Consider the following 72,089-nt stretch of genomic DNA (forward strand, 5'->3'; position numbering starts at 1 on the left):
ATTCTCATGGATAGCTAAACCCCTTTTGTATCAAGATAAGATGTAATCTTCCTAGCCTTTTGTATGTTTTTCTTGTGAATATATGTGTATGAACAAGTGATGATCAATATAGATGGTTTAGTTTGTTTATTAAAGCTTTTCCTTTGGTATAAATGTTTGAGACATCAATGTTTGTATCTAGACCTAACTAATCATCTTTCAAACTATAAGTTGCAGACATGGATTTAGAGTTTGATGTTTACTAAGTATCGGTTCTTAAAACGTTATTTGTATTGTTTGAACGGTGGAGAAATCGTCGGTTAAACAATACGGTAAATCTAACTATATCGTTGCGGACACGGACGATATAGGTGTCGATATGTAATTATATTGATCGTTAGCAAGTTCATAAGCATCTATTTATAAGGAAACATACAAATTTAGGTCGATGAAATCGAATCTTGATACATTTTCTTTAACTTAGAACTTTCATTAATTTACTCTTTGCTACTAAAAGAATTGAATGATCTTTTGCAAACCTAAAACTAAAGTAACATTAACTCAAGACAAAATAGGCTATAGAACGGCGGTGATATCGCAATAATCCCTGTGGATACGATATAAACGAAAAGTACACCACAATACTCTTTCAACAGGTACACCCACATAAAGAACTATCCGGCCCCGTGGTCTCCGACCACTTCGCTTCATGAAACAAAAAATTCAAACCCGTCCGGGATATGTTGTAAATCAAATGGGAGAATAGAATTTAGCCCTTATACCGGTGTTCCATAACCGTCTTGCTCCGACCGAACAATGTTTGAATTTCATTGTGTTGATTTTGGAGCATTTGGTTGACGGTGTCCCATCCGCGACACAAATCTCCCTTTCTATCACCCAACCACCTCTTGAAGACCGCATGTGCGGATTCAACTCGGTTAGTCGTGGTGCAACCAAGATGTCTAACTCGATTTGTCCAAGCGCACGCGACTTTTCTCTAACTTTGTCAAGAATGGTGGATTCGACGTAATGACAAAATGTCTTAATGGAACCACACAAAGACCTAAAGTGTACCAATTTTTCGGTATACACCTCTTCGGAGTGTGCATCCAAAATTTCCCTCCATGCCGACATTATCCTTTCAACCACAACACCGGCTTTGATAACTTTACCGTTTTCATCCAGCCTATCTTTTGTCCCAACCGCGGGTTTCAACTTACTTCTCACGTTGCAAGTTATGTGATACCGACAAAGTAACGCGGTCAATATCGGGAAGACGGTATCAACCGCATTCATCAAAGCATTATCCCGGTCGGTGACAATGACGTTTGGCATACCCTCTTGATCAACTAACAAAGACTTGCAAATTCCCAAGGCCCGTGTAAAGTTTTCTTCTTTTTCACACTCCAAAAAAGCAAACCCGACCGAATAAGTCTTGTCCGTCGAGGTCACACCGACTATCTCTAGAAGAGGAAGCCTATATTTGTTTGTCTTGTACGTCGAATCCATGACTAGAACGGTTGGAAATGTGTTGAACAATTTGATACTTTCGGGATGAGTCCAAAAAATATCACGCACGGTAACTTTGTCCTCGGAGGTTCGGAAGTTTGAAACATAATTGTTATCGCCTAGTAGTTTCAAAAGTTGTTGCATTTCCGACCGAGGGCCCATATTCAAAACCTTGAGATTGTGTCGTTCATTGTAAACCTTGAAACGCTATCCGGTTTCTTACGCTTCAAATCGGCAAGTATGTTGCGAGGCGCCACTTTGACTATCGTTAAGTCCGATATCACATTTCTCTCTTCGCGGGACAAACGACACGCCATTGGATGTCCGTGTAACTTGACATCCAAGGCATGATTATGAATTTCACAAATTACGGTTAACCGCCATAAATCATCAACCCTCCGAGTAGCACGCAACTTAAAAGGACACCCGCACTTTCTCGATCCCGTGTCGTCGTGTTTTAGCACCCGGTTTGATTGTACATAACTTCCACCTCGTTCGCAATTCAAAACAACGAAAGCTTTCCGCCTACTATTTCCGTTGTCCGACCTTAAAATAATAATTCCAAATCCAAATTTACTAGCTTCGTTTCGAACCCACTCAATCAATTGTTCGCGACTACCGAAGCTCCGATCATTTGTAAATTCTTGCCGAACATCAACCGCATTGATCATAGGATTAACGTCGATAACCGGATCGTTATTAACGTTGACAATTGCCGGAACTACTGCGTCATTGTCTTGCACATTGTTGTCCGAATGCACCATACCTAACAAATGAAAAAATTAGCAGAAGTTGGCCAAAACAGTTTTTTTTAACTGCCAGGGCATATTTCGGAAGTTCATTTCCGAAATTTGTTAGGTAATATATTTCGGAAATGAACTTCCGAACCATATCAATTTCAGCATAAATTTGTTGAATCAATGTAGTGAAATAGGGGATGAAATGAGAGATGTTTACCTGAAATTGTAGCTTTCTATGCTCCCTTTAACGTGATCAACGGTTTGAAACTTGATTTTAGAACGAAAAATGGATGGAGATTGATTGGGTTTTAGAGAGGGTTTGGGGAAGTTTTGGAGAAAAATGATGAAATAGTGAAGGAGGGAAATTTGTATATGCAGCAATATTTTTGGAAATGAACTTCCGAAAATATGCACGGTTTTTGAATTTTTTTGACTTCGGAAATGCATCTCCGAAAACACCACTTTTTTGGTGTTTTCGGAGATGAATTTCCGAAGTCAAAAAAATTCAAAAAAAAAAATAACTTCGGAGATGCATCTCCGAAACAGGGGCAATTTTGGATTTTCGCTGGGGGTGACCCTCATAAGGAGGTGGGTGACCTTAAATAATGGTTAGAAGAGAAGCTTATTCACGGTAGCCAAAAATTGGTAAAAGAGAAAAAGAAAAGAAAGTAGAATTTGTATGGTAAAATTAGTGATGATCTCACTCACGTAGAATTTCATTAAAAAAAATATGGGTTTAACACGTGCCAACCATTTTGCTTGTTTACTTAGTCAAAGATTAGCTGAAATTATAATACAAAGAAACTCTATTTATATATAAACTTATTAATTAATTAGCCATATCATTACCCTAAGCATGCGCCCCTTTGTAGAACAAAGTTAAGATTTCGTGTTATTAAGACAAAGTGTCATTAAAAATAAATATGTAAAACAAAGTGTCATTATAAAACAAAAATTAATATATGAGACAAAGTGTCAAGTTCAAGATGTAGTTTACTGTCCCAGTGTCAAGCTCTCAATAGTTACCTGGGATTCTACATATCAACTCTATAACCTAATCCATCTAAGTGACAATAGACTACATAATCATTAAACAATACGAAAAGTTATGACTTTTCACATACAAATTTTATTGGATTAATAGTAATTCACCCCCTTGTAATGTTAGCGAATTTTGTTTTTGCCCCCATCCTACCATTTCACAACGGTTTTTCAAAAAAACCGTTGCCAAAACCTGCCTTTGGCAACGGTAGGGGGATAAATCAAAACACGCTCATATTAAGGGGGGTAAACTACTATTAACCCAATTTTATTTTAGGGAACCATGAGAAAAAATAGGTGTAAAGTTTTTTACACTATTGAGAAAAATAGTTATTGTTTTGTTGGTAATGAAACCTTTTTTTCTTAATAATCAAAACTATTAAATATAAAACTATTGAATATTGTTTATTGTCCTCTTAAATATTTTATATTTTATTTTTAATTTTTTATAAAAAAAATTCTTACAATAATTTTAAAATTTTTCATTCATATTTTTTATCCCTCCTGCAAAAATCGTCATTAATTCAATCGTTCAATAATAAATGTAGCTAATTTTTTTAAGAGACTAAAAATAAAATATAAAATATTTTAGAATACCACAAACATATTTAACTATGATCAAAATAAAAAAAAAATAAAAACAATAAAAAAATGCACATCATCAAAAGTTTCTTGCATATAGTAAAAGGGAGAATGTATATATAGATGCATCGTAATCTAATAGGATCTTTTGAATTATATACAAAACAATGTTTCTTGTAGTCTAGCACGATTACAATCTAAAAGAAAATTCTTAGTGACTTGTGGTTGAATATTACTTATGATTATGCTTACAATGTATATTAAATCTACTTGTTATATACGATTGGAGAAAAACACCTACCTTATTTAAAGAATACACTTTACGAGGATTGTGATTCATGGTTGAGTTTAATGCTTATAGAATTGCTTAGAATTCCATTTTGCTTCAGCCTTTTTTTTTATATATATATTTAGGTTTTTTCTTTACCCACCTACCTATGGGGTTCACCCCCAGCGAAAACCCCAGTTTACCCCTGCTTCGGAAATGAACTTCCTAAGTATTTTTTTTTTAAAATTTTCCCAGACTTCGGAAGTTCATCTCCGAAAACACCAAATGGGGGGTGTTTTCGGAGATGAACTTCCGAAAACACCTTTTTTAAGATTTTGGGGGGTTTCGGAAATGAACTTCCGAATTATGCAGAAACTGTGTTTTTTTTTTTATGATTTTGGAAACAGCCTCGTATTTTTAATTAAAGAAAGACGGCAAATAAAATAAGCGATATATAAACAGAAAATACTAATATACTAATATGATAAGAATAGTGATATATACAAATCGATCCGATCCAAATCCAAATAATAATAGTGTACGAAAGATACGATTCGAAAACAAAAAAAATAAACCCGACCACTACTGGGTATGCCTAACCCTCTCACCCTGGGCCCTCCTCTGCCGCTTGTATGCCGCCGCACGGCCCGCATCAGTGACGATCATCTCCATCACGGCGACTGCCTCTGGACCGCCCTGATGAACGACACCTCGATCCAATGCGTCCCGCCCAAGCATCTCTATCCGCTGGCAGATCGGCAGGAGATCAATGGCGTGGTCATCCTCGGCCTGCTGGTTCTCCAGGATCTCCTCGTGTGCTGGCCTAGGAGCGCCGGGAGCGTCGGGTGTCAGCAGAGGATGGGACACCCGATAGAACCATGTGACGTACCCCTCCACATTGTGCCAGTCCTGGGTGACCCGCATGCGATGGTACTCCTCCGGTACCACATGATGCTCCCAATCCTCAAACATGGCAGTGAGCTGCACTCTGGTCACAGTGTCGGGAGCAGCCTCAAAGGGTGACCTGGGTATCATCTGCACAAATCCGAACTGCCGCATGCACCGCTCAGGGAGATACCAGACCATGATGGTAGTCCCGCATGCCAACCAGCCAGAATATAGAGATATGCCGTCAAAGGGGACAATCTGAGTGTAGTCGCTGAACGGCCTCCAGGTGACGTCATCGTGCATCGTGCGGTCCAAGTACCCACGGTATGGTCCCACCGCATTGTTCCCCATCTGGAGAACGTATCTGGCGGCCCTGGGCATGACGTCAACGTACGCAGGATCGATGCGGAAGCCGTGGATGCGGGAGAAGTAGGAGATGATCCAGCTCTGAAACACAAACACGATAATGTAACGTACCGTAAGTAAATACGAAACATAAATAAATACGAAACATAAGTAAATACGAAACATAAATAAATACGAAACAATTAAAATGAAACGTGCCGTAAGTAGTGTGCAGGATCCGGTCAACTGCCTCGTCCTCCAGTTGGAAGCCTCATTCAGCTTCTGGTATAGATATGCCAGAGTAGCTGCCCCCCAGTTCCACTGGTGAACGGTAGTCAGGATCATGAAGTAGCGAAGGTAGGTCACATCGACGTACCTTGCACTCTTGTCCACAAAGACTGCAGCGCCTACCACATGCATGTACCAGCACCAGAGAGCAGAGCCACGATGATACTATGTAAATAGCTCGTCACCCGCCTCCTCGGCATCGGCCGCCGCGTCCAGGTGGTGCTCGAAATAGCGGCTCAGTGTGGTGAACCGGATATGAGGCCCAGATGTCGTAGCGCACTCAAAGTCAGCAACTTCGGGCTCCATACCCAAATAGAGCGCCATCCACTCAGTGGCTTCGACCCTCTGGATCCGGGAGTGGGTCAATAGTGGCCCCCTAATCGGCAGGTGGAGAAGACACTGCACATCATGCAAGGTGATCGTCATCTCCCCAACCGGCAAGTGGAAAAAAGACGTCTCCTTGTGCCACCGCTCCACAAAAGCCCCCTGCATGCCGTGGCTGATGGTGGTGTACCTTGTCATGCAGAGCCCACTGAGCCCTGAACCTCTCACAGCGTCGTTAAACCACTCGGCAGTCGGTTTAAACAGACTGAAAATCTTTCGGACAAATTATAAAAAATACCTCTCCCTGCCAGATCCGCCGAGCGACGTGGTCGCGGTAGGATATCAACACGGAAGTGTCAATGGGCCCTCCCGGGTAGCTGTCCTCCTGCTCATCCTCCTCCCCGGGTGGAGGGTCAACATCCGGTACCCCCTCCGCCTCGTGGTATGGCACTGCCACCTCCTTCTCCCCCTCTCGCTGGCGGGAAGAAGATACCCGAGCCAGCCTACTCCTAGATCCATATGTAGAGGTACCCTCGCCCATCTCCAAGGGAACTCGCACACGTCGTCCCCGGCCCTGCCCCCGTCTCTGTGTCGACGCCAGCTGCGCCGCCGCCCGCTCGCGTCTAGCCGACGCAGTCTGGGTCTCTCTATCCTGTCTGATGCGTGCTGGTTGGTTGCCTGACATGTTCCCTGTAAACAATTGAAATCGATTAATATGCGAGACAACAGAAAAAACTAAAAAAACTGCACTTCTGATACAATTCGGAAGTTCATTTCCGAAACTGAGAATGGAGGTGTTTTCGGAAATGAACTTCTGAAACACCCCTGCGCAGAAGTTATCTGCAACCTCCAATGGCAGACCCCAAAATCCTAAATCAAACCTATGTCTACACATTCTAAACATCCTAAATATCAGTACAAACCTAACCTAATACATTTTTTGCTATTTGTAAACACCCTAATATAAATTTTAATCATAGATCTTAAAATCAAAATGCTTACCGATTGAATAGATTGGAGGACTTTTGAATGTAGTAGAGCAAGTAGATGGAGCCTTTGATGTAGCTTGGAAGTGGTTTGCAGAAAACTCTCTTTGGGGTTGAGTTTGGAAGAAGATTAGGGTAAATGAATTGGGGGAGGGGGCTATTTTGCTTAATCTGCAAAACGGGCAGTATTTCGAAAATGAACTTTCGAAATGCTGTTTTTGGAAATGAACTTCCGAAATAAGACAATTTTTTCAAAAAAAATGCGCTTTCGGAGATGCATCTCCGAAAACACCTTTTTCTTGCATTTCGAAAATGTATTTTCGAAGTCAGGGATAGTTTGGGTTTTTCACTAGAGGTGGACTAAAAGGTTGTGAGGTAGCCAAAGAAATTTCCTATATTTATACTTCGATTCAAACAATGATTTAAGTTATATCTTGAACTTGCGTTAGATGAATCTCATAAATTTGAAATGTTCTAAGTCTGAAGTCTTGATTGCTTGCAAACTCCGAATGTAAAACAATGCTTGTTTAAAGATTTTTTTTTTTTATAAAAATAAACAGAGTTTTAAATTGGGAGAGTTATAAGTGCCTAACTTAAGTGACTTTTCATCGCATAATTAAGGTGTTTATTAATTTTGTTTTATAAGAAATCAAGATTAAAACTCCAATTTATGATACATTTCGATTAGCTAGATTTTACTTATGAATTTTTTTTTTATAAGAGACAATTTACTTTACTTATCATAATACTATCTCCTTCCTTTTTATAAGAGACAATTTACTTTTTTAAAGTTAATTTAATGATCAATGTGTGTAGTCTATAAATAGACCAAATACATTAATTATTGAAAGTGTGATCAGTCCTGGAGAAAAAGTGTGAACAAATAAATAAGTAAGAGAGATTATAAATAGAGAGAAACAATAATATAAATTTAAAGTACTGTTTGGTATGAAAGAAAAATATGAATGTAATTATGGGTAGGCAAAAAAATATAAAATATTCTATACATAATTTATATTAAAAGTTAACTAATTACATTAATTTAATATAATAAATCTACTAATTTTAAATTTATAAATTTTTAAAGTAATACAAACTAATTACATTAATTTAATATAATAAATCTACTAATTTTAAATTTATAAATTTTTAAAGTAATACAAACTAATTAATAAATTAATTTAGATAGTACAAAATATCTCTCTCTCTCTCTCTCTCTCTCTCTCTCTCTCTCTCTCCCTCCCTCTCTCCCACTCTCTCCCTCCCTCCAATTAGCAGCAAAAGAATCAAATTGAATCAAGTTGTAACTGATTACAGTTTTAGTGTAATCAGTTACCACCCTCCAGACTTTTATATTTTTGATACAATAGCATAGTGTACGTAACCTATTAAAGATTTGGTGTAATTGGTAATAGGGTTAAAAAGTTTATTTTAAATTTTAATGGGTTAACTACATCAATGTGTATTGTTGTATACATATCCCATGTAAGGTCATTAAGGAAATACCACTACTCCCACTCTATTTATCTCTAATTTTTCTATTCATTCAATCTCTCATTTGTTCATCATTTTCATTTTATGATTGGATTTTCCCAACATTTTGTATCAGAGTCTGGTTCTTTGATCAGACGGTTAGTGTGCAAAAATGCTTTCCATTTCCAATGAACGTATTCCCTTAAATCTCTGAATTCTTGATGAAAAGAATAATGACAAGTGGTGCAAACAGATGAATGAAATATTATATTATCACTAATTCTTGAAGTGATCAAGAATGTTGTTGTAGAAGGTACAACGGCTGGACAAAGAACTGTGCACAAGGAAGAGAAGATGAAAGATTTCAAAACTTTGTATCTCATTTATCAACGTGTTGATGCTGATAACTTTGAGAAGGTTGGCGAGTGCACATCCCCAATGCAAGTTAGGGAAATATTGGAAAAAATCTATGCATGAGTTGATAAGGAAAACATGGTGACGTTACAAACTCACAAAAGTTAGATGAAATGAATTCAAATGGAGAAGAAGGAGATAATTAGTGAATTTACTACAAGAACCATAAGATTGGTGAATAAGGTGAAATCATATGAAGAGAAAATTCTAGAGCAGTATATGGTTGGTTAAATTTGGAGATCATTGTCGTCAAGATTCAATAATATAGTGGTTTTCTATTGAAGAGTCCATGGATATTGAAACCCTGAGAAAGGAAGAGTTACAAAATTCTCTTGAGGCTCTGAGCAGAGAATTAAGAAGAGAAATGTTGACAAACCAAAGTCTAAAGTTGCTTTGATGGAATGGACTCCAAAAATTCCACAATTCAATATTTCAAAAGGGTGAAAGCAGCTGAAATAGATATGGTTGATCAAACAATTACAAAGGTGGCAACTATAAAGGAGGACGGCGAAGATGGAAAAATGACAAGAGCAATATCCAGTGCTATAATTGTAAAAAGCTTGAACATTTTACTCGTGAATGTAATGCTAAGAATGATCCACAAGAATCTAGCAAAGTTTTCAAGGCTAGAAGATGATGAGATCAAATTGTTAATAGTGATTGCAGAAGCAGAAAATAGAACAAGAAAACGCAAGTCTAACCAATTACAATCAATTGAAAATTTGAAGGTGACTATGCGAGAAGATGCATAATGCAGCAATCAATGATATCCAGACTTTAGGTGTTCAAAATAGCATTGAAAAAACACGGTGAAATTTGTAAATGATAGCAAACTAGCATCAGAAAGGGTTGGTGATATCCCAAAGAGGAATGACGGTGAGCATTTCTTGATTAAAGATGTGTTGTATATTCTAGGAATTAAACGTAAAATTTTAGACATTGGTCAATTTCTTGAAAGGAAATACAAGATTCACTTGGGAAACAAAGTGCTGAAATTTATGGATGCAAATGAGAGTTTAATCCTAAAGGTCCCAATGGCTCAAAACATAACTTTCAAAGTTGAATTGAAAGTAATGGAGAATAGGTGTCTTGCAACGGCCGCTTGTAGAGAAGAATGGGTATGGAGTTGTAGGGTTTAAAAATTTGAACTTCAAAAATCTCAATATTATGCAGAAAATCAATGTGGTTACGGGGCTTCCATTGATCAACATGCCAACTGAAGTATATGAAGAGTGTTTGCAAGCCACGCAACATCGAGATAGCTTTAGTTAAGATGCAGGATAAAAAACCAAGTGTTATATTAAGGGGGTGTATTCCGATGTTTGTGGAGCTATGAAATTGACTCAATTGGAGGCAATATGTACTATTTCATTTTAGAACCAGAAATATGAAGATTTGTGGTGGAAGAGAGCTTCCGGTACGACTGAGCGGGGGTGTACCTACAAGGTTAGCACTCTGACACTCAAACCAGTATGTGAATAATGAGAGAGTATTATAATTGTATTTGAAACATTTTACTTGAAATGGTGCCACCTCATTTATATAAAGAAGAAGAATAGTTTCCTCGATATCTTTCAAACGCGAAAAGAAAAAGACCATTGGATACGCTTAGGGCATGGATCTCCTGTATCTAAGTACATGATATTCTAGTTGTTAGGAGAATATTCTAGAATTTGATTGAGCGATTGGTTAGCGTGTTCGACCCCGTGGTGCTTTGTCTTAAGGTGAGTGGGCCAAATGAAATGTGTCAAGATTAAGGTAGATATGTTAGGCCCATGACAGTTGCCCTTAAGAACTCACTCCTGGTCATTAGTTAGATGGTTTGAATGAATTTGGTACCCAGTTTCCGATCATCCCTTATGCAATCCTTTTGTTCACTGCATAAAATGTTTATTTGGGAAAGTGATTATGATCTTTCTAGGGAGCCGAAATACTTAAGTATTATGAGCAAGATAAGTGACTCTTGATATGACACCTTTCTTTTCATATGGCTAGTACGTAAATATAGGGAGAACTAAAGTCACTTCTCTTTAAGGCTTCCTTTTTTCTTTATTCTTGAGCGGTTCCCTTTTTCTTCTCTAAAATTTCCCTTTCGGAACTTGATATTTTTGATGCAATATGGGCAAAAAATACAGAAGAACGTAAAAAGGGAACTACTTAATCCATTGTCTCTGTGGAAAGGTTTCATATATTCTTCGAATGTTTCTATCTTTATGGTGGCCCCATCACAACTTCGTCCAAAGAATTGGACGTACATTAAATTTTACAAATACTGGTGTAAAATATTTAAAGGGGGATCCCTTTTTCATTATGTTCTTTCATCGTTTTTGTTGCAACCAGGGTACTCAGTCCTTGTAGAGGAATCTTTTCAGAAGAAAAAGTTGTTTAACTTTATTGATCACTTGGGTTATATCGGGGGAGGGGGTAGTCATTTTAGACGAAGTCAAGAAAAATCATCAAAAATACCTAATAGACGTCTTCCTGTTCGTGAGGTCTTATTCTCGTGAAGTTTTCCATGCCGTCTTTGGTAAACTCAAAATTTTATTTGTTCTCTATTGTTGATTTAAACCCATCTTTATGTTTGCATCGAGGTAACAATTGATTTTTCTGAAGATGTAATGGATGACAAGGTAAGGGTTCGGGTCCTAAAGCAGGGAATACTATCACCTGACATTGTTATGGGTGTTATTATTCCCTTAGGACCTCTTCCAAATGTTTCTCTCTTGGATGCTACTTCGGGCTCGCACGAGGTTCCCGACCACCATCTTAGTCCTTTTCGTGATCGTTGTGATCCATTTTGTGACGATGATTGGGAATTCTTTGTTAATCTTTCTAGGAAGGCCTTAAGAGAGAAATTTATCACTCTGGCTTGATTTACTAGGCATACTTTTGCCATCTTAACCTTAGCAGGATCTTACTGCTAGGAAGCTCTTTGGATGTCTCCATGCTCCACCACTCTTACCCTTGGATTTTCTACTGGCACATTCTTGGTAGATTTTTACTAGGGAAGTGTTCAGAGCTGTGTACTTATCATACTGTCCATACGCCCTCTTATCACCATCTTCCCTTTGCCAACGAGATTCCTTCCCTGATGGTCGTTTAGATTTTTCATTGGCATCAGAGGTTGGATTGTCAAAGTGGTGAAGGATAGAAAAACACTTAGAAAGGGGGGGATTGAATAAGTGTGACTTTAAATCTTGGACGATAAAAATAAATAGCACAATTATTTTTATCCTGGTTCGCTGTAAACGAAGCTACTCCAGTCCACCCCCGCAGAGATGATTTACCTCAACTGAGGATTTAATCCACTAATCGCACGGATTACAATGGTTTTCCACTTAGTCCGCAACTAAGTCTTCCAGAGTCTTCTGATCACACACTGATCACTCCAGGAACAACTGCTTAGATACCCTCTAAGACTTTCTCTAGAGTCTACTGATCAACACGATCACTCTAGTTACAAACTGCTCAGCCAACTGCTAAGACTTCCTAGAGTATTCTGATCAACACGATCACTCTAGTTCCTTACAACTTAATGTAATCTATTCAAGAGTTTACAAATGCTTCTTAAAAGCGATAATCACAACTGTGATATTTCTCTTAGCGTTTAAGCTTAATCTCACTAAAATATTACAACAGCAATGTAGTGAGCTTTGATGAAGATGAAGATTCTGAGTTTTGATTTGAACAGCGTTTCAGCAAGTTAATTTGAGTTGTCTTTGTTCAGGATCGTTAACCTTGCTTCTCATCAGAACTTCATATTTATAGGCGTTGAGAAGATGATCGTTGAGTGCATTTAATGCTTTGCGTGTTCCGTACAGCATTGCATTTAATGTTATACGCTTTTGTCAACTACCTCGAGCCTTGTTCACGCTGTGTCTACTGACGTTGCCTTTAGTAGCTTTAACGTTCCTTTTGTCAGTCAGCGTAGTCTGCCACCTGTACTTCCTTCTGATCTGATGTTTGTGAATACGACGTTTGAATATCATCAGAGTCAAAACAGCTTGGTGCATAGCATCTTCTGATCTTCTGATCTTGAAGTGCTTCTGTTGCGTGATACCATCTTCTGATCTTCAGTGCTTCTGATCTCATGTTCTTCTGATGCTTCCATAGACCCATGTTCTGATTCTGCTTCGACCATCTTCTGATGTCTTGCCAGACCATGTTCTGATGTTGCATGCTGAACTATTTGAGACACAACTTCTGAGCGCTGAATTATGCGTACTCTTTATATATATTTCCTGAAAGGGAAATTGCATTGGATTAGAGTACCATATTATCTTAAGCAAAATTCATATTATTGTTATCATCAAAACTAAGATAATTGATAAGAACAAATCTTGTTCTAACAATCTCCCCCTTTTTGATGATGACAAAAACATATATAAATGATATGAATTTGCGATCAGAAAGAGTAGACGGCAAAAGACAAATTACACAGCTATAGCATAAGCATATGAATATGTCTCCCCCTGAGATTAACAATCTCCCCCTGAGATAAATAATCTCCCCCTGAAATAAATACTCGAAGAACTTTGATAAAAGACTTCCCTGATTATTTCGGTAGAGACGATCATATAAGCTTCTGCCTTCAGAGAATTCATAGCTTCTGACTTCTGCTTCCATTGGACAGCTTCAGAACTTGAATTTCTTTAGATCCTTAGAACACTCACAGCTTCTGATTCCTGCTTCCATCGTGGACAGCTTCAGAACTTGAATTTCTTTGATCTTCAGAACATTCACAGCTTCTGACTTCTGCTTCCATTCAGGACAGCTTCAGAACTTGAATTTCTTTGATCTTCAGAACATTCACAGCTTCTGATTTCTGCTTCCATTCAGGACAGCTTCAGAACTTGAGTTTCTTGATCTTTTAGAACATTCACATCTTCTGATTTCTGCTTCCCTCGGATAGCTTCAGAACTTTGAATGTCTACCAACATCACTTCATGCTAGATTTGTATCAGAACATTGTTGAATGTACCAGAGCATCATCAGAGCATCTCTACATCCTGAAATGTTACAGAACAAAAAAAACTAAACGACAAAAGTCAGCATGAACGAGTTAGAACATAAAATGTATGTTTGAACACATTATATGTATCAGAGCCATATAGGCTGAAATAATGTATCAGAGCAAATAATGTATCAGAGCCATAACATTATATGTATCAGAGCAAATAGAATTTTGTCAGAACAGGATAGACAATGATATTCAAATTCTATTATCTGTGCTTCTGATTCATTCTTCTTTCTTGCTTCTGATCTCTGAAGCTTGACAGCACTCAGCTTGCTTCAGTTTCCAAGAGCTTATTCCTTTTACAGAATAACGCATCTTATGGTTTTGCTTCTAGTGTTTGCTTCTGAAGATTCACTTCACTTCTCTGTACCTGCAAAACACTTAAACCATATAGAACTTGCAGTTCTTGTTAGTGAATGTGTGGGAGCCTTTGCCCAGCAACTGATAGATTTAATCAAATCATTTATCATTTATCTTCTCCCCCTTTTTGTCATAACATCAAAAAGAATATTTCAAAAGATTCAGATGCATAAAACGACAAAAGAAAACATTTACTGGAATGTAAAACACAAAGAAACTTTTCATTGATAATCAAAGGATATTACAAGAAGATGTGCAACAAAGAAAAATAAAACTACTAAGACCAAATCCTAGGACCCTAGCTAAGACAACGTCTGTGCCAGCATGCCATGAAGGAGTGAAACGCCTCATTGACTGCTTCTAGGGCTTTCAGGCGAGGGATCAGGGAGACTTGGTCCAGAAGCAGATCTTCCACCACCTTTACCAGAGACAACATCCTCAGCGGGTGAAGATGAAGAGATGTCTTCAGAAGAGATTAAGGGAGAGGAAAGATTAGAGGAAGCTGAGTCTTGAAGGTCGAAAGATGAGGAAGAAGATGGAGATGATGGAGGGCTTTCACCAGGAGGATGAAACACACGTCTAGAATAGTTTCCAGACAACATTGCTTCGAAAGGATTCACCTTGAGAGGATCATAGGTGATTTTGATCTTTTTGGGTTTGGAAGGTGATGTTTCAACAGCTTTTCGTTTATTGTTTTTATCATTTTCATTATTTCCTGGGCTTGATGAAGAGTTCATGATGGGTTTGCAGAAAAATGAACAGGTAGGGTTTGATATGGAAGAGAGGGAGAGACAAACTTTATGAGGAATGCAAGGAGATAGAAAACCAAAAACCATTTTGAAGAGAATTTAAAAGAAAATAAAATGAAACGAATGATGACTAGCATTTAATGTTACGTGACGTGAGGAGAGATAATAAAGACAAATGAGGTGACTAGCACAGTTACCTATGGTCGGCGTCCCTTCAACTGCACGCGCGCTTATCCATGAATAGTAACGACAGGTTTACCATCCCGAGATAAAACGTAACAGCTGTTTTGCTTTAAAAGAGGTTCTGAATCAACTTAGACAATGAAACGTTAGTAATAACCGAATCATAATTTCTAAAAGAATTCAATCAGAACTTCTGATTAAAAAAAAATGTTCCACATTCATTTCAGAAGATATTCATACATGAGAACTTCTCATCTTCTCATTCTGGGCATAAATCCATACTGATGTTCTTCAGAATGAACTTAAACCTATCTTCAGCCAGGGGTTTTGTAAAGATATCAGCCCATTGATGGTCTGTATCAACAAAGTTTAAAGATATAACACCCTTCTGAACATAGTCCCTTATGAAATGATGTTTTATCTCAATATGTTTAGCTTTTGAATGAAGAATAGGATTCTTAGATAAACATATAGCAGAAGTATTATCACAGAATATAGGAATGTTACTCTCAAATATCTGATAATCTTCCAACTGACTCTTCATCCAGAGCATCTGTGTACTACAGCCAGCAGCAGCGACATATTCTGCTTCTGTCGTTGATAGAGCAATAGTTGCTTGCTTCTTGCTGTACCAGGAGATCAAATGACTTCCAAGAAATTGGCAACTTCCTGAAGTACTTTTTCTTTCAATTCTGTCTCCAGCATAATCAGCATCGCAGAATCCTACTAAGTTGTATTCTTTAGATTCTCTGTAAACTAAGCCAACATTAGTAGTACCTTTCAGATACCTTAGAATTCTCTTAACAGCAGTTAAATGAGATTCTCTAGGATCTGATTGGAATCTAGCACACAAACAAACACTGAACAGAATGTCAGGTCTAGAAGCAGTCAAATATAGAAGAGATCCAATCATACCTCTGTATAACTTCTGATCTACCTTCTTACTTACCTCATCCTTACCTAGGATGCATGTTGGATGCATAGGAGTTTTGGCTTCTTTGCAGTCCAGAAGATTAAACTTCTTCAGAAGTTCCTTCACATACTTGGTTTGGTGAACATACGTTTCTTCTGATGTTTGATTTATTTGTATTCCAAGGAAGTACTTGAGTTCTCCCATCATGCTCATTTCAAACTCAGCCTGCATAGACTCAGCAAACTCCTTTCCAAGTGTAGCATTAGATGTTCCAAAAATAATATCATCCACATATATTTGACAAATTAAAATATCCCTTTTAAAGGTTTTACAAAAGAGAGTAGTGTCCACTTTTCCTCTAGTGAAACCATTATCCAGAAGGAAAGAACTTAAGCGTTCATACCAAGCTCTGGGAGCCTGTTTCAATCCATACAATGATTTCTTAAGTTTAAAAACATGATTAGGAGACATAGAGTCTTCAAAACCAGGAGGTTGATGGACATAAACTTCTTCATCTATATAACCATTTAAGAAGGCACTCTTAACATCCATCTGATAGAGAGTGATGTTATGTTGAGTGGAAAAAGAAATTAATAGACGAATAGACTCTAACCTGGCCACTGGTGCAAAGGTTTCTGTATAGTCAATCCCTTCTTGCTGACTATAACCCTGAGCCACCAATCTGGCTTTGTTCCTTACCACTTCACCTTTCTCACTGAGCTTGTTTCTGAAGACCCATTTTGTACCAATTATATTGAATCCATCTGGTCTAGGAACAAGATCCCAAACATCATTCCTTGTAAACTGATTTAGTTCTTCTTGCATAGCAATTATCCAGTCTGGATCTTCTAGAGCATGATCAACAGAAGTTGGCTCGATCAAAGAAACAAGACCTAATTGACAGTCTGCATTGTTCTTAAGGAATGCTCTTGTTCTGATTGGATCATCCTTCTTTCCAAGAATGACGTCTTCTGAATGACCAGAGATGAGTCTGGATGATCTTCTGACAGATGGTTCTTCAGATATGCTTAGATCCTCCAGAGAAGCTGATACTTGATCTTCAGATTCTTTGCTTCTGAGAAGCTCTGCTTCTGATGCGTTGCTTCTTGGCTCAACAACTTCTGATATGTCAATATCACAATCTGCAAAATTATCAAACTGCTTTGGTTTTTCAGAACCAAGCTTATCATCAAACCTGATATTGATTGATTCTTCTACAACCAATGTTTCAGTATTGTATACTCTGTAGCCTTTTGAGCGTTCAGAATATCCAAGAAGGAAACATTTTTGTGCTTTGGAATCAAACTTACCAAGATGATCTTTAGTGTTCAGAATGAAGCATACACATCCAAAAGGATGGAAATATGAAATGTTGGGCTTTCTATTCTTCCACAATTCATAGGGAGTCTTATTTAGAATAGGTCTGATAGAGATTCTATTCTGAATATAGCATGCAGTGTTTATTGCTTCTGCCCAGAAATGCTTAGCCATATTGGTTTCATTGATCATGGTTCTGGCCATTTCTTGCAGAGTCCTATTCTTTCGTTCTACAACCCCATTTTGCTGTGGAGTTCTAGGACAAGAGAAATCATGGGCAATACCATTTTCTTTGAAGAATTCTTCAAAGGATTTGTTCTCAAATTCACCACCATGATCACTTCTGACCTTTATGATTTTACACTCTTTTTCAGATTGAATCTGAATGCAGAAATCAAAGAACACTGAATGAGTCTCATCCTTGTGTTTCAAGAATTTTACCCATGTCCAGCGACTATAATCATCTACGATGACTAATCCATATTTCTTTCCTCTGACAGATGCTGTTTTGACTGGTCCAAACAGATCAATGTGCAAGAGTTCTAATGGCCTTGAGGTAGAAACAACATTCTTAGACTTGAATGCAGGTTTGGAGAACTTGCCCTTCTGACATGCTTCACAAAGAGCATCTGATTTGAATTTCAGATTAGGGAGTCCTCTGACCAGATTCAGTTTGTTAATCTGAGAAATCTTTCTCAAACTAGCATGACCTAATCTTCTGTGCCAGACCCACTGCTCTTCAGAAACAGACATAAGACAAGTCACCTTCTGACTCATAAGATCTTGCAGATCTGTCTTATAAATGTTGTTCTTCCTCTTGCCTGTAAATAGGATTGAGCCATCCTTCTGATTTACAGCCTTGCAAGACTTTTGATTGAAGATTATGTCATAACCATTGTCACTTAATTGACTAATAGATAAGAGGTTATGAGTTAATCCTTCTACAAGAAGTACATTAGAAATGGAAGGAGAGTTACCAGACTTTATAGTTCCAGAGCCAATTATCTTGCCCTTCTGATCTCCTCCGAACTTGACTTCTCCTCCAGACTTAAGCACCAGGTCTTGGAACATAGACCTTCTTCCTGTCATGTGTCGCGAGCATCCAGAGTCCAGGTACCATGACATGTTGTGCTTTGTCCTTCTTGCAGCCAAGGATATCTGCAATAGGAATAATCTTATCCTTAGGTACCCACATTTTCTTGGGTCCTTTCTTGTTAGATTTTCTCAAGTTCTGATTGAACTTGGGTTTGACATTATAAGCAATAGGAGGAGCAGCATGATAATTTTTAATATGAGTTTCATGATATTTCCTAGGTTGTGTCACATGCTTCTTGGTGTGTGTTGTGTGAAAACTTTGTGCATGTGAAGTGTGCCTAATATCATGAGAGTGGCCATACTTGAACTGATCATACAATGGCTTGTATGTAAGTTTCATTTCATCAACAGGTTCAAGTTTGTATGGGGTTTCACCCTCATAACCAATGCCAACTCTTTTGTTTCCAGATACGGCATATATCATAGAAGCTAGCTGACTTCTGCCAATACTTCTAGATAAGAACTTCCTGAAACTTAAATCATATTCTTTCAGAATATGGTTTAGACTGGGAGTGGATTTTTCTGAATCAGAAGGAGATCCAACATTATTGGATAATTTTACAAGTTTTTCTTTTAATTCAGAATTCTCCAACTCAAGCTTCTTTGTTTCAAATTCAAATTGCTTTTTCAGCTTTTTGTATTTGAGACTAATCTGAGACTTGAGTTCCAGAAGTTCAGTTAGACCGGAAACTAACTCATCTCTAGTAAGTTCAGAAAATACCTCTTCAGAATCTGATTCTGATGTAGATTCTGATCCGTCATCTTCTGTCGCCATCAGCGCACAGTTGGCCTGCTCATCTTCTGAATCATCTTCTGACTCATCCCAGGTTGCCATAAGACCTTTCTTCTTATGAAACTTTTTCTTGGGACTTTCCTTCTGAAGATTTGGACATTCATTCTTGTAGTGTCCAGGCTCATTGCATTCATAGCACATGACCTTCTTCTTGTCAAATCTTCTTTCATCAGAAGATTCTCCACGTTCAAATTTCCTTGAACTTCTGAAGCCTCTGAACTTCCTTTGCTTGGTCTTCCAGAGTTGATTTAGCCTTCTGGAGATCAGGGACAGTTCATCTTCTTCTTCAGATTCTGATTCTTCAGGATCTTCTTCTCTAGCCTGAAAAGCGTTAGTGCATTTCTTGATATTAGATTTTAATGCAATAGACTTACCTTTCTTTTGAGGCTCATTTGCGTCCAGCTCTATTTCATGACTTCTCAAGGCACTGATCAGCTCTTCCAGAGAAACTTCATTCAGATTCTTTGCAATCTTGAATGCAGTCACCATAGGACCCCATCTTCTGGGTAAGCTTCTGATGATCTTCTTCACATGATCAGCCTTGGTGTATCCTTTGTCAAGAACTCTCAATCCAGCAGTCAGAGTTTGAAATCTCGAAAACATCTTTTCAATGTCTTCATCATCCTCCATCTTGAAGGCTTCATACTTCTGGATTAAGGCTAGAGCTTTAGTCTCCTTGACTTGAGCATTTCCCTCATGAGTCATTTTCAAGGACTCATATATGTCATAGGCCGTTTCCCTGTTAGATATCTTCTCATACTCAGCATGAGAGATAGCATTCAGCAAAACAGTTCTGCATTTATGATGATTCCTGAAAAGCTTCTTTTGATCATCATTCATTTCTTGCCTTGACAGCTTTGCGCCACTGGCATTTACTGGATGTTTGTAACCATCCATCAGAAGATCCCATAGATCACCATCTAGACCCAGAAAGTAACTTTCCAGTTTATCTTTCCAGTATTCAAAGTTTTCACCATCAAATACCGGCGGTCTAGTATAACCATTGTTACCGTTGTATTGCTCAGCAGAGCCAGATGTAGATGCAGGTGTAGGTGTAGTCTTTTCACTTTCATCAACCATCTTTTACTGAAGCGTTTTTCTCTTCCTGAATCTTTTCTAAACACGGTTAAGTGCTTGCACCTTAGAACCGGCGCTCTGATGCCAATTGAAGGATAGAAAAACACTTAGAAAGGGGGGGATTGAATAAGTGTGACTTTAAATCTTGGACGATAAAAATAAATAGCACAATTATTTTTATCCTGGTTCGCTGTAAACGAAGCTACTCCAGTCCACCCCCGCAGAGATGATTTACCTCAACTGAGGATTTAATCCACTAATCGCACGGATTACAATGGTTTTCCACTTAGTCCGCAACTAAGTCTTCCAGAGTCTTCTGATCACACACTGATCACTCCAGGAACAACTGCTTAGATACCCTCTAAGACTTTCTCTAGAGTCTACTGATCAACACGATCACTCTAGTTACAAACTGCTCAGCCAACTGCTAAGACTTCCTAGAGTATTCTGATCAACACGATCACTCTAGTTCCTTACAACTTAATGTAATCTATTCAAGAGTTTACAAATGCTTCTTAAAAGCGATAATCACAACTGTGATATTTCTCTTAACGTTTAAGCTTAATCTCACTAAAATATTACAACAGCAATGTAGTGAGCTTTGATGAAGATGAAGATTCTGAGTTTTGATTTGAACAGCGTTTCAGCAAGTTAATTTGAGTTGTCTTTGTTCAGGATCGTTAACCTTGCTTCTCATCAGAACTTCATATTTATAGGCGTTGAGAAGATGACCGTTGAGTGCATTTAATGCTTTGCGTGTTCCGTACAGCATTGCATTTAATGTTATACGCTTTTGTCAACTACCTCGAGCCTTGTTCACGCTGTGTCTACTGACGTTGCCTTTAGTAGCTTTAACGTTCCTTTTGTCAGTCAGCGTAGTCTGCCACCTGTACTTCCTTCTGATCTGATGTTTGTGAATACGACGTTTGAATATCATCAGAGTCAAAACAGCTTGGTGCATAGCATCTTCTGATCTTCTGATCTTGAAGTGCTTCTGTTGCGTGATACCATCTTCTGATCTTCAGTGCTTCTGATCTCATGTTCTTCTGATGCTTCCATAGACCCATGTTCTGATTCTGCTTCGACCATCTTCTGATGTCTTGCCAGACCATGTTCTGATGTTGCATGCTGAACTATTTGAGACACAACTTCTGAGCGCTGAATTATGCGTACTCTTTATATATATTTCCTGAAAGGGAAATTGCATTGGATTAGAGTACCATATTATCTTAAGCAAAATTCATATTATTGTTATCATCAAAACTAAGATAATTGATAAGAACAAATCTTGTTCTAACAAGTGGGTGTTTAGTTTCTCCAACGTGATGTATGATTGAGCTAGTTTAACATATCTTGAGTAGTTATTACCATTTTCTTTCCCAACTTAGTACGAAAAGGATGATTAAGAAGAAGGTCATTTTCGAAGGTCTAGCAGTTTTTGGGAAGACTGTTGAACCATAGTCTAGCTGGTCAGATTAGCGTCAATGCTAATAGTTTGCATTTGGATGCTTCGTCGACACCGTATTAGTTGAGTCATTCATTGAAACATTACATGTGTTCGTCGGGATCTCCTTTTCCCTCGCATTATCCCAACTTGGGAGTCTTTTTCATTAATTTAGGGATATTTATTTCCAAGATTTAGACACATAAAGGATGCTTAGGCTGCATGAGGATCGGTTGATATCTATCATGATTCAGGGTAGGAGCATAACTACCATGGTCTCCACCCGGACTCCGAGGTAGAGAATTGTGCTTTCCGCCTTTAAAGCGCTCCATTGAAGAAGGATACAAGAAAATGAGTGATCATTCTATGTTTCTTGGTCGATGATTTAGTGATTATGTGCCGCAATGAAGGTTACATTACCAAGTTCAAGGATGATTGAATGAAGGAATTTGAGATGACCGACCTTGGTCTCATGACATCTTTCCTCGGCATTGAGTTTTACAAGTTTGAAAAGGGATTGCTCACGCATCAAAGGAAGTATGCTCTTGAGATATTGAAGAAGTTCAAAATGGAGCTTTGTAATGTGGCAATTACCCCTGCACAGTCAAGGTTATAACTGTCAAAGAATGAAGACGAGCATGATATTAACCTAATGCACTACAGGAGGTTGATTGGATAATTTTTGTACTTGTGTAATACGAGACCGAACATGGCATATAGAGTTGGCATAATGAGAAAATTTATGGGAAAGCCAAAGGCATCAGACTTGGCAACAGTCAAGAGAATTATGAGATACGTCAAATATTTAATTGACTGCAAATTTCTGTTTTCTGTAACGGATAGAGGTAGAAGCTGCGAATTTCCTAGTTATACCAACTCTAACTAGTGTGAAGATAAAAATGATAGAAAATCCACAGCTGTGGCACTTTCATCTTGCAAGGCCGAGTACATTGCACATATATATGTGTGTGTCAAGCTGTATGATTGATGAATTTGATAAAGAAGTTGTGCGGTAAGGAGTATGAAGTAGTAACATTAATGATAGACAACATTCATTCTATAAACCTTGCCAAGAATCTCATTACGTATGGGAGAAGTAAATATATAGAGATGAGATTTCACTACTTTAGAGTAAGGTTGTCAAACTTGCGAGTCTACTCAGACTCGTAAAGGATCCGTAGACTCGACTCGCAGACTCGACTCGCAAACTCGTACGAGTCTATGAAAAAGTAAAAATTACTTTCAAACACCTGTAAGTGACACATATATGACATACTCCTATATTTTTAAACTTGTACATTACTCATATATGACACAAATATATATAATAGAACACCAATTAACATTAAAACTTAAATGTCATAATTCATAACAAATTTGTTAGGAAAAAAATCAAAAACAAAACAAACAAAATAGAAAAGTATGTAGTTAAAGACTTAAAGTACTAATATCTTCTTAATTGGTTACTACATAAAACAAAAAAAAACATAAAACACACATGCTAATGGCTTCAAACATTGAAAGCTCTAGTAAAATAATCACCACCAATTTCATCACCATCTTCTTCATCGGTATCTTGAGTATCATCATCAAACTCTGCCTAGATGAAATACCTTCTTAATCATTGGTCAATGTTAGATTTCTTGAAGTTCCACTTCCACCTAATTCAAGATTTCCACCACCACCACTTCACAACATTAGTAACAACAACATCAGTTTCCACAATATTATTAACAATAACATCATCTTGCTGAACATTAAATTAAATTTGCATATTATCTTCATTAGGATCTTCAGTTATCCATTCAACATCTAAATGAATATCTTCAAATGAAAGAACAATACTCTTTGCTTTTTCTTTTCTACTTTTCAACCTCAAATTACACATGAAATAAACCAACTTATTTTTTTATACAACATATTTATTTTCTTTGAATGAACTTGCAAAGCAAATAACAATTCAACTCAATGTTTCTAAAAAATAAAAATCAAGTCTATAAACAAACAAATAATAATTCATCACCATTTCTAAGGAACTCCAATTTCGTTCAAAACCATATGAGCTACAAGTTAAGCTTGAAACACGAATTTCAAACCTCTTTAATTGTGGAGTCATATCTCCATAGAAATACCGTAAAAGAGACTATGAGAGATACTTTTTAATTCATGTACAAGTAAAACAAAATAAGGTTCTTTTTTAAAAAATAAAATAAAATCTTTTGGAGAATTTGGGCCTTTTTTGGTTAAAAAATAAAACAAAATAAAAAATTGATAGACTTGTAAACTCGTGATAGACTCGTGAGTCTATACGACATTGTGCGAATCTACTCAAATCTACTTGAGTCTATCAAAAAATGATTCTATGCGCGAGTCTACTCGTTTATGCTTCCTAGACTCGTAAACTCGTACGAGTTTACGAGTCTACCCACGAGTTTGACAACATGCTTTAGAGAGCTTGTGAGTGAAGGGAAATGGTAAGGTATTGCATAAATGAAGATCAAGTGACTGATTTGCTAACCAAAGAAGTAACAATTGAAGTTTCAAGAGGTTGAAGAAGCACACGAGTATAAAAGACTTAGAGGACTTGAATTAAAGTGGTGTGTTGTGAAAAAAGTGTAATGCAAGTTGGTGTAACTAGTTACAACAATGGTGTAACCGGTTACCACACCTTCCAATAGCAAAAGAATCAAACAGAATTAAGCTGTAAACGGTTACAACTTTTATGTAACAGGTTACCACCCTCTAGACTTTTATATTTTTGAGACAATAGAGTCATGTAATCAGTTACATATTTAGTGAAATCGGTTAGAGGATTGAAAAGTTTGTTTTTCTTTTTAGTTAGTTAGCTACATTGATGCATCTTGTTGTATATATACCTCATATTAAGTCATTAATGAAATATTACCATTGTCACCCTATTTTTCTCAAGTAGTGGGGCGTCATATCTTCTTGTTATCAAATGTTATGAACTTTCAAACAACTACTTCTGCAACTTACCATATATAGGGGTGGAAAAATGGGTTCGGTCCGTTGGACATATCCGTTTTACTTGCACTTTTCTGTGGAAAAGACTAATTAAGATTTTAGGCTCGTAACCTCAAATAGGCCTGCCGCGCCCCGTTCCGTTGTTTTACGATCTTTTTTCGAGCACAGACATTTACATAAAGTTTTACATTTACATAAAGTAACCTCAAAACAGTGGACATTTCTCACCCCACCATCATTTTTTTGCAGAGCAGACCAATATTTTAGACTCACAGCCCATATTATGCCCGCCCCGCTCCGCTCCGTTTTTTTCGAACTTTTACGAGGCGGGTTTAAACGGGGGCGCATATATATATATATATATATATGGGGACGTATCAAATGAGAACTGAGAACTTTTAATAACAACCGTACGATTTAAAATCAATGCCTCAGATTTCACTCAAAATTTAAAATACAATAATTAATAGATAGATTCTGATTTAAATACATATCACATAAATGAATATCTGAGCATTGATTTTAAATCGTACGGTTGTTATTAAAAATTCCCAGTTCTCATAATAACTAAAGTTCTCATCATATATATATATATATATATATATATATATATATATATATATATATATATATATATATATATATATATATATATATATATATATATATATATATATATATATATATATATATATATATATATATATATATATATATATATATATATATATATATATATATATCCGTTTCTTACCATGTTTAACCACATTCTTTCAATCCAACGTGTCTTGCTACCTTCTTTCTCTCTTGATGACAACAACATTCCCTTGATTATTTGACTCCATGTTATCTTTTTGAGGAGGCAATCTAGATGAGCAATTATATATTTAAACATAAATTCCTTCGATCTGTCATGCACTCAGATCAACAAGCAATCTAGTGCTATTTTAAATACATGTTTATCTTAATCAAACATGTTCGATTTCCATGGACACGTAAACTAATCAGTCCTGATTTTAATGCAAAGTTTGTAGATAGATGCATAAAGAAATCTCCCTTTTGACTAAAAAGATCAAAAGGAACATTAAGATATTGCAATATCCAGGCCGGTTCTATATAGATTGCTTTTGTTAAATTTCTTATTCTCACGGGCCAGTAATGAGACAAAATAAAATAAATTGGCTCATTATTATTAAATCCTTTTTAGGATTTGAAATCTAATGTGATGTGTTAATGCTCTTCAAATAAATAATTCTATTAAGAGTTTGGATATGTTATGCTTTTTACACAAGTGAATTGTCAGGTGAAAATTCATGTTTAGTTGGCTGGCTGACTTTTTCCGCCAAACATACCGAGAGATGCAGGCGAACCAGATTCCGGTGAAAATTCATATATAGCTTTTGTTTTTTAAATATCTTTGATACTTTTCTTTCAATCTCTCTCTTAACCAAGATTATATAATACGGTTCATTACCGCAAAAACACTGCGACAAAAACTGTATTGAAAGGTTTTGATGTCGATATTGTTATTTATTGTTTTAATGATAAAAAAAGTTATGGTCAATTCACACTGCAGCGGCCATAGTCAATGCGATAATATCTATGTTGACCAAACTACAAAAGAATAGTTTGGAAATATATTGATATAATTTTTAGAGTTTAAAAATATTTTGATAATAATGTTTGAATAATAGCGGTAGAAAGATAAAAATATGAAATGTAAAGAAGTAAGGGAAAGAGAAATAACATCAGAGAATTATACATGTTCGATTAAGAAGACTTAATCATGTCCCCAAGACTTGATCTTGAGAGTATCTTGTAATTTACTCATAAATTTTTAAGAGGTTGAGCTTGCGAACCCCCTTATACTGGAAAAATGAATTTTCATACTAACTTTCAATCAAAAGAAGAACAACATACTGAAGCGGATAGTCTTCCTTCCAAACATGAATTTGAAGTGATTAGTCCCTAAGATAAATTGAGATTTTGTACAGACTTATCTCGAACCAAAAATGGAGTTTTGAATTGGCTATCCTCCAAACTGAACCAAGATTTTATACAGGTTGGCCACAAAACGAGTTGGGATTTTTACACCAGCCTAATCTCGAATCAAACTGAGGTTTTACATGGGAAGACCACGAACCGAGTTGAGATTTTATGTCAGGATAATCTTGAACTAAACCAGCGTTTTACACAGGCTGACCATGAACCAAGTTGAGATTTTACATCAGGATAATCTCAAACCAAACTGGGGTTTTACACAGCATAAGCACAACCCAAGTTGAGATTTTACATCGAGTAGATCTCGAACTGAAGTCAGATTTTATACGTGTTGAGAATATAAACGGAACCGACGACTTAAAAACTAAATAACGAGTTTAACTTTAAACCCAAACAAACACTCCCTTATGGCTAAACCAAAGTGAGAGAGAGAGAGAGAGAGAGTAAAAAAAAAATTTTTTTTGGAGATAGAGTTAGGAGTGAAATAGAGAACTCACATTTTCTGGAAATGTGAAGGGAGAGCCTCTATTTATTGTTAGAGGTTGGCACAAGACAGGAAAGATACATGGGCCAAGATAATGCAGAATCTGTTGGATATTAATTGTTCTATAAATCTCTCCAACAATATATGATTTGTTACAATTGAAATTCAAATTCAAATCTCTATTTAAATATGATTTGATCTTCGTCCAACTGTCAAACAAATCACATAATTATATTGTTATATCGATAACAATAAAATTTGACCCAATCTTTGACTAGAAATTCTTCCAAAACGCAGCATCATTGACCTATTGTGCAAGGCCCAAATGTCGTACCAACATGTTGGGACACTGTGTCCAACATGTGTCTCTTCTGTACCTCTATACAGCTTAAGCAATCTAGATTAATCTTGAACACTTTAAACACTTCTCACAACAACATACTTCTCCGTAATCATTAAGGAAGTTGTCAAAGAATGTAAGATTTTTGCAACAACATACTACTTTGTGATCATTTCTCCACATGCTTTTACTTGGTTCACCAACCGAGTAATTCTAGTCGTAAAATCGTTGATGGTCTCATTCTCATCCATTTGAATCAACTCAAGCTGAAGATCGTAAGTTTGTAACCTCATAATCTTTACCTTGTCAATCCTTATGTATGCGTTCACCATGATTTCCCACGCTTGCTTCGATGATTCACAATCACCCACTTTCTCGAAATTATCTGAATCAACACATTGATGGATTAAAAACAACGCTTTAAATTTTTTTCTTTTCTTCCTTATGTGATGCTCTTTGCTCTTGAGCAGCACCTTCAACAAAAGGATTCACACCATGCTTGATCACATCAAGAACATCTTGGTAGTTAGACAACAACACAATTTTCTTGCACCATTTGTCATAGTTCTTCACATCAAGGATAGGTAAATTTGCAGGAATTCTTTCATTGGAGACATAAGTCATGATTGCACACTAAGTGTTTGATGGATTAAAGTAGGATCTTGATTCCAAATATTAGAACTTGGAACCACAAGGTTGGTGAATAATTAAGTGGTTTAGTATGGAGAGGAACATAGTGAGAGAGAAATAGAGAGAGTAAAATTGAGGATCAAAATATGGATTTATTCATTCACAAGTTACCCAAAGGGTATATACACACAATACATGGTGAGGTATAATTAACTAACAAAATAATGAAAACTCCCAGGTGTAACCATTTGATATATTATGTCAACCGGTTGCACTAAGCTACTAACTCAATTTTTAACTAAAATTTCTAGGGTTTAATATGTTAACATAGAATGTCAACATGTTGCACTGACTTGAATTACATTATTTTCTCAACACATCATTTTAATTCACTTCCTCCAAGCCTTGCATACCCATTAGCTTCTTCAATCTTTTGAATACTTCAATTATGACTCCTTTGATTAGCAAATCAATCACTTGCTCTTCACATGTACAATACCTCAATCTCAAACTTCCTTCACTAACAAGTTCTCTCAAGTAGTGAAATCTCATCTCAATATGCTTCCTCCTTCCATGTATAATTGGGTTCTTAATAAATTTTATAGACAACACGTTATCAACCATGAGCGGTACAACATCACCCTCTTTGCTACTGATTCTCCATGTTATTCATCAATCACTCGGCTTGGCACACACATAATGAAGCTACAATGAACTAGGTCTGACAAGAAGAGAGCGTCACAACTTATTCCTTCTTCAAACACCATGAGATTGGTGTTTCACCTAACATAAAGATGTATCCATCTGTAGACTTTCTATGATACTTATCTTTGCACCAATTGGAATCGATAAATTAGAGTAAATAGCATTTTTGCCTTTATCCATTGTAGAAAAGATAATTCCAAAGAAAATAGATCCTTTGACTCATCTTAGAATCTTCCTGCTGCCAAGTGAGACACCTTGGATCTATCCATGAATATACTCACAATACCGACACTAAATGCCAAATTCAGTCGTGTATTGCTCAAGTAACGCACCCAATTAGCCTCATATACTGAGTTGGATTAATATCTTGCTCATCTTCATTGTTCAACATCTACAGCCTTGGTTATCCAAAGTAACAACCTCATTAGAATGCTCCATTTTAAACTTCTTCAAAATCTCAATCGCATACCTTCTTTGGTGCATGAGCAGTCCCTTACTGGACTTGTAATAATCAATGCCAAGGAAGTATGTCATATGGCCATTATCGGTAATCCGAAACTCCTCCATAAGCTCACCCTTGAACTTAGAAATTCATTCTTCATCGTTGTTTGTAATCAACAAATTGTCTACATATAGATAAAGGATTATCACCTCTTCATTTGTATCCTTCTTCTCATACACACTTCTTGAAGCCAATCTCTTTTAATAAATCATATATCTTGTTGTTCCAAGCTCTTTGAGCTTGTTTAATACCGTACAACACTTACTTCAATTTGTAGAACTTTGACTCTTTTTTCCACAACAAAACCAGGTTTTTTTATATAAACCTCTTCTTTAAGCGAAACAGACAAAAACGCAGAATTGACATTCATTTGGTACATGGGCTTTTTTGTTATTTTCAATACCAACAACTAGACTAATGGTTTCAATTTTATCCATTGGTGCAAGTACCTCTTCAAAGTCTATGTCTTATCTTTTCAAGATTCCATTTGCAACTAATCGAGCCTTATGCTTGATTATTTCACATTTGGGATTTTTCTTTACGTTGTACTCCCATTTTCACCAATTGGCTTCATTCCATCCATTAGATCAATAAACTGCAAAGTCTTGTTTTATCAATCCATTTCATCTCCTCCTTCATAGCACAAATCCATTTTGGATCACTCAATGCCTCCCCCGTTTAACAAGTTCGGCTTCAACCATAAGTGCAAAATGGACGAAATCAGCATCCTCATTGACTTTGTTGTCTCGGAACATCTCACAATCTTGGAGTCTTGTAGGAAAACCTCTTTGCCTTATTGATATTCTCACAATTTCTTCCATTCGGACTTTAACGAGGACTGGTTCAGCACATTCCGGCACCGCATAAACCAATTTTTTACTAGTGTAACTGGTTGACATATAAGTGCAATCGGCGCTGCACTTCTTTAATTTCGTTGAAAACAATCTCAACCGATCATGAATCTTCTGTTTTCTGAATCATACAACTTGTAACCACAAATAGAGTGATACCCTACAAGTTTCAACTGCTCTCCCTTGTCATCAAGCTTCTTTCTAAGTTGATCTGACACATATCGATATGCCACCAAGCAAAACACTCCCAAGTGACTCATGTTCATTTTTAATCCAGACCAAGCTTCTTCCACTATTATCTTCTCAAGCTTCTTTCTTGGACACCTATCCAACAAATATGAAAATGTGGTCACCTCTTATCCACATAATTCTTTTGGAAAATTCTTCCCCTTCAACATACTTTTCCACATGTTCATAATCGATCAAGTCTTCCTTTTGACAACACCTTTTTTATGCGGCGTATGAGGTGGTACTATCTCATGTAAAATGCCCTTTTGATCACAAAAAACTCACAAAGTCATTTGAGACACATTCGCCTCCATCATCCATTTGTGAACTTTGAGCTTGTAGCCGCTATGACTTTCAACCATTGACTCTAAATTCTTAAACGCTTCAAATATCTTATCCTTTCTCTTGATTAGGTATGCCCATATTTTTCTACTATGATCATCAATGGTTGTGGCAAAATATCTATTACCACCAATCAAATCAACTTGCATCGGCCCACACACATCAAAATACACCAGCTCAAGGTGACACTTGGTTCCACGACCTGCATCCTTGCTAAATTTTCCCTTATGTTTCTTTGCTTGCGCACATTCTGCAAAAATGCCAGCAAGTATGTTGATCAATGGCAACTCCGTCATCATTCTGTCTTTTGTAATGCATTGAGATCTCTAAAGTTAAGATGCCTAAGCCTATAGTTTCATATCCACTCTTCTCGACTAGCCACTGTAGCAAGACACATATGCTTCATAACCTTCAACCCAGCCTTGAAAGTTCTACTAGGAACCATAAGTGTTTTTAGGATCAAAACCCCGTTTGCATCCATAACTCGTATGGCCTTGTTCTCCATATGAATCTTGTAACACTTCTCAAGCAATTGGCTAATACTTAGAATATGACACTTGATTCCAGAAATATACATGACATCTTTTGTCAAATAATGTCTACAATTTCTTCTCTCGATCGATACATCATTGATCCCTTCCACTACTAGAGTGGTATCATCCATGAACTTCACTTTGTTCTTCATGGCACGATTGATTGTAACAAATAAATATTTATTTCCCGTCATTTGCATTGAACACCCGGAGTCCAAATACCATTGGTCGTTGCACTACACTACTTTCTTCAATGTCACCATTGCATTTTCTTCAGCATGTAACCGGTTGGCATAAAACTGTAACCGTTACACTTTGGTTCTCCAACGTTTTTCAAATCGATGTTGCTACTGTCTTGCAGCATGTCGCTGCTTCCTTTTGTGATCATGATCAAGAGTGTGTTCTCATTATCAAACTTTTGTCTAGCAACTCCTACTTCAGCTTCTTGAGATTCTTTCTTGTTGATATTACATTCTCTTTCAAATTATTTTATTGGTCAACAATTATTACAATCTTTTCATGAACAAAATTTTATTAGTGCTTAATAATAATAGACTATACTACTATTCGTAAGCTTTAAAAAAAATAGACCATGCTCTATAATCAATTTCTAGTATTTAATTATTTAAATGCATACTTGATTGAGTGAATAATTAGTCTTCCACTTAAATAAGAACAATCAACTACTTAAAAAATGTGATTTTGTATAAAGTTTAATTATAGTTTAAACATGCGTCTCCTAAAACATAAGAAAACTACTTAACCCTGCAAAATTGTATTTAAAGAGAAAAAAATCATAATTATCAAAAGTTTTATTTTATATAAATTATAAATATAAAAACAAATTTAATTTTAAATAAATATGTTATTAAATAGTTATGTTAAATCAGTTACTCATCCGGTGATATAGTTGTGCACAAGTATCAAACTTCATGACGTAGACTCAAACTCGCAATATTATGTAGTGTTGGTAAGATTTGGAAATTTCAAATAATATTAGTGTTGGTATAAACGCACAATAAAACTCTATCTCACATCTAATGCTTAAGGATTACCATTTGACCAAATTCATTCAATTTTCTTAAGTTGTGCATTCATTGAATATAAAAATAAAATAAATTATTTAAAATAAGACAATATACCTATTTTTATTTATTTTTTTCGTAGTGAGGGCCATGGCCACCCCTGTTCCAACGTGGCTCTGCCACTGATTATAATACATACGTGCAATATCTTCTGTTTAATTAGTGGTGTATTAAAATTTATATAGTCCATAACTACTCATGTATCAAAATTCTTTTCTTAAAGTTTGGTTTTATATACTTCATGCATAGTATATGTATTATTAATGTATAAATTTGGGACATGAGTCTTGGTAGTAAGTACCAGCCTGGTACACATTTTTTGTTGATATTAATTCGTGATTGTATTTGCTTTAACCAACTATTACTAGTACGTATATAGTACCACCTTGATCATTTAATTTGACACCGAATAAACATTTTAATTAATCTAATGATGCTTATATCTTTTAGGCTTGTTAAAGTTGAGTTGTCAAGCACGAAATCAAATTACTATAGTTAGATAATTAACACGTCTTTATTATGTCCTCTATTCATGTCATTTTACAACAAAGAAATGTTATTTTTATACTTAATTCCCACACTAATATTTATACCCAACACTATTGATGATATTTATACGGTAAATAGTATTATTTTAATTAAAAAATATTTATGAACAGTCTCATAAACAGTAAAATATTATTATAATAATATTTTTTTTAATATAATTTTTAATTTGTTTAGATTAAGAGATTCTCATATAAAATTGTGGCATTAACCAACTTTATAATTTCATTAACTAACATTTTACATTTTATTAACCAATTTTATTTTACTATTAAAAGTTATTTTTGATATCTGGACGTTGATTAACCAACTTCATAAATTCATTAGCCAACATTTTACATTTCATTAATCAACTTTGTTTTACTAATAAAAATTATTTTTAATATATGAGAGTTTATTAACCAACTTCATCACTTTATTAACCAACTTTTTACTTTGCATTAACCAACTTTGTTTTACTACTAAATTATTTTAAACATATTATCGTTTATTAACCAATTTGATCACTTCATTAACCAATTTTTTATATTTCATTAACCAACTTTGACACTGTTTATTGTTTATGTACTTTTTATTTTTACTGTTCATAAAATATAATTTATTTAAAAAACACTGTTTACTGTATAAATACAGTAAACAGTGTCGGGTGTAAGTATTGGAATAGAAAATTGGTGTAAGAATAACATTAGGCTAATTAAATACGTTTGGAGCTGTGTCAACCAGAAACATATATATATTTGAACTTTCAAACCAGCTGGGATAAAAACGTGTTTGCATATATAATCAAAACCCTACTAATTAACATTAGGTATGAATATTGTCATGATCAATCAGATATAATTGAGTTAGCTAGGTAGCGTCTATCATAACGTAATATGTATATTAATAGAAGTTCTAGGAATAATCTTTATATGCTTGTAATATGAGTCTAGGGCTTTTATAGTTAAACCCCTTTGCTGTCATGTGCCAACTCTCAGAAGTTGGTGCAAACTTCTGTCTAGCTTATGTGTGGATGCGAGTGTTTATCGAAGTTAAGCTAAACCTAACCTGTGCATTATATTGCTATGATGGATCACGAATAATTTGGTACATTCATTATGAGGCAGTTTCTTGTAGATTTATTTAAAAAACTGTTTTATTATATATTATTAAAAATTATTATTATTTGTTACAAAAAAATGATTATTATGAAAAATTTAAAATAATAGAGATAATTTAAAAATAAATTTAGTATATCAAGTAAAACAAATCATTTAGACATTCAATAACTTAAATATTTACTATTAAACATTTTACACAATCAAAATCATATACTCCATCCGTCTCATAATATGTGTCCTCTTTGAGATTTTTACACTTTTTAAGAAAATAATTAATTATGTTGATTTTAATGATAAAATGAGTCTCATTTACTAAAATAACTTCATTAATAATAGGTAGTGGAGTACTTAAATGAATTAAAATACAATAAATAAGGATAAGTTAGTGGAAAGAAATAATAAATATTACATTGATATTTTAAATGGACAAATAATTTGAGAGAAATAAAAATTAGAAAGAGGACACCTATTGTGAGACGGAGGGAGTAGCTTTTTAATTAAAGATATATTTAATACATGTTAAATAGAGCTATTTAGAGTAACTTCAAATTTAAGTAATTATTTTAAAATTTTGATATTTAAAAAAGTTATAGAAAAATAATTAAACATCTAAAATGATATCCTGTAAAAAAATTCAATCATTATAAAATAAATAAAAAATTAAATCTACTCTACTTTAGCATAAAAAAAAGTCATTTAATAGACGATCTTTTTGTTATTTTTGTTTCTTTTGTTACATAAAGAATTATTATTTATTAAATATAAAAAAATTATATGAAATAATTATTAGTAATAACGCAAATACAAATTGATTATTTAAAATACTAATTAGATATATAATTTAAATAAATATTTTTTACAAATAGAAATTAATAAAATATAATATTTGATTTATAAAAATAGAACTAAAAATAATTAAAATTTACAAAGGAAATACTATTTGTTTTGACGTTTCTATGTGGTCTCTTGCACAATTTCACTTACAGTTGATTTGACGTGGTTATGTTGCCTTGTCATTTAATTTGGAATGGATATGTGATTAATACCACATCTACCTTATATAAACAGTTTCGTCTAAGTAGTCACAAAACACTTTTATGTGGACGATATCTGCAAGGTTGAGAATACACAACTGTACAACCAGTTGTGTTTAGAAACATGCAATAATGAAATGTGAGCAAGGCATGTGAGAAGATTAAAATTGTCCACATTACGCCACAGTATTCGCAGGTTGATTTGAAAATATTTAATTGGTCGTCTCTCATTATGGTTGAGAATTCTTAGAATGGATGTTTGCCTTATTCTTTGCTATTCATGTCTTTTTGTTTGAGGTTGTCTAATTAGAAAATTAATAATGACGAATCAAATATACATGCTCAACAAAATATTAACATATAATTTAGCGGAGAAGTCACATGGTTATAAAAGCATATATAAAAGTAAATAACTTATAAATTAATTTTAGAAATATCTAAATTAGTGAAAAAGTTTCTATTGACAATAATCCTGAAAGTTAGAAGACCGACAACAAATATACGAAGACTTGTGCATTCTTTCACAAATGGTATTCTTAATGTCTTGAATATAGGTATGTCAACGGAGCGGAGGCGGGGATGGGTTTTCCCTTCTCCAAATTCAAATTGGAATCTTAGTTAAAAATTTGTCCCCCTTCAAACCTAAACGAGGATAAATAATTTAACCCAAAACTCATCCTAAACGGGTTCGGGTATTTCCACCCCGTCCCATAAACGCATTGGAATCAACTTTGAATATTGAAATAATTAATTTCTCCAAACTCAAACTCATAGTTTGTCCCAAACTCTAACAAACATTCGAAATAATAAATTGAACAATCGTGAATATATGCTTGCATAAATTTCAAATAATAAAATACAAACCAAAATATCAAGGAACTAAACAAACAATTAATAAATTATCAAATGCAATATTCCAAATTATCAATGGGGCGGATTCGCGAACGAGTTCGGGTTGGGTACTAGGGTCCCTGTTACCTTACTCACAGGTATGAATTTTGTTGCCATGTCTATGAGTACTCGTCAGATGGGAAGAAAGAGTAAATTACTTATGTACGCTATATTGGGGATTATAGCCTATTTATATAATGATGGTCGATTAGAGTTCTCATTATTCTGAAATAAGTCATCTTAACATCCCCTCATATTTGAGTTTATATTCAATTAATTAATTAATTTCTAAATAAAATTTTAATAATTTTGTTATCTTTATTTGATCCCTAAATTGTTTAAGAATCTTAATTTAATAAAATATCTAATATAATTAAAATATATATGCTCGTATAATAATTATTTCAATATTAAAATAGTGTTAAAAGTATTCCAACAATCTCCCACTTAATCGGTATATCTTAATAATGATATCATAGTTCTTTAGTTGGGCATTTGACTGCTATTTATCCTTAGATTTCAACTTTACAGTCTGATCCACCTCTTACATCAATAATTGTATCACCATGGATGTCATCACTGACGTATATCGTGACACAATCCCGACGACCACCACATCAATGTACTTGGTGACATATATCGAAATGGATGAGTGACATGGAAATTTCAAGTAATATGATATATAAATCATGCATATTTTCAACTGGTCCTACTTAAGTCTTTAGTGAGGTCAAATTGAAGTTCTTTAGGTGCAATTCAAAATTAAAATATTTGCACATAACAAAAAAGAATTTAGTATTGTTATAACAATAGTATCATCTCATGAGTTTTTATTTTTGTAAAAAATCAAATAACATAAATTTTGTACCAAAATAAAATCAAAGTACAGAACATAGAAAAATGAGGAAAAGACTCTCATTAGTCTAAGGAAATCTCAAAACCAAGATCCATATTAGCAACTTGTCCATGAAAAATATTAGGAGTCAAATCTTTGGTTAGTCGATCAACTAGAATTAAGTTTGTCCATATATGTTCTATCAAACTTTACTTCTCTTGATCTCTTTCTTTCGCAACAAGATACTTGATATCAATATATTTTGATTTTGTAAAATTCATATTGTTGTTGGAGTAGAGCACAACTGCATTATTATCACAATTAACCTTCAAGGGTCTTTTGATACTCCCAACGATGTGTAAGCCTGTGAGAAAGTTCCAAGGCAAAATTGTATGATTTGATGCCTCAAAGAAAGCCATAAACTCTACTGCCATGGTGGAGGGAGCCACTAAAGTTTGTTTGGAAGACTTCTAGGAGACGACACCTCCAACTAAGAGAAATATGTAATCAGATGTGGAACATCTTCTATTTGCGCATCTTGGAAAGTCGAATTCAAAGTACCCAATGATCTCCAAGTTATCTGACTTTTAATAAGTGAGCATGAAGTCTCTAGTTCACTTTAGGTAGCGCATTACTCGCTTTATTGTTATCCAATGCTGCATATTGGAGTTACTTAGATATATGCCAAGAACTCCTGCTATTAATGATAAGTTGGGACATGTGAAAACTTGAGCATACATAAGACTCCCCACAACTGAAGCATATGGAACCTTATGTATATATTCTTTTTCAAGATCCATTGTGGAGTACTGTTTGAGACTAAACTTGTCTCCTATAGAAATACGTGACACTCCTAAAATACCTCGAGAGTGGTCTCTAAGTATTTGAATTCCTAAGACAAATTAGGCATCCTCATGATCTTTCATTTCAAAATTATTTGCAAGAAAGCTCTTTGTTTCGTGCAATAAGCTTATATTGTTGCTTGCCATAAGGTTATCATTTACATATAGTATCAAAAATACTAATTTAGTCCCATAGATCTTTTGGTACACACAATTATCAACTAGATGAACATCAAAACCAAATGAGAATATAATTTAATGAAATTTATAATATCATTGATAGGAAGCCTGTTTAAGGCCATGTATGGATTTCTTGAGTTAGAAAACCATGGACTTTGGGTCTCCTGACACAAAGTTTTTTGGTTGCACCATATATATTTGTCTCTTCAAATTTTTCACTTAGAAACATAGTCTTTACATCCATCTGATGCAACTCTAAATCAAAAAGAGCTACTAATGCCATCATAATTCTAAGAGAATCTTTTGAAGAAATTGGAGAGAAAATCTATTTATAATCAATATCTTCCTTTTGAGTAAAGCCTTTGGTAACAAGACGAGCTTTATATCTCTCAATGCTACCCTTTGAATTCGTTTTGGTTTTAAATATTAATTTACAACCAATAAATTTCTTTCCTTGAGGTAATTTAATAATATCCCAAAAATCTCTGTTAGGCATCGACTGATAAGTTGTGGCGTGAAAATCACGTGGCTATATTTCATATATAATTTAATTTAAATTATATTTAACTTAATTTTTTATTTTATGTGTAGGATGATTATCACACATTGCTTGCACAATTTCTCAATAATAATCCTCGATATACTTTGAGACCGGGAGAGCCGCTTCATCCAGATGTGGATTTTTATATTTAGAATCAAGTCAACGAGGCAAAGGGTGTCCTAACGTGTGTTTTTTTGGTGGTGGAAATTTGGCAGACACCTTGAGAAGTGAGTATAAAACTCTATATCAAAGAGTTATGGACGGGGAAGGAGAGTCACGTCAATTAAATTTGACATCGGAATAACGAGAAATAGTAAGACAGTTGGTGTTAAATGGGGAAAGACGCGAGGCGGGTTTGAAGATCGAAATGGAGGCGACTTTGAAGGCCAAATGAAGGCAATCAAGGGTGAGCATCAACAGAAAATGGAGGTCATGGTAAAGAGGCAATCTGATATGGAGGCGTAAATGTGGCAATTTATGCAATTGTTTGGTGGAAATCAAAGCGTGGGTGGTCATGAGTCGATGGATGAGGAGAACGAAAATGATTATGACATTAGCAACTATCCCGCCGACTCAGACGATCCGTTAATTTTATTTTATTTTATTTTATTTTTAATTTTGAATTTGTGTAAGATATTAATTAATTTATAATTATATTATATTTAGTAATATGAGTTTATAATTTTAGTTTATTAACTTTATTACATTATATTTATTAATGTATATATTTTAGTATATTTAGTTTATTAATTTAATTGATAATATTTAATTTATAAATTTAATTTATTAATTAATATTTGGTTGCAGAAGATATTTTAAAAAAAGGAATTAGTGATGTGATTTCCATGTCACTAATTAGTGACATGAAAATCATGTCGCAACCTTCGACTGGTTGTCCACGTTTCAACTCAAAAACAAATTAATTAGTGGAGTGATTTTCACATCACAACTTTGTGACAAGGAAATCACGTCGCAAAAAAACCTTTTGTTCTGACCCATTTTCTGCTACGCCTGCTATGTATTAGGGATTTCTGTGCAAAATGTTGTGATGTGATTTTTACATCACTAGCTAGTTAGTGACATGAAAATCACGTCATAACCTAGTTACCACACACTCTCCTGCGACATAATTAGTCATGTCACAAAAATCAAGTTGTGACATGATTTTGCTTGTTGCGATGTGATAATCACGTCGCAAATAGCTGTTTTTTTTGTAGTGGAAATTTGTTATCTATAAGTATGTTTGTTGATCAGGCTATTGCACTAGAATTAAGCGTGAAGTGTTGAAAATTTCGGATGATGAAGTGATTATTGTTAAAGAGTGGTATGTATATTTTAGAAGGTTCAAATGTTGTTATTCATTCATCATTAACTAGTGGAGGCTTTCATGACAAGAAAGCACTATAGGATTTGAGGTCAAGGCGATATGAATACCTTGAGGCTGTTTTCAGAACTGTATAATGAAATTTGCAGAAAACAAGGGATAAAGATGTTATTGAGTTTTTAGGGAAGGGCTGATGTCAAAGCAACTTACTTGGTTGATAGAGAATTTCTTCAGAGGAAGAATAGTAAAAATCAAAGGATAAACCTATTAGAAACTATAACGGAGAAAACTCAGTTTGAGGTGGAGTTTCCTACTATAGATATAGTAGTAGTGAGGGAACAGTTACAAAGATCTCTGGTTATCATTAGACTCATGATAAGCTAAGAAGAGGAATTGTAGCATCTCAAAGGAGCTGTTATGCTAACCTTGGGTGTTATGCTTTAAATGTGGATGGAGGGTTTGCAAAATTCAGAGAGAAGCACCTTTAGAAAGGAATTTAAAAGCATGTGGAGTCAACGATGGTTGAAAAATTCTACTTGTAGGCTTGTTAAATTTCCTAGGCAGAAAAAGGTAATTGAAAATAATTGGATACAAGTGGCGAGATCAAGATTTGAGGGAGGTTTGAATTTGGTCAAGATTATTGATTAGAGTTTCAATATGGTAGAGTGCAGCAAGGTTGTTGATGGTTAAATTGACATCAACGGGTTTCAAGTCAATGTCGAGATTCTTGAAGTATGCCTTAAAACATTTGTTGATGAAGAGAAAGAAAACATATTTCGAGATTGCCAACAATTAAAAGCAACAAGAATGTCCCGTTAAGACGGTTCACAGATTTCGAGTTTGATCGGTTCGATTTGCGGATCCGTTATTTAACGTTAGAATATTGGATACATATTAATTTATAAATATTCTAGGTTAATATAAAATATTTATAACATTTTATTCTAATAATTAATGAATTTTGTATTTTGGGCTTGGATTATATATATATATATATATATATATATATATATATATATATATATATATATATATATATATATATATATATATATATATATATATATATATATATATATATTCATAAGCAAATCTTATATTAAGAATAGGAGTACTAGGGGTACTCCAACCCTTACAAAGATGACAAAAGGATCAAAAAGAAACTAGCCTCATAGAATATTTTCAAATACACAAAGAAGGATTTTGGATCCATTCATAAAGATTGCAATTGATTCTATTCTTAGAAGCTATGGCTAGCCACCACCATGAATACCTTAAGATTGAATGGTATACTTGTTCCATATCCAAGACAGCCCCATTGAACATTATGTCATTCCTATGCTTCCATATGCACCAGCAAGTTGTAAGCCAAATTGCTACCCCTCTCTTTTTTCCTATCCTTCCTTTGAGTGCTTCCTCACTGCTAAACAAATGTTCCCAGCAGACCTCATCATTTGGTCTTTGTATGTCCAGCCAAACAAATACTTTCCTCCATAGCCATTCAAGTTTAACACATTGCAATAGCACATAATTTATATATTCTACTTGCACTTGACAGAATACACACAATGACTCGTTCAATTGTTGAATAATATGCCTCTTCAGTAATTGCTTCTGAGTAGGAAGTTTGTCCCTAATCATTCTCCAGCCAAAAATCTTCAGTTTAGATGGTACATAAGCCCTCCAAATACTGTTCAAGCCCTCTATCCTTCCTGCATCCATCACTTCCGTTCTTCTCTGCGCGTTCATTATATCATAGCATGATCTCACCGTGTAACTCAGGTGGTATAAGCAAAATAGTATGCCACTGAGTTTGAATATTGACAGTATAATCTTAGTAAATATAATAGCTTTTTTACATTGACAGTGTAATCTTAATAATTATAATCTTCTATTTAATCAAAAAGAACATATAAATAATAAAAACAATTGATTGAGATGTGAAATATCTTTTTTAGGGATATTGGAATAATTATGAAGTAGAAGCTCAAACTATCATGAATTCCAATGACTTTGTGAGGGGAGTGGACACTCACATGGTTGTTTTTCTAAGAAGGGATTTACTAAATCAACATGTGTAGTTTTTTATGAGTTTCAAAACCCTTGTGTATTTATTGTACATGAATAACATCTTGATGTTTTATACATGTCAGAAAGAAGGAAGGATGAATCGACTGACATTAGAGAGAAGTATCCCGATAGAGTACCTATAAGACTTATTCAGTATACATACATTGTATATGTGTTTATTTTTTAATGCACTATTGCTAAAATATGGCATTTATTTGTAGGTGATTATGGAGAAAGCTGGAAAAAGTGACACTACAGACATTGATAAAAAGAAGTAAGTGTTACCTTACATGTTATTATGTCCTTTTAGTTGCTTCTATGACCATAAAATGCTATTTTGCTGCCTTTTTTGGGTCTTGATGTTGTTGTGAACATTTTGGATGGTTCCAAATTTGTATTGTTAGTAATATATATATATATATATATATATATATATATATATATATATATATATATATATATATATATATATATATATATATATATATATATATATATATATATATATATATATATATATAGATTTTTTGGTTTGTTAGTAAGGCAAAAATCAAGAGGAAGGTGTTATGCTATTGTTGGCCTATTTCGGTAATTAATTGATTTTTGAACAAATAATGTTTGATGCAAGCACATTATGTCTAACCTGCCACATATCTCAATTCACCCATTTTGAACTTTGTTTTCAACTTCATTAATATTTTGATTTTGATGTAGTCATAATATAAGAGAAAAGGAAACATAAGTTTTTGTTTTTGTTTGAAATGACAGATTATGTGGGAGTATCTTGTACTTTTGTAAATATGTCGGTATTCAAAATCACAGTAATAGTTGGGTGCATATTTACAACATAAAGATTTGGATGCATAAGCATGTTAATCATCTAAATCAGTCACTTCTCCATTAGTTTTTTTAGGTTCCTGGCACATTGGCACTTAATAAAGCTATATTTACAACATGGTAATTTATTTGTTATATTTTGACATACTATATGTACTTTGCCTAGTAATTATAAATTGGAGTTTTCTTATTTCTGTAACTAGGCATATTTGATCATTGAATAGCAAAAGATCACCTATGTTACAAAGTTGACCTTTTCTCTTAATGTCAACTTTTAACTTAGTTAAGTGGTTGTTGAGACTTGACAGTAGCAATGTGTTGTTATCAGCAACTACATGAATTATGATATGCTTCTCACTCTTCAAAACAACTTTATTGTGTATGATAGATATGGATTTTTATATGCATTTACAAAAATAACACTAGCTGGATATGCATAAACAGGTTATGGTGCGTCAAAAAGTTTCATTTTAAACAGGTTATGTACGTCCTAAAAATATGGTTAATAAAAAAATTAAGCAAAGCGTCGGCCAAAACCGTCGCTAAAATAAACACATAAGACGATTAGCGTCGCTTTTTGTCGACGCTACAGAATGATGTGTAAAACGGTTGTGGCAAGCAAGTCAACCATACGTAAGCACGTGTCAAAACCTAGCGTTGCCAGGGACCGACGCTAATTCCTGCAATAGCGTTGCCCAGCCAACCATATATTAGCGTCACATTAGCGTTTCTAGAAGCCGACGCTAAAGTTAATGTCGGCTCGAAGCTACGCTTAGCTTCAAGCTCTAAGGCGTCTGCCCCGACACTGACGCTAGGCCGACGCTAACTCCAATTAGCGTCGGTTTTTTGTCTTTTAGCGAGGGCTTATAGCCGACGCTAAAACGACGTTTTCTTGTAGTGGTCTATCATAAGGCCAAACAAAGAAATCTGGATTATTGACCGTCGGGCTAATACCTATCAGCAGCGCCATTAACTCATTGTATTCCTCTATCGCCTCCCTTCCAAGTACTTCTTCTCCTTGCCTCAACAGCCAGCACCACTCACCTTCAATCCAGTCCCCTAATTTGTTCACCTCAAAATCTTTAGAGATTACTTGATCATGTAAGTTAGGATATAAAGTTGCAAATGTGCTTCCCCCCAACCAGCAGTAGTGTTTCCAAAACATAATCTGTTTTCCATCTCCAAGCTTGGCCCTTATTTTAAAAATGACTCCATTCGTATCCTCACTCAGCACCATGATATCCCTCCACCAAGTTGACTCTTTTTGTGTTGAATTTTTGTATTCACATCCTCAAAGTCTCTTCCTTACATCCCCATATCTCACTTTCATTATACCACTCCAAATTGTATTATCTTCTAGCAAAAACCTCCAGATCCATTTAGATAACATTGCCTTATTAAAAATGCCAACATGTTTGACTCCCAGTCCACCTTTATCTCTACTTTTGCAAATGTCTGCCCAACTGACCCATGCTATTCCTTTTTTCTCCACTTTGCCATTCCACAAAAAGTTCCTTTGAATTGCCTCCATCTTCTTTAGGACATTGAGTGGTACTTTGTAGAAAGATAATTGATAGCTTGGCATGTTGGTTAAGACACTGTTAATTAATGTTACTCTTCCTCCAATGGATAACATTCTGCACTTCCAAGTAGATAATTTTGCTTCCAGTGATTTGATAATCGGTTTCCAAAATGCTGCACATCTTTGGTTCCCACCAACTAGGAATCCCAAGAACTTAAAAGGAATTTTGTCAATTTTGCATCCCAAAAAACTAGCACTTGCTTCCAGACAATGCTGCGAACTGCATACTCCATATATATATATATATATATATATATATATATATATATATATATATATATATATATATATATATATATATATATATATATATATATATCTTTGTTGTTTGAAAGTGTGACAATCTTATGGTTTATAGGTTTATATGAGAGTTTGAGAGGTTGGGAAACACTTTGGTAAAGAATAGGGGTTTGTTAGGGTTGTCTTGAGAGTTTTAAAGACAATGACTATTTTCTTGTAACTCATCTGTAGTATCTTGTAACAACTTTTTGAGTATAGTAAGTTATCTCTGCATAGTAGATATTTTGATCAAACTGGGTAAACAAACTTTTAGTCTTTTATCGCTATATTCTGTTACAATTACTACTTAATTATTAATTATTATTACTGAAGACTATTAATTTTAATTGCTATTGTTCTTTGTTTGACGTATCAAAGTATTCATTGAAATTGAACTTTCTCGTTATTCACAATAATATATATTAGATATAATCTCCACCTCAAACACATATTAGTTTGAGCCTCAATTATTTCCAAGTACACCTCCAACTCCTCTATCAAAATTGAAAATGGGAGTTTCAACAAAATACCACCGTTGGTCAAAAGTTCTAAGTCTGAACACTCACTATCATCAAAATAAATTAAAAGTAGATGTTGTTGAAATCAACTTAGTTGTTACAATAGTTTTTTTTTGTGTATATAGGCAATGGAGTTTTTTTTTTTTTTTTTTTGTTGACATCAACTTAGTTGTTGCAATAGTTGATTGTGAAGAGATTTTGGTCATATTCAAAGTTGGTCATATTCACATCTTGTACTAAGACTAGTGAAATAATCCGAAATTGTGTTTAAAGTTTAAACTCAGTCTTTTTAATTGTTGTCTTGACCCTCCTTGTTTAGAGTTAAAATACATATTTCATTTAATACTGTTTTTTATTATAAAAAAGCAATTGCAGCCGTTATGTTACTAAAAGTAAATTAGTGAAATTAAAAAATATATGCTACTGTAAATGAAAAGAACAGACAAATTAAATACAAAAAAAAAAAATCATATAAAAAAATGATGATAAAGAGAATTTACTTAAAATAAAAAGAATCAGGCCAAAACATCAAGATTTGGAGCCATATTTCCAAACAATAACTTCAAATCATTCTCCAACGGTGTCAAATTCAAGTCCAAGCACATAACTCTTGCACTATTCAATCTCTTTAAAACTGGTAATTTCACAACAACTTTTTCTATTGAAGAAAACTCTTGGTTGATCATAGCTTTATGCCTTCTCATGTGTCCACCTAGTGCTTGACCCAAAGAAAACTCTTGTCTACAAATGGAACATTCATGCATTTTGGGTTTATTCCCCAAACTCAAAGACGTAGCATTTGTTTTCATGAATTCACCACCTTCTACTTTTGATCTTTTATGGCTTGCACTGTGCCCACCTAGTGCTTGAAAGGATGAGAATTTTTTGTTGCATGTTTTGCACTCATATTCTGCTGGTCCAAAACTCTTTTGCTGTGGCTTAATCTTGTTTTGATGTTGTTGGGGATAAGAAAGCATCATTAGACAATTTGATAGATTTATGTTTTCTAACCCTTCAACTTCTCTTTGTCTCTTCATGGCTACGTACGTTAAATTTACAATATTTGATGATTGAAAAGTTGAGTTTATGAATGATATTGGGATTATTTGGTGAGTAATATTTGGATGTGTAGGTTTATATTTATAAGCCATTACTATAACAAAGTCAATGAGTTTGACCCATTTTTATTAATTCAACTATTTATGTTTTATATTTAGAATATATATTAATATTTTTATTAAATCTAGAATATTGTTATTATTTTATCTTAGTGTGGACGGTAGAACTTTAACTTTCAACGTCAAACAGCGGAAAATAATAAGTGATGCTTCGACTTCCGCTTTGAGGTTTGACGAGTAGTCTAGAAAAACAAATTGTAATGACATAAATACCCTCTTTGTCAATGCAAAATTTTGTTCAATATGGAAACAAGGGTTATCTCTTTTGGGTATTTTAGAAAAGTGTTTAGGTCACGTGAGGTTTACACTTACTCACGTTTGTTATGTTAATGTTGTTTGGATGAGCTGCCAACAGAACCGGTCGTGGATAGCGAGCTACTACCAGGTTGGTTGTTCTTTTTTTTTTGAAAGGTATTATTTTTCTAGTAACTTTAATAAACATAAATATTTAGCATAATTTGATAATAATGTAAAGGTTCAAGATGGACTGCGTGCATTGACAAATGATCAAGTCATGGATAATAGTATGCATTTTCACAATTAATGCCTTTATAGGTAAAAGACAAATTAAACAACAACGGTGGGTAACACGTTCAAAGCACAAGCTAGAAAAGTATATATAGTATATACAATAAAAATGAGATGATTATTTAGTATCGTGATATTTGAAAAAATGAAAAGAAAAATTAAGAGATAAATTATACGTATTAATAAAACATCACAATTATAATAAAATATTAAAATTGGTTTTTTTTTTTAACTAAACAATTTTATTTTTAATTTTTATGAATTATATTTCAATAAAATGAATTTTATATAAAAATAACAAACAAACAAATAACAAACCTAGACTTAGGAGATACAACATTGTTACTCATAAGTCTTTAAACTCTCGGTAAAAAATCAATTGTTTCTGTTAAGACACCAAAAGTGTGGAAGACAAAAATAGTACGAAAGCATGTTAATTGTCGAAACACACTTTCTCATATTTGACTATTTTACTTAAAAGTAGCTTTGGGAGATGTATGTCCCACACTAAAGCCTCCATCATTCAATCTCATCAGTGGAGAAACTTCAGTCAAACTCACACAAACAAGTTTTACTCCTACCCACCCTTACACTAGAACACCTGCTGACCTAAATGTTGATCTCCTATTATTTAGGTTAGTCTAGAAATTCACATGTGTCTCTTTCTTCATAGATACCCCGACCCGCCAAAATATATCTGGTGTGAAAACGATGCCAAAAACAGAATATAATAGGGAACACAATGGGAAGCAAGAAGACACAACCATTTTGCTGTGGAGTACTTGCAGCAGTTCTATGCCTTGCAATACCAGAGGTAGCACAAAAACTGTCGAACGCCTCATTTCAAAATTCAAGGCCATTGTCGGTTCCCTACCTCTTGACCTTTCTGTCAGTTTGATTTTCGACCAGAGTCTTCCAACTTTTGAAATTCTCAAAAGTTTCATCCTTAGTCTTCTAGATGAATACCTATAACTTTCTGGAATAATCATCAACTATGGATAGAAAATACCTTACTCCTGAATGTGATGGACACCTTGCAGGCCCCCAAAGATCAGCGATGTAATCAAGGGATTTATGTGTTCTATGTTTTCTTTTGTTGAACTTCACTCTGCAAGATTTTCCAAGTACACATGGTTCACATAACTTCAACTTTTCGACTTTGTCTCCACCAAGCAGATTTTGTTTCCCTAATTCGACCAGACCCCTCTCACTGGCATGGTCCAATCTCATGTGTCAAATTTCCGTCTTCGACAAGGGTTTCGTGGATGCAATATTTGTCAAACCACTTACAACTTCAGCTTCAAGAGTATACAAGCCTTATTTCTTCACACCTCTCAAGACTTCCTTCGACCCTTTCATGACTCTTAGGATAATTTTCTCTCCTTGGAAAACATATCCTTTCTTGTCCAATTCACCAAGAGAAATAAAATTTCTCTTCAAATCAGGAACATACATGACTTCAGTCAACAATCTTATTGAATCATCATGGAACTTGAATCTTACAGATCCAACACCTGCAATCTTGCAAGCTTTGTTGTTTCCCAACAATACATATCCACCATCTTGATCACATAATTCCTCGAACAAGTCTTTTTTTGGAGTCATGTGCCAAGTGCAACATGAATCCATAATCCACTCCTTACTCGAATCAGTGCTTGAAACCACAAGAACATCAGATGATTCGAAATCATCTTGAACAATGGTTGCGCTGCCATTATCCTTACCTCCATGATCTTTCAGGCGTTCAGGGCACACCTTTCTTGTGTGACCCTCCTTCTTACAATGATAATATTGAATACCAGATGTTTCGCCACAGTAAAACTTATGCTGATTTTTACCTTTCATCTTGTCGAACTTATCCTCTTTTCGCAAGAATTTTCCCTTAACGGCCAAACCTTCACCAACCGTCGAAGGTTTATGCTCCTTTCGTTCGTTTAAGTCCTTAGAATACAAAGCTGATTAAACTTCTTCGAAGGTCAGGGACTCCCTTCCATACAAGAAAGTTTATTTGAAGTGAGCATGTGATCTAGGCAAAGCAAACAACAGCAACAACGCTTGATCTTCATCATCGATCTTCACATCAATATTTTCAAGATCAAGAATCAATTTGTTAAACATATCCCACTACTCATCCAACACTTTGTCTTCAATCCTCTTGAATGAATACAAAGCTTGCTTTAGGTAGAGTCGATTTACCAGCTATTTGGTCATGAACAATCTGTACAGGTTCACCCATAACCTTGATGCCGTCGTCTCCTTTGATCCCTGTTGAAGATCCTTATCACCAAAGCCCAATAAAATTATGCTATGGGCTTTCTCTATCATGGTTGTCTTTTCTCATTCCGTTCACGCAACGTCCATAGCCGTCGTTCCCTTCAATGCTTCCAAACAACCCTGTTGGACCAATAGGGATTTCATCTTCAAACACCACCGATCTAAATCGTTCACTCCGATGAACTTTTAATCTCATACTTTGTTGAAGGCATCTTCTGCACGCTCACCGCACCAATTTGCTGTAAAAATGATGCCAAAAACAGAGTATAATAGAGAACACAATGGGAAGCAAGAAGAACAAGAAGGAATTAGTTATAATTGCTATTTTTTACTTTCTCTTTGAATCAAGATTACAAGTGTTACAAGAATAACAAATAACCCTCTCACCCTAAATTAGGATTTGCCATATACAATGATGAGAGACTAGTATGTTATTTATAATAAACCTAGCATACTAAACTAATGGGCTTTTTTCACAAATACCTATTACAAGCTAACTTAGGGCACAAGCTAACTTAAACAATTGGACATACCAAACATGCCCAATTCAAAATACTAAGAACCATAACATTTCGACTCCCACATACTGGAACATATTTCGACGATAGTATGTAGGTCTTCGACAACATCATGCGAACAAGCTTCGACCTCTTGCATATTCTCTGTCGAATCAAAAGTTACCATTCGACATAATAGAGTTCGATCCAATTCTCACAATATCACTATCAACAGAAAAAAGATTAAAAGATCATGAAAATAAAAATAAAATCATATCACTATTAACAAAAAATAAAATAATAATAATTCAAAAATGAAAACATATTTATTCTATTTTATAAATAACAATTATTATTTTATTAATAAAAAGTTAAAAATAATTTTACAAATTTATATATTATAATTAAATAATTTAAAATAATAAAATAAAATAGAGTTAAATATATTTTTAGTCCTTATAAATATCTCAAATTTTATTTTTAATTTCTGATTTAGGTAAAAATTCGGGTTTTGAATTAAGTTAAATGCGACAACAAAACTTATTTTATTTTGTAAAAATAATAGTTTTCAAAATTAGATTTTAAGAGCATAAACGTACGTGCAAAAGCAGACGTTTATGACCTTGAATTCGATATGTTAGGTGAGCGAAAGCCGGTAACATGTTTAGACTTATTCTTCACCTAAAACAACTTTTTAATTAATCAAAAATAATTAATTTTCAAAAATACAAATTTTACACTTTAACACGCTGGACCACTAAAGCGGCAGGATGAATTTTAGGATAAAACTCGGTTCCAACTTCATGAAAGCGAACAGTTTATTTAAATTAGTTTCTTTTAATTAAGGAAAAATATTATCCTGGTTTAGTTAATTATTCCGATGTAGCTTTGAGTATTGTTGGTTGATGTGATTCTCGCTTTTATTAAACTATCAAAATGAACTTGTTTTAATTCTTGTATTAAATTTCTTCCCATCTAGTTTCATCGCCTTAGATTTACATAGCGACAATAGATAACAGTAGGCGATATTTGGTCCATGTGGGTTCGATAATATTTTATTACTACGATATATTTCGCGCCCTTGTGGAACGCATCAAAGACATAAAATTCGGACACATACGACCGAACATCTTCAACATGATTCATCCCGTCACTTAAGACACTCCAAATCTATTTCTGCTCGTTCCATGAATCGGTTTCAGCCACAGTGCAAAGAGGATTTAATTTCTACATAATCATAAACTTCCGAAAAGCCTTCCTTCAAAGATTGGTTGCCCAACCATCGGCTATGCCAAAATGAAATGCTCCTATCATTGTGCAACTTGCAAGAAATGTTAGTAGAATTTTTGTCGTCGTGGATCAACCTATCCACGAGAATAAGATTCCTCCATTATATAGAATCCTCTTTGACTAATAAGAAATGATATTCTCTTTAATGGATAGCATAATGGTGTAAATGATATTATTGTTTTGGCCAAAACTCTCTCTTGGGATTGGGCAGGGGTTAGATCAAATGAAACTCTTTAATGAGATAGGAACAAGTGGTTTATTAATCCATTCGCTTGCCAGACTTTGTACACTTGATCTCTCTTTTTATTAAGATCGAGTAGCCCCTGGTCCTTTATTAAGCATTGTTTGCTTATTAAAAAATTAGATATTTCCTTTAATACTGTTTTTCATTATAAAAAACAATTGCAGCAGGTATGTTAAAAAAAATAATTTCTTCTTAATAATTGAAAGAATATATGCTACTGCCGGACGAATTAAATACAAAAAAGAATCATATAAAAAAAATCAGAGATCATTACAAAGAGAATTTAAATAAAAAGAATCAGACCAAAACATCAAGATTCGAAGCCATATTTCCAAACAATAACTTCAAATCATTCTCCAACGGTGTCAAGTTCAAGTCCAAGCACATAACTCTTACACTATTCAATCTCTTTAAAACTGGTAATTTCACAACAACTTTTTCCATTGAAGAAAACTCTTGGTTGATCATAGCTTTATGCCTTCTCATGTGTCCACCTAGTGCTTGCCCCAAAGAAAACTCTTGTCCACAAATTGAACATTCATGCATTTTGGGTTTATTTCCCAAACTCAAAGATGTAGCATTTGTTTTCATGAATTCACCACCTTCTAGTTTTGACCTTTTATGGCTAGCACTGTGTCCACCTAGTGCTTGAAAGGATGAGAATTTTTTGTTGCATGTTTTGCACTCATATTCTACAGGCCCATAACTTTTTAGCTCTGGTAATCTATTCCTTTGTTGTTGTTGGGGATAAGAAAGCATCATTAGACAATTTGCTAGATTTATGTTTTCTAACCCTTCAACTTCTCTTTGTCTCTTCATGGCTACGTACGTTAAATTTACAATATTTGATGATTTAAAAGTTGAGTTTATGAATGATATTGGGATTAATTGGTGAGTAATATTTGGATGTGGAGGTTTATATTTATAAGCCATTGCTAGAACAAAGTCAATGAGTTTGACTGATTTATTAATTCAACTATTTATTTTTCTTATTTAGAATATTATTATTATTTTATTTTTATATGGACGATAGAACTTTAACTTTCAACATCAAACAGCGGAAAACAAAAAGTGAGTTTCGGAGTTCCGCTTTGAGGTTTGAGTTTGACTGGTCGTCTAGAAAGACTAGCTAATCTGTAATGACATAAATACCCTCAATGTTAACGTTAATGCTTGTTCAATACGGGAATAGGGGTATCTCTTTTGGGTATTTTATTGAAAAGTGTTTAGTCACGTGAGGTTTACACTTACTCATGTTTGTTATGTTAATGTTGTTTAGGTGAGCTGCCAACTGAACCGGTCGTGAATATTGAGCTACTACCAAGTTGATTGTTCTTTTTCTAGTAACTTTAATTTAATAAACACAGGTATTAATATAGTTTGATAATTTAAAAAAGGTTCAAAATGGACTGCGTGCGTTGACATATACTAATTTGGTGTGCAACAAATAATCAAGTCATGGATAATAGGATGCATTTTCACGCGTAGTGAGTGGCACACAGACACAATTAATGCATTTATATGGGAAAAGACAAATTAAACAACAACGGTGGGAGAAGGGAATATGGGTAACACGTTCAAAGCAGAAGCTAGAAAAGTATATACAAGTTACTTTAGTTCAAAGAAAGAGTGTAAGACATTTGATTATTGGTCATTCTATATGTCATTGTGTACATCATGTGGAGTTTGAGTGGTATAAATTGTGAGAGAATATGTATATTTTAGTCAATGAGATGGAAAACATGTGAGATCTAATTTGGTTATTGAAAAAATAAGAGTTTTTTAGTCTTTAAAAGAAATCAAGACAATTTAAGTATTTATTTTGTTTTTAATATGTTTGATTGATGATGAAAAAATAGAAAAAGAAATTTAAAAGAAGAGAAAAAAATGATAATGACATATTATTTAGTAGTTTGATAGGAGAGAAAATGGAGAAAAAGTAATTTATATTTATAAAAAATTATAAATGCCTTAAAGAAAATATAAATATGTTTAAAAATTAAAATTTAATTATTGTTTTGTATCGGAACTAAAATGACAAGTGAATTGAAATATTTGTAGACTTCTAATATGGTGTTGCAAGTCTTTGGAGTTGTTGAACACAAATATAAACCTGCAAGATTAGCACTCTAACACTCAAGTCGGTATTTGAGTAAAAAAGAGCTTGCTTTAGAATGATAAGTGGGCCTTTTGGTCAATCTAAAACAATTGCCTCCAAGGTTTGTCGTGATGTGTTGAACGGAGAGTCTTTTAGAATTTGTGTCGGCTTTATGATGTCGAGTCAAATGTAAATGAGAGTGGAGGAGTCTGATCGTCAGTTACAGGAAGAGTGAGGAATAAGCGCATTAAATGCATTTCTTATCATTGGGACATTTTGCAAGAATTTTAAACACGTATCTCTAGACTCGTAGGCTAGGGTGTGACTCTTCCTTCTAGGATGCTGTTAGGTGCCAAATTGTGTTTATATTTAGTTTAATTAATGGCACCTTTCGACCGTTTTTATCGGATATTCGTACAATTCCCTGAAGTTTTAGATAATTATTTATAGTTTATAATATTAAGCTTTCATTTTATGTTAATATGTGTTTTAGTTATGATTTTGTAGGTTTTAGCCAATTTTGGGGAAGTTTGGAGCTTGTTTTGAGCTTTGCAAGAGAGTGCCTGGCAGAAGTAAGCGCGCGTCGCGCGGAGATGTTGGCGCGTCGCGCCCTGGGCAAGATATTTTGGAGCTTCAAAGCAGAGAGTTGCGCGCGTCACGCGCATGGGCGGTTTAAATTTTTAAGTGTATTGGCGCGAAGCGCGCTGGAGGGCGCGACGCGCCCTGGACAGAAAATGATTTTACTATATAAAGAGTAATTCTGATTTTTGGAGGAGGACATTACATTCTTAAGAGCTCATAAACCCTAATCACTGTAGCAAACTAATAGTTGAAGATTGGAAGCTTTGATCGTCGATTAATCGCCTTTGATGCTTGTTGATCTTCATCCTTTACTTCTTGAGCAAGCTACCATTCTCATGGATAGCTAAATCTCTTTTGTATCAAGATAAGATGTAATCTTCCTAGCTTTTTGTATGTGTTCTTGTGAATATATTATGTATGAACAAGTGATGATCAATATAGATGGTTTAGTTTGTTTATTAAAGCTTTTTCTTTGGTATAAGTGTTTGAGACATCAATATTTGTATCTAGATCTAACTTTATCATCTATCAAACTATAAATTGCAGACATGGATTTAGCGTTTGATGTTTACTTAGTATCGGTTTTAAAACGTTATTTGTATTGTTTAAAGGATGGAGAAATCGTCGGTTAAACAATACGGTAAATCTAACTATATCATTGCGGACACGGATGATATAGGCGTCGATACGTAATTATGTTGATCGTTACCATGTTCATATACGTATATTTATAAGGAGACATACAAATTTAGGTCGATGAAATCGAATCTTGATACATTTTCTTTAACTTAGAACTTTCATTAATTTACTCTTTGCTACTAAAAGAATTGAATGATCTTTTGCAAACCTAAAACTAAAGTAACATTAACTCAAGACAAAATAGGCTATAGAACGGCGGTGATATCGCAATAATCCCTGTGGATACGATAATAACGAAAAGTACACCACAATACTCTTTCAACAAAATGGCGCCGTTGCCGGGGATTGTTGTTTAGATATTGCAAGCATTGCAATAGTTTGTTTTGTATTGAGTCTTATAATTAATATCTTGTTTCCAAATTTATTTTCCTTGTGTTTGTTAATTTGCTTGGTTAGTTTTTCAGATTACAGTTTATGCGAGGACGTGTACCTGCAGATCAACTCCTTTTTGATCCTGAGATTGAGAGGACTGCTCGTAGAGAGAATAGCAAAACTCGTAGGAGGAGACAACTAGCTAGGGAAAGAAGACAACAACAAGAGGCATCTTCTTCTTCAACTCCGGTTGAAAACTTAGTTGAGGGAGAAATGGCAGGAGAGATCCCTAATGTTCCAGCTCGAGGGCCTTGTGTTAATAGCCCTCGACTCAATGCACAATTTGCTCGTGATCAAGCCAATGGAAGAAACTCCGAGATGAAGACGGGGTTACTTCAATTATTATACCAAAATCCGTTCACAGGGGCAGATCACGAGGATCCATTTACTCATCTAACAAAGTTCTACGAGATCGCCGGAACAATTGGTGCTCCGGAAGACCAAGAAGAACAGGTGTTCAGGAGACGTTTTCCTCATTCCTTAATTGGAAAAGCTAAGGAATGGTACCTTGATCAACCAAATAATGTCGTGACAAATTGGAACGAGTTAGAAGAGAAGTTCTTGGATCGGTTCTTTCCTCACAATAGGTTCATGGAAGCGAAAACTTCTATTGCGGTGTTCTCTCAAGGTTCGAATGAATCTCTCAATGAAGCATGGGAGAGGTTCAAGTCCATGGTTAGAAAGTGCAAAGGTCATGGGTTTGATGAATTGTCTCAAATCCATATCTTTAGAAATGGACTCCAACCTCAACCAAAAACTCTTTTAGATGCTACCGCGGGTGGTTCGTTGATGTCAAAAACTGCTGCAGAAGCGATTGCTATCATTGATAGAATGGCTTTGAATGATCATCAAGGGCAACACAACCGTAGTGCATTGCAAAGAAAACCGGGAGTTCTTGAATTGAATACTAGTGATGCAATACTTGCTCAAAACAAGTTATTGACACAACAAGTAGAATTGCTCACTCAACAAATGTCAAAACTCCCTCAACAAATCAAAGAGATAAATGGGAGCCCTTCTAAAAATCAACATGTTATGTGTTGTGAATTGTGTAGGGGTGACCATCAAACAGGTTTTTGTCCTCCACCGGGTGAAGAGGTGAATTATGTGTCTAATCCTAATCAAGGATATGGTGGGAGACAACAACAACAACAACCTTACAACAACAACCAAGGTTACCAACAAAGAGGTAATCAAGGTTATCAACAAGGATGGAGGCCAGAAGCGGGCCCATCGAATCGTCAAAATCCTTATCAAGGCGGTTACAATCAACAACCTCAACAAACAAAGCTTTCAATCGAGGACACTCTTAGCCAATTCATGCAATTGCAAATTGCAAGCCAAAAGAGTACGGATGCCGCAATAAAGAACCTTGAAACTCAAGTCGGGCAATTGTCAAAGCAACTTGCCGATCAAAACAAAGGTCCTTTTCCGGCTACTACACAAGAAAATCCTCGTGAGCATTGTAAGTCAATTTTAACTCGTAGCGGTAGAAATATTGATATGGGTGTAGGAGAGATAGTTGAGGAGGAAATTGTTGAGAGTGAAAAAGATAGGGTGATTGAAGTAGAAAAAAATGTTGAGGGTGATTTAGTTGAAAATGAGAAAGAGAAAGAATTAGTGGAAAAAGAAACTCTTGAGAAGGTTGTAGAAAAAGAGAGAAAAAATTTGAGTGTGAGTGAGAAGGGAAAGAAGAAGGTGGATGATTCTATACAAGTGAAGAAATTACCTTACCCTCCCGGTCCGTCAAAGAAAGAAGATGCAAAGCACTATGCTCGGTTCTTGGATATTTTTAGCAAGTTGCAAATTAATGTTCCTTTTTCCGAGGCATTAGAGCAAATGCCGATGTATGCAAAATTCATCAAAGACATCATCACTAAGAAGAGAAGATTCTTGGATCCGGAGGTAGTAACGGTGAGCTCTTGTTGTAATGCGTTAATTCAACGCACTACTCCGATAAAATCAAATGATCCTGGGCGGGTAACCTTACCGGTGTCTATTGGAAATGTTCACATAGGCAAAGGTTTGGTAGATACCGGTTCTAGCATTAATTTGATCCCATTGTCTATGGTGAGAAGATTAGGAATCAATGATTTGAAGCCGGCAAGAATGACGTTATCATTAGCGGATAAATCCACAGCTCATCCTCATGGAGTTGCGGAAGACTTGCTTGTCAAGGTTGACAAATTTTGGTATCCTGTTGATTTTATTGTCATAGACATGGAAGAAGATCCTGAGATTCCATTGATCTTAGGAAGGCCTTTTATGAAGACGGCCCGAATGATGATAGATATTGATGATGGCTTAATGAAATTAAGGTACCAAGATGAAGAATTATGTCTTGATCTCTTTGAAGCCATCAAGCGTCCTAATGATGAGGATGATTGTTTTAGAATCGATGCTACCGAAAGAGATATTATGAAAGTGGAGAATCAAATGCACTTGTCAAATCCTCTTGAGAAGACTTTAATGGAAGCTCTCGAAGTTCTCACCAAAGATCAAGAGAAGGAAATTGAAGATTGCTTGAGAAATTTAGAGGCTTGTGAGGAGATGAATCCATTTGAAACTCAAATTGAAGAGTTGAAGGATGAACCTAAAGTTGAAGAGCAAAAGGTGGAGTTTAATGTGTTACCATCTCACTTGAAATACGTGTTTCTCGGAGACAATTCTACTAAGCCGGTTATCATTAATAGTGGTTTGTCTAACAAGGAAGAGCATCGATTGAAGGAAGTGTTGACAAAGAATCAAGAAGCAATAGGATGGGTTTTATCCGACTTGAAGGGTATTAGTCCGGCCTATTGTATGCATAAGATTATGTTAGAAGATGATTTTCGTCCCGTGGCACAACCTCAAAGGCGATTGAATCCAACCATGAAAGAAGTTGTTAGAAAAGAGGTTGTGAAGTTATTAGAGGCGGGGATGATTTATCCCATCTCCGATAGCGAATGGGTGAGCCCGGTGCATGTGGTTCCTAAGAAGGGTGGATTGACAGTTGTGAGAAATGAGAAGAACGAGTTGATTCCTTCGAGAGCGGTGACCGGGTGGCGTATGTGTATTGATTATAGGAGGTTGAACCAAGCAACAAGAAAAGATCACTTTCCATTACCTTTTATGGATCAAATGTTAGAGAGGTTAGCCGGAAGAAATTTCTATTGTTTCTTGGATGGTTATTCGGGATACAATCAAATATCAGTGAATCCGGCGGACCACGAGAAAACTGCTTTTACATGTCCTTTTGGCGTTTTCGCGTACCGAAGAATGCGATTTGGACTATGTAATGCTCCTGCAACATTTCAAAGGTGCATGCAAGCTATCTTCTCAGATTTGATCGAGAAAAGCATTGAGGTGTTCATGGATGATTTTTCTGTGTACGGGTCGTCATTTGACTTGTGCTTAAAGAACCTTGATGTGGTAATGGAGAGATGCATTGAAACAAATTTGGTTCTCAACTGGGAGAAATGCACTTTCATGGTGACGGATGGGATTGTTCTTGGCCACAAGGTTTCTTCAAAGGGGCTTGAGGTCGATCCGGCAAAAATTGAAGTTATTGAAAAACTTCCCCCTCCGGTGAATGTGAAAGGCATAAGGAGCTTCTTGGGACATGCTGGGTTCTATAGAAGATTCATCAAGGATTTCTCCAAGGTCGCAAAGCCTTTGAGTAATTTGCTCAACAAAGGTATGGAATTTAATTTTGATGAATCATGTCTAAAAGCTTTCCTAGAACTTAAAGCAAATTTGACCACCACACCCATAATTGTCGCTCCTAATTGGTCGCTTGAGTTTGAACTCATGTGCGATGCGAGTGACTATGCGGTTGGTGCGGTCTTAGGCCAAAGGAAGAACAAACAATTCCATGCTATACATTATGCGAGCAAAGTTTTAAATGAGGCACAGATTAACTATGCCACTACCGAAAAAGAATTGCTCGCAATTGTATTTGCATTGGAAAAGTTTCGCTCTTACCTCATTGGTTCTAAAGTGGTGTGTTACACTGATCATGCCGCAATCAAATATATTCTCACCAAGCCTGATTCAAAACAGAGGCTTATTCGGTGGATTCTTTTGCTTCAAGAATTTGATCTTGAAGTGAAAGATAAGAAAGGTACAGAAAATTTGATTGCGGACCATTTGTCTCGGTTAGTGAATACCGAGGTGACAAACAATGAAAAAGAAGTGAGGGAAGAATTCCCCGATGAAAAACTGTACATGGTACAAGAAGTTAGACCCTGGTTCGCAGATATGGCTAATCACAAAGCATCTGGCTGGATACCGGAGGATCTAACTTGGAATCAAAGAAAAAAGTTTTTAAACGATGCTAATTTTTATGTTTGGGATGATCCTCACTTGTTTAAGTTGAGTAGTGACAATCTTTTGAGAAGATGTGTCGCGGATGAGGAGGCAAAAAGCATTTTGTGGCATTGCCACAATTCGCCTTATGGTGGTCATTTTAATGGTTTGCGTACGGCCACAAAAGTCCTTCAATCGGGATTTTGGTGGCCTACTTTGTTCAAAGATGCTTACCACCATGTTGCCTCATGCGACAGTTGTCAACGAACTGGTGGAATAGGGAAAAGAGAGGAAATGCCCCTCCAAAGTATTGTAGAAGTAGAAGTATTTGATTGTTGGGGCATTGATTTTGTTGGACCATTCCCTTCCTCAATGTCAAATGAATACATCTTGGTAGCTGTGGATTACGTGTCTAAGTGGGTGGAAGCGATTGCTTCACCCAAAGCGGATGGTAAGACCGTGATAAAGTTTTTGAAGAAAAATATATTTTCGCGGTTTGGCTCGCCAAGAGTGATAATTAGTGATGGTGGATCTCATTTTTGTAATGCTCCGCTTGAAAAAGTGTTGGAGCAATATGGAGTAAAGCACAAGGTAGCTACTCCATATCATCCACAAACTAATGGGCAAGTTGAGAGGACCAATAGAGAGATTAAGAGAATTCTTGAGAAAACTGTGTCTAGCTCTAGGAAGGATTGGTCAATGAAGTTAGATGAAACCTTGTGGGCGTATCGGACCGCTTTCAAAGCACCGATCGGTCTTACACCATTCCAAATGGTGTATGGTAAAAGTTGCCACCTTCCCGTAGAACTAGAACATAAGGCATATTGGGCCTTGAAGCTTTTGAATTTTGACCACAAGTTGTGTGGAGAGAGAAGAAAAATCCAATTAAATGAGTTGGAAGAGATGAGATTGCATGCCAATAAGTCTAATTCAATTTACAAAGAAAAAACCAAATTCTATCATGATAGTAAGGTTAGAATGAAGGACTTTAAGGTAGGGCAATTAGTTTTACTCTTCAATTCCCGGTTAAGACTTTTTCCGGGAAAGTTGAAATCTAAATGGTCCGGACCGTTTTTGGTCAAAGAAGTGAGAAGCCAAGGGGCTATTGTGATAGAGGACCAAAAATCAAACCAAGAGTGGGTAGTAAATGGTCAGAGGTTGAAGGTTTATCGAGGAAGCGATTTTAATCGTGAAACTTGCGTTTTATCGTTTGGCGATCCTTGATTGCCTTTGACCGTCGAGCTGACCGACGTTAAACAAAGCGCTCTTGGGAGGCACCCCAAGTTGTATATATTCACTTGTATTTGTGTTCTTTGTGCAGGTGGGATTTTTGAGTTGTCGTCGAGCCAGAAACGATCTACCGGTATTTTTGGGCGTGCTGAAACAATGCAGTTTTTCTGCTGTTTCTGGTGTAGCGCGCGCCGCACCCATCTGCGCGCGTCGCGCGCTGGGTGAATTCAAGAGCCCCTTCCTGGCAGAGATGAGGGCGCGTCGCGCCAATTCTGCTCGCGTCGCGCGCTGTACGTATTTTTGAAAAAAAATAATTTTGGTTTGGGCCTACCCATGCTGGGCCCGACCCGGTTTCGTGGCAGAAGAGGTTTTTAGGGTTTTTGGAGGTTTTGCCTCCATTCTTCCCTTTCTCCTCTTTGTTCAAAGAAAAGAAAAACACAACACACACTTGTTCATTTAGATTGTTGCATTTCCTCACTATTTTTGTCTCTCTACCATCATCAATCATCAAGGTATGTTCTATCTTCTTCTCTTTCTCCATTAAATTAGTTTTAGTTATTAGGTTTTTAGATTTAGGAATATTTTGAATAATTTTGAAAAACTAGGGTAGAAGACAATCGTTTAATGTATCTTTTGCTTTCTGGGACCTTTGGAAGGGAGGAGAAGCTTGTCTCCTCTTCTGTTTTATAGTTTTTGAAGGAAATTTTCTGGGTTTCGCAGAGCGCGCGTCACGCCCTGTTAAGCGCGCGTCGCGCCCTGGGTTAAACTTTGAATTTTTTTATGCATTCTGTGAAGTTGTATAGGGTCTGTTTTGTGATTGATGATGAATGTGGATTGATGTAGGCTATTAAAATAGAGGTTATGCTAACTTTGCTTCAATTTTTGTGTGTTTTGTTTGATTTGAAATTGTGCAGGAATGGCACCCTTTTTGAAGAGAAAGAAGACTGGATCTGGTGAGGGATCTTCCTCACAAGCTGGCAGGTTTGATCGGACGAAGTTTCTAGGTCCGGAGCAAGAGGCGAGGTACCATGAGCTTGAAAGCCGAGTTGTGTGGAGTGAACGCACGGTGGTACCTATTGACCACGGCCTTTTCCAAAGGGCGTGGACTGCTTTATCTGAAACATTCTGGGACAAGCTGTTCGCTCCACCAAAATTCTATCAGGTGGAGATTGTCAGAGAATTCTACGCAAATGCCTTGCCTCCGAGCGGTTGGTCAGGTACTGAAGCTTACCCGTTTAAAACATGGGTGAGAGGTAAGGCCATTGATTTTAGCAAAGAGGCTATTTTTGATTTTCTGGATAACCCTCTTGCTTTGGTAGAAGAATGCCAGTACCATCCCAGGTTGAATAGAGGGAACTGGGACGTGGAGAGTATTAGGGAGAGGATTTGCAGGACTGGTTTCACCTATACTCTGACTAAAGCTGGGCTGCCAAAGACTTTTACTCGTAGTCAGTTGACGGAGGAGGCTCAGTTGGTGACTTCGGTGGTCCTTTACAACATTAGGCCACGGAGTCACACTTCTTCCCTCACCATTGATACGGCAGGTTTGGTTCAGGGTATTTTGAATGGTGATAACATTGATGTGTCCAGGATTGTGGCGAACGAGCTGAAAAGAGTCGCCCTGAATGGGACTCTTCATGGAGATGGGGTGAAATGTAGGTTGATTTTTCCCGGTTTAATAATGGGTTTGTGCAGGAAGGCTGATGTCCGGTTTCCACCTGGTGATAGGATTCCCATGGATGGTGTTATAGATGATATTTTTGCTAACAGGTACTGTTTGCCTGGAGGTCGTCCTTTTGGTGTTGCTGCTGGTGCATCTGACCTTCCCGATGCTTCTCAAGCTGTTCCGGTTGCTGCTGCACCGCCTGCTGGTCCACAGTATGGTGATGCAAGTGATTGGAACTATCAGATGCATATGGCGCATCAGAGAGCGTTTATGTTTTTGCAGGATTCTATCCGGCAGCTTTCTCTGCAGCAGCCTGTTGGTTCCAGGGATGATTTATCTGCCTATGCTTCATGGCCTGAGGGCAGGCCAGATCCTGAGGAGGGGATGGAGTAGGATGATCCGGAGACTTCCGATGAGGAGTAGACTTTATTTTTTATTGCTTTATGTTTTATTGTTTTTAGTTTTATATTAGAACAGTTTTTAGTTGTCTTTGTTTTTAATTTTGTTCCATCCTGGTGGATGAGGTACTTTGAAAGGCTAAGTTTACGCCTTTGGATAATTAACACCGTTTGGTGTGGTTTTTATTTTATATAAGTTCAGTTTATTTTATTTTTGCATTTATTTATTTTTAAGTAGTTTATTTTAGTTTAGTGTTTATATTTTAGAAATAATGGTTTGATAAGTTGTCCTGATGATTAATTAGCTGGAACACGAATTTTTGTTGCCACGATGAATTCGGATGATGCAACACAATTTGAGTGGTGATGATATAAGTTGAAAACTGTACGCGCAAGGTACATCCTTTATCGTTTTATTTATCAAGTACCTTTGATTGTGATGCTTTTAATTGTACAAATTAGGTGTCATTAATTTCTGTGGATAAAATTAGTTCAATTGTGAATCACTTTAGCCTAGCTGTAGTTGTGAGGAGACTTTCCACTGTGTATATATATAAATTGTGCTGGATACCAGCAATGTGCGTTTTAACTCGTTTTTATTATGATTAATCTTGCATTATTATTAAATTGTGTTAAGCATGAAAGTGATCAAGGCGTTTTGTTCTGCACTATGAGAAAAACTTCCAATCCAAATGTAACCTACCCGGTGAGTGTGTGAGTATTTGCTAACCACTTTGAGCCGTTTTCCAAGATTCTTATCGGTTAAGCTTATGTTGTATATAGATCTATACCGATTTTTGATAGAATCTTGATGACTTTCTTTTCTTTCTACCTTGAACTGTTGCCATTTGATATGGTAAGGATTGATTCCTTTTTGCCTTAGAATAGGGAGCATTCTTAGTGATGTCTTGGTAATATACAAGTTGGGGAGAATGAAATAAAGGTGTACATTGGTGAGGATATATCAAAAGATAGTGCTCAAGGGGTATATATATTTATGTTTATAATAAAGAAAAGAAAAAGAGTAAAAATATATATATATATATATATATATATATATATATATATATATATATATATATATATATATATATATATATGAAAAAAAAAAAAAAGAAAGAAAAAAATTTTGTGACCCTTGAGCAAGTAATGAATAATGTGGTAAACTTGGTTGTTTAGGTTGTGATAATTGAATTTGAATGCTCTCTTAGGTTTTGACATTTTCGATTCAATGGTCGTGAGATATGAGACACTTCCTTGTTAACCAAACCAAGCTACAACCCGGAAGTCCTTAGTGATTCATGCTTATACACTTTTTTATATGTCTTATGCTTAGATGAGTTTATAATTAATTCGGTATGTTTGCGTCATTGTCTGGTGAGTGTTAGGATCCTCCATTTTTGTTCTCTCAGTAGAGAAATACGTAGGTGTGATTCATTCTTGAACTTCTTTTGCTTTGTGGAATTTCTGACATAGAATTTGTATATAGGATTAGCATTGTTATCATGGTACTTTGATGAAAACTGGTAAGGATTGATCTTTGTGTACTTTTGGAATTTGAACCATTCAATTGTTCTTGTTTCTACCTTGTTGTTTCATTTGTGATATTTTGTGTTCCCGGTAATTTATCATTGTTTTGTTTGAGGACAAACAAGAGTTTAAGTTGGGGAGAGTTGTTAGGTGCCAAATTGTGTTTATATTTAGTTTAATTAATGGCACCTTTCGACCGTTTTTATCGGATATTCGTACAATTCCCTGAAGTTTTAGATAATTATTTATAGTTTATAATATTAAGCTTTCATTTTATGTTAATATGTGTTTTAGTTATGATTTTGTAGGTTTTAGCCAATTTTGGGGAAGTTTGGAGCTTGTTTTGAGCTTTGCAAGAGAGTGCCTGGCAGAAGTAAGCGCGCGTCGCGCGGAGATGTGGGCGCGTCGCGCCCTGGGCAAGATATTTTGGAGCTTCAAAGCAGAGAGTTGCGCGCGTCACGCGCATGGGCGGTTTAAATTTTTAAGTGTATTGGCGCGAAGCGCGCTGGAGGGCGCGACGCGCCCTGGACAGAAAATGATTTTACTATATAAAGAGTAATTCTGATTTTTGGAGGAGGACATTACATTCTTAAGAGCTCATAAACCCTAATCACTGTAGCAAACTAATAGTTGAAGATTGGAAGCTTTGATCATCGATTAATCGCCTTTGATGCTTGTTGATCTTCATCCTTTACTTCTTGAGCAAGCTACCATTCTCATGGATAGCTAAATCTCTTTTGTATCAAGATAAGATGTAATCTTCCTAGCTTTTTGTATGTGTTCTTGTGAATATATTATGTATGAACAAGTGATGATCAATATAGATGGTTTAGTTTGTTTATTAAAGCTTTTTCTTTGGTATAAGTGTTTGAGACATCAATATTTGTATCTAGATCTAACTTTATCATCTATCAAACTATAAATTGCAGACATGGATTTAGCGTTTGATGTTTACTTAGTATCGGTTTTAAAACGTTATTTGTATTGTTTAAAGGATGGAGAAATCGTCGGTTAAACAATACGGTAAATCTAACTATATCATTGCGGACACGGATGATATAGGCGTCGATACGTAATTATGTTGATCGTTACCATGTTCATATACGTATATTTATAAGGAGACATACAAATTTAGGTCGATGAAATCGAATCTTGATACATTTTCTTTAACTTAGAACTTTCATTAATTTACTCTTTGCTACTAAAAGAATTGAATGATCTTTTGCAAACCTAAAACTAAAGTAACATTAACTCAAGACAAAATAGGCTATAGAACGGCGGTGATATCGCAATAATCCCTGTGGATACGATAATAACGAAAAGTACACCACAATACTCTTTCAACAGATGCTCGAGCGCACTCAAGTGTCATTGCTACTATAAGATTTAATCATTGGTTTTTGTTTCCTTATTTTCTTTTAATAGCGATCATATATCACTTGATCCTCCCTTTTCTATAAAAGGGTCGCTTGATTTCAGGATGAACTTTCACTTCCATCACGAATCAAAATATGTTTTTTCTTTGTAAAATCAACCTTTCTTCCTCAAATTTCTAATGACTTATGGTTAAGGACCTTTTGTTGAAGAAGTATCTCAAAGCACATGAAAAGGGGGTTAATTATGGTATTTAAAATTTGTGATTAACTTAACAATTGTTTATTTAAAACAACAATTTGTGTTGGCATTGAAATATCACAGAGAAAAACAACGGAAAGAAATAAAATAGAGAATAATTGATTGTATATAAAGAGATAAGGTTAGAGAGATGGCAAGGGATTTCTACTACAATTGGTTGCGAAGAGAAAGGTTGAACTGTGGAACATTACCTGTTCAACAACCTCTTTTCTAAATCTCTGATTTTCAACATCTACGACAATCTTGATACGATCAACTGTCGATTAACCTTTTGTTTGATGCCTAGAGTATGGCATCAACTTCTGATGGTCAACCTACTTCCTAGAGAGTAAGGAGAGGAACTCCTAACCTAGGGGAAAATTATTTCCTGCAGTTCTTGCTATACAATGTTCACATTGATCTCCCCTTAAACATTTTTAACTATCTCGAGGAGACAATCACTTCCTCTCGAAGGAAAATATCTTTCCCCATTCCGTATAGAAGAGTTCTATATGAGATTTTCCTTAAGGTTAGGATAGTTAATCAAGTGAGAAGGGAAAGGCGTGTTGATGCCCTAGCTGAGGAAGAATATGAAATGTTCGAGTACCTTGGATAAGTTGGTTGATTAATTATTGGTTCTTACAATATTAGTTTATCATTATCATCATCCTTATCTTGTTATTCTCTTGGTTCAGCTTTTTGATCATGTTTTATCGTTATTACACTCTTCTCTTTATAAATGATTAATGAAGAATGTTTCTTATATTCATATTTATATCTATTAATTTGATCTTTTTTCATTCAGTCAATGTGCTTATTATACATTCTTTTTTTTTAATGATGACTAAGAGGGAGAAAAGAGTAATGATTTTGATATATTTGTTTCCATAAATAAATCCCAAACATATGACATATCTTGTGGGAACTTGTATTTAGAGGAAAATTTGAATCTGATTGTAATATCCATATTTTCTCTGAAGAGATTTGAAGAGATTTTGTGTGCTTATTCTTATTGATGGTACTATTATTCTTCTTAAGATTTTCTTTTTCTCAATCTAATGAAATTGAAAATCTTAATATGTTTAAACTCAGAGGGAGCTTGCAAACCTAACTATGATGTTTTAAACTATTGTGCGTCACTTTTATTTTGATAAAACCCGATAATTTTATCATGATTAAAATTTTCTTGATTATCAAAATTTTCTAAATCTTACTCTCAGGGGTAGCTTGCAAACCTAACTCTGAAGTAGTCATGAAAATTTTCAATAATATTCTCAGGAGGAGCTTGAAAACCTCACTTTGTTGAAGTTAACATTTTTAAACTCAGCGGGAGCTTACTAACCTAACCCTGGCATTTTTAACTATTATGAGTTTATCAAAAAAATTATTCATCAAAATACATGGTATTGTCATCATCAAAAAGTGGGAGATTGTTGGAACAAGTCTGGTTTGTCAACTAATCTTTGAAATTTTTATGATGACAGATGCACTAGTATGGAGAACAATTTTGTACTCTAACGGTTTGTGTAAGTGTGCAGATTTTATCCATAGACTCTACACTCTAAGCTTGCAAGTTATAGACTCTAGACAAGTGAAGTTTTGGATTCTGAATAAGCAACTCTAGACTCTAGGCAATCAAGCGCACTCTTAACCGGTGAAGAATGAAAAGAAGTGTTTACAACGACCTATCTTCTTCTACAAGTATCAAGTCAACAATTGAAAGTAATTCATCCAGATTGACTTTGATAACTCAATAATCTAAAGACTCAATATTTCTCAAAGCACCAAAGACTTACTCTGATCAAGTTTCATCATATCCTATTAGAAGCCTATGACTCAAATAGTTAGATATGAAGAAATATAATAACTCTGGACTCTGGACTCCACTATGCTTCTACCGCCACTCTACTATTGTACTACTCAATATCTTCATGCAAGCTATGGGTTATGAAAATCCAACTTCACCCTCCAACAAATCTATTTTACCTCTACATAAGGGAGTGTTTGAAGCCATGGAAAAAACGACTAATAGAAGAACAACATACATATTCAAAGAAGTAGAAACAAGAGATAAACACTAAGTCGGGAATCAACACAAAGAAGAAAGTTGTTGTTATTTTGAAAGCTTCATAACTTTCATTCTTTGTAAATCTTGTTGTATTGAAATTGTGTGTATCATATTTTTAAGAAGCACTTTGTAAACACAAAACTTTGAAACTTAACCAAGTTGGTTAAATTTCTTTGAGGGAATAAAGGTTTAGTCAGAATCCTCGAGAAGTCTTTGACTTGTGTGTCATTGAGGTTGTAATCAAATGTTAATCGATTAGTGCATAAAGTCCTTGTTGAAAAGGGAAATCACCTGGGTGGGGTGGACTAAAGGTAGTGTAGTTAACGGTGAACTAGGATAAAGTCTTATGCTTTTTTTATCTTTGTTGTTATTGTGATGTTTGTACATGGGTGTTCGAAAAAATTGTAAATCTTAAAACCCAATTCAAACCCCCTTTCTTTTGTTTCTTTGAACCTTCAACTAGCATCAGAGCTCCAATTCTGATATTAATTATCATCAAAACACTTAACTGTGTCAGATAAAGACCCAGTAATTGAAACACAAAGGGAGAAGTTCCACCTGCAAATACTAACAATGATAAAAAAAAATCATTTTGTTGCTAAACCACCAGTCTTTGATAATGAAAATTTTGACTATTGAAAGGATAAAACTGAAAGTTTCTTCCTTGGTTTTGATGCTGATCTATGGGATATGGTAACAAATGGTTTCACACATCCTTTAAATGGTCAAACTTGAAAGGAGTGCTATGAATGACCAACAGAAAAAGGACAACAAAAATCCTCACAGATTAAGAACCATTTTGTTGAACTTCATTTCATACACTGAGTACGAAAAATAACAAATAAAGACTATGCAAAGTCTATAATTAATTCTCTTATAATGACTCATGGAGAAAATGAGCAAGTCAAAGAAACCAAGTCTCTGACATTGATTCAAAAATATAAATCCTTCAAGATGGAAGATGATGAAACTATTGAGAGTATGTTATCATGGTTTAAAATTCTTGTAGTTGTTCTAAAAGTTCTAGATAAAGGTTACACTACTTCAAATTACGTTAAGAAAATGATCAAAAGTCTTCCAAAGAAATGAGACACGTAGTGACTGCACTAAAGGTGTCATAATCTATGGTGTTAGTGGGAATGGGAGAAAAATCATGGGTTACGTTAAACCAAGAGGTGAGATGTTCAAGTAGATGAAGGTATGAGTTGGAATTTGACTCAAAGGTCAATAGGGGTGTGCATGGTTGATTATTTTTAAAAACCAAACCATAACCATTTTAAAACCATTTAAATAGTTTGGATTTATAACCATAACCACATTTTAATTAAAACTGGTTATATAACCGGTTATAAATTTGGTTATAATTATATAACCGTTTTTTTATAAATCCAGTTTTGAAAAAAAAATCGAATTTTTTTTTCAAAAAAATTAATTTATTTTGACAATTAAAATATTTTGGATTTGGATAATAACCAAATTATAACTGAATCCAAAATAATTTAACCTGTTAATAACCATTTAATTATATCCGGATTATATGAATGGATAACCAAACCATTAATAACTAAACCGGTTAATAACCATTCAATTATATCCGAATATTTAAAAGTGGTTTAGATTTGGTTATGGATTTGGACATCACAACCGGATATTTTGCACACCCCTAGAAGTCAATCCAACATGATAAAAACATTGTAATAATTATGCTTGAAGATAATCAAATAGGTGAAGAACTATTTGATCAAGGTGAAGGGGCATCAAAACAAAATGTAAGAAAATCAATTAGAACAAGAACTAAACCAGTAAGATTAACTAATTATGAAATATTTTTCACATCAAGTAATTAATTAAGAAGGTGATTTAATAGAATAAGCTACAATAGATGAGTCATTACCAATTGATTTGAATCAACTCATGAAGGATTCAAAAAAATTCGCAGCTATCCAAAAAGTGATTATAGCAATTGAAAGGAACAAAATTTGGGAGCTTGTAGACAAATCAAATAAGAAGGATATAGATGTAATATAGGTATAGAAGTTAAATTTAAGACCAAATGGTGACATTGCTAATTAAAAATCCATATTAGTTAAAAGAAGCTTCATGCACAAACATGGTATTGATTTTAATGAAGTTTATGCACCACTTATGGAAATTGTTAGAATTGTTGTAGCCTTAAAAACATACAATGGGTGGAAAATACATCAGTTAGATGTAAATTCGATATTTATGAATGGACCATTAGATGAACAGGTCTATGTAAAGCAACCACTATGTTTTGAGATCAAAGGGCAAGAACTAAAGGTGTACAAATTACAAAAGGCCTTGTATGGATTGAACCAAGCTCTTAGAGCTTGGAATAAGATGATAAATGGTTTTCTAATTAAGATGACTTGAAAAAATGCACATCAAAGCATGGTGTGTAGGTCAAAGGCTCAAGCAGACCTGGTCAAATTTTATCCTATGTTTACATGTAGATGACCTAGTGATCACAAGTTCAAATGAAGAAAAAATCATTAAATTCAAGGCAAGCATGATGCAAGAATTTGAAATGTCTGATTTAGGAAATTTGTCATATTTCCTAGGAATATTTCCTAGGAATGATGTTCAAATATACAAACAAAAGAATGTTCTTACATTATAAGAAATATGCAGAAGACATTTTGAAAAGATTCAAAATGAGCAATTGCAACTTAAAAATCACACCATTGGAAATTGAAGAAAAGTTTAGCAAGATTACAAACGATGAGCTTGTAGAGCAACCTTGTACAAGTAAATCATCGATTCCTTAAGATATTTGTGCAATATTAAGCCATACATTTGTCACAGTGTTGGCTTCATAAGTAGATTTAAGGAGAAACTTGGAGAATGTCACCTAATAGCTTCTAAGAGAGTATTGAGGTACATTAAACACATAATTGATCATGGTGTGCTAATGCCAAGTCATAAGAACACTACAGCATAAGTGTAATTGCTTACACTGATTCAGATTTTGACGGAGATCAAGATGATAAGAAGAGCATTACGGGCTATCTATTCATGATTGGTGGTGCTCTAATCTCATAGAGTTCAAGGAAGCAGGGAATAATAATAATATCAATAGATGAAGTCACTAAACCAGTGAAGATGAAGTCAATGTTTAACCAAAAAAACATCAATAAATATAACTAATCATCATATGAGTCATGTCAAGAGTAAGCATATATATATATATATATATATATATATATATATATATATATATATATATATATATATATATATATATATATATGGGACGACTCAAGTGAGAACACTTGGTTATTATGAGAAATGAGAACAATGAATCACGGCCATTAAATTTTGATTTTGTTGATTTTATTGGACTGGATTGGTTTCTCTTTCTATGATCCTTAGTATTTATTTTAAATCAACATATAAAGAGAAACCAATCCAGTCCATTAAAATTAACAAAATCAAAATTTAATGGTCGTGATTCATTGTTCTCATTTCTCATAATAACCAAGTGTTCTCACTTGAGTCGTCCCCTATATATATATATATATATATATATATATATATATATATATATATATATATATATATATATATATATATATATATATATATATATATATATATAGCATATCAAGTGAGAGCATTTTATAATGAGAGATGAGAGGAAGAAATACCAACCATTGGATTCATCAAGAGAGAAAAATTAATAGCCACATTAAATGCTTAATATTCTCTCTCTTGATGAATCTAATGGAAAGGCTTGAACTTGAATATTACAAATTAGAATTACAACTTCCTGATATCTTCACCACACCATTGAAGAAAACTAGGATTTGAATGAGCTTATCGGAACGAGAAGCTTAAAAACGTGAATTAGGTAGAGTGTATGGTTTTAAATTGCGGTCTACAATCACAATTGTAGCAGCAATATTGTTGATGCGGTAGCCTCCGCATCCCCATCAGGCCGCAATTGTGGTGTAATTTGTAACTGAACATTTGAGACCCAAAAACTAAATTTACACGTGATTTGTAATGTAAAATATTAATTTTAAGAGTTTTTTAATGGTGTTTTTCAAATATCTCCCAATTAAAATTCACGCCACAACGGGCGCAATGCGCATCGCAGCAATCACATTGGTTGCAATCGCAACACCCGCAATTTAAAATCATGGTTAGAGTGTTGTGTGAATAATTCATGTTTTGATAATTTACTTGTTATATAAGTTACTGCATTTTGACTATGCTTGTTTAGTTTGTTATAAGTTTGTTCAATGTTAGTTAGTCTACTAAGAACTACTATTAACCAAGTTTGTTATCATATAAATAAATACATGAAGATTCATTCTAATTAATTAATTCCCTTCCACATCATTTCCTCTAGACTCTAACATTCCTCCTTTCTTCATCCATAAAATACCTCAATTTTCTATAACAAAACTTACTTACAAGAATGAAATTTGTAGGTACACCAAACAATTCATTATAAAGAT

The 72,089-nt window shown here is 34.9% G+C and overlaps 3 protein-coding genes across 3 annotated transcripts; all 3 read right to left on the minus strand.

Annotated features, from left to right (window-relative positions):
• Window positions 1-40,946: 40,946 nt before the first annotated feature.
• LOC131622848 (uncharacterized) lies at window positions 40,947-41,513 on the minus strand. Its single transcript, XM_058893871.1, has one exon. It carries the CDS (start codon window positions 41,511-41,513, stop codon window positions 40,947-40,949), a length of 567 nt encoding a protein of 188 aa, XP_058749854.1.
• Window positions 41,514-45,563: 4,050 nt separating this feature from the next.
• Window positions 45,564-46,140, minus strand: LOC131622877 (zinc finger protein ZAT11-like). The gene has a single exon (XM_058893897.1). The coding sequence runs from the start codon at window positions 46,085-46,087 to the stop codon at window positions 45,566-45,568; it is 522 nt and encodes a 173-aa protein (XP_058749880.1). The 5' UTR covers window positions 46,088-46,140; the 3' UTR covers window positions 45,564-45,565.
• A 4,830-nt stretch (window positions 46,141-50,970) lies between these two features.
• LOC131622879 (zinc finger protein ZAT11-like) lies at window positions 50,971-51,933 on the minus strand. Its single transcript, XM_058893898.1, has one exon. It carries the CDS (start codon window positions 51,878-51,880, stop codon window positions 51,359-51,361), a length of 522 nt encoding a protein of 173 aa, XP_058749881.1. The 5' UTR covers window positions 51,881-51,933; the 3' UTR covers window positions 50,971-51,358.
• Between the last annotated feature and the right edge of the window lie 20,156 nt (window positions 51,934-72,089).

Source organism: Vicia villosa, unplaced genomic scaffold (genome assembly GCF_029867415.1).
Source record: "Vicia villosa cultivar HV-30 ecotype Madison, WI unplaced genomic scaffold, Vvil1.0 ctg.000045F_1_1_1, whole genome shotgun sequence".
NCBI lineage: Eukaryota > Viridiplantae > Streptophyta > Magnoliopsida > Fabales > Fabaceae > Vicia > Vicia villosa.

Excerpts from the sequence above, each read along its gene's own strand:
- LOC131622848 (XM_058893871.1), bottom strand. The coding sequence starts at position 41,513 with ATGAACGCGCAGAGAAGAACGGAAGTGATGGATGCAGGAAGGATAGAG.
- LOC131622877 (XM_058893897.1), bottom strand. The coding sequence starts at position 46,087 with ATGAAGAGACAAAGAGAAGTTGAAGGGTTAGAAAACATAAATCTATCA.
- LOC131622879 (XM_058893898.1), bottom strand. The coding sequence starts at position 51,880 with ATGAAGAGACAAAGAGAAGTTGAAGGGTTAGAAAACATAAATCTAGCA.